The following is a 71,202-nucleotide window of genomic DNA, read 5'->3' on the forward strand; positions in this document are numbered from 1 at the left end:
CCAGCAGCACCGTGAGTATAGCACGAACGTTTGGCCTCTACTCCCACAGCCGAAGACCTAGGAGGGAAAGCTGGTGCTGGGATTCTTCACCACACAGACAACTTTGCAACGGGGCCTCCATCATTGCTTTCACTGCTCACTTTCATACCTGAAACAGCATTTGAGTGAAACCTCACGGAGGCCTGCACTCTTGCTGCCCAGCAGCACAGTGAGTAGAGTAGGAAAATTTGGCTTCTAATCCCACAGCGGAAGAACCAGGAGGAAAAGCTGCTGCTGGCGTTATTCAGCGCACACTCAACTTTTTTGCGTCACCGTCATTGCCGTAAGTCCTCCGTTTATTACCTAAAATACCATTTGAATACAAATTCTCTGGTGGTCGCTCTCAGCTGCGCAGCAGCACAGAGAGTAGAGCACGAACTTTTGGCCTCTATTTCCACAGCCGAAGAGCCAGGAGGGAAAGCCGTTGCTGGGCTTCTTCAGCACACAGACAGCTTTGCAACTGTGCCTCCATCAGTGCTGTCTTGGCTCACTTGCATACCTGAGTTTGGCGGAAACCTCTCCGAAGCCTGCTCTCTGCTGCCCAGCAACACAGTGAGTAGCGCACGAACGTTTGGCCTCTGCTTCCACAGCAGAAGAGCCAGGAGGGTAACCTGGTGCTGGGCTTATTCAGCTCATACTCAGTTTTGCACTCTGTCACAATCATTGTTGTCACTGTTCACTTTCATACCTGAAGGAGCTTTTGAATGCAATGTCTCTGAATCCCGCACTCTGCTCCCCAGCAGCAGCACAGGGAGTAGAGTATGAACGTTTGGCCTCTGCTCGCACGGCAGAAGAGCCAGGAGGGAAACCTGTGCTGGGATTATTCAGCTCACACTCAGCTTTCAACTGGGTCACCATCCTTGCTGTCACCCTTCACTTTCATACCTGAAAGAGCTTTTGAATGCAATGCCTCTGAACCTGCACGCTGCTGCCAGGCAGCAGCGCAGGGAGTAGAGCATGAACGTTTGGGCTCTACTTCCACAGCAGAAGAGCCAGGAGGGAAAGCTTCTTCCAGTGATCTTCAGCACACCGTCAGCTTTGCAACGGTGCCTCCGTTATTGGTGTCACTGCCCACTTTCAGACATGGAAAGCATTTTAATGCGATCTCTCCAGAGCTTGCTCTTTGCTGCGCAGCAACACTATGAGCAGGGCATGAACGTTTGGCCTCTGCTCCCACCGCAGAAGAGCCAGGAAGGAAAGCTTGTGCTGGGCTCTTCAGCACACAGTCAGCTTTGCAACGGTGTCACCATCATTGCAGTCTCTCCTCCGTTTAATACCTAAAACACCATTTGAATACAAATTCTCTGGTGGTCGCTCTCAGCTGCGCAGCAGCACAGTGAGAAGAGCACGAACGTTTGGCCTCAACACCCACAGCAGAAGAGCCAGGAGGGAAAGCCCCGCTTGTCCTCTTCAGCATACAGTCAGCTTTGCAACGGTACCTGCAGCATTGCTGTCCCGGCTCACTTTCACACCTGAAAGAGAGTTTCATTGAAACCTCTCCGAAGCCTGCACTCTGCTGCCATCAACACAGTGAGTCGAGCATAAACGTTTGCCCTTTGCTCCCAGAGCCGCAGAGCCAGGAGGGAAAGATGGTCCTAGTGATCTCCAGAACAGAGTCAGGTTTGCAGCGGTACCTCCATCAGTCCTGTCAGGGCTCACTTTCATACGTGAGGCTGCTTTTGAATGCAGCCTCTCTGAAGCCTGCACTCGGCTGCCCAGCAGCACACTGAGTGGAACACCAACGTTTGGCCTCTGTTCTCACAGCCAAATAGCCAGGTGGGAAAGTTGGTGCTGGGAATCTTCAGCACACAGTCAGCTTTGCAACGGTGTCACCATCAGTGCTGTCGCTCCTAGCTTTCAAACCCAAAAGTGCATTTGAATGCAACCTCTAAAGAGGCTGCTCTCTGCTGCCCTGCAGCACCGTGAGTAGAGAACGAACGTTTGGGTTCTGCTCCCACAGCAGAAGAGCCAGGAAGGAAAGCTGCTGCAAATGATCTTCAGCACACAGTCTGCTAGTCAGCTTTACAACGGTGCGTCCATCATTGCTTTCGCTGCTCACTTTTATACAGGAAAGTGCATTTGAATGCAACCCATCCGGAGACTGCTCTCTGCTGCCCAGCAGCACCGTGAGTATAGCACGAACGTTTGGCCTCTACTCCCACAGCCGAAGACCTAGGAGGGAAAGCTGGTGCTGGGATTCTTCACCACACAGACAACTTTGCAACGGGGCCTCCATCATTGCTTTCACTGCTCACTTTCATACCTGAAACAGCATTTGAGTGAAACCTCACGGAGGCCTGCACTCTTGCTGCCCAGCAGCACAGTGAGTAGAGTAGGAAAATTTGGCTTCTAATCCCACAGCGGAAGAACCAGGAGGAAAAGCTGCTGCTGGCGTTATTCAGCGCACACTCAACTTTTTTGCGTCACCGTCATTGCCGTAAGTCCTCCGTTTATTACCTAAAATACCATTTGAATACAAATTCTCTGGTGGTCGCTCTCAGCTGCGCAGCAGCACAGAGAGTAGAGCACGAACTTTTGGCCTCTATTTCCACAGCCGAAGAGCCCGGAGGGAAAGCCGTTGCTGGGCTTCTTCAGCACACAGACAGCTTTGCAACTGTGCCTCCATCAGTGCTGTCTTGGCTCACTTGCATACCTGAGTTTGGCGGAAACCTCTCCGAAGCCTGCTCTCTGCTGCCCAGCAACACAGTGAGTAGCGCACGAACGTTTGGCCTCTGCTTCCACAGCAGAAGAGCCAGGAGGGTAACCTGGTGCTGGGCTTATTCAGCTCATACTCAGTTTTGCACTCTGTCACAATCATTGTTGTCACTGTTCACTTTCATACCTGAAGGAGCTTTTGAATGCAATGTCTCTGAATCCCGCACTCTGCTCCCCAGCAGCAGCACAGGGAGTAGAGTATGAACGTTTGGCCTCTGCTCGCACGGCAGAAGAGCCAGGAGGGAAACCTGTGCTGGGATTATTCAGCTCACACTCAGCTTTCAACTGGGTCACCATCCTTGCTGTCACCCTTCACTTTCATACCTGAAAGAGCTTTTGAATGCAATGCCTCTGAACCTGCACGCTGCTGCCAGGCAGCAGCGCAGGGAGTAGAGCATGAACGTTTGGGCTCTACTTCCACAGCAGAAGAGCCAGGAGGGAAAGCTGCTTCCAGTGATCTTCAGCACACCGTCAGCTTTGCAACGGTGCCTCCGTTATTGGTGTCACTGCCCACTTTCAGACATGGAAAGCATTTTAATGCGATCTCTCCAGAGCTTGCTCTTTGCTGCGCAGCAACACTATGAGCAGGGCATGAACGTTTGGCCTCTGCTCCCACCGCAGAAGAGCCAGGAAGGAAAGCTTGTGCTGGGCTCTTCAGCACACAGTCAGCTTTGCAACGGTGTCACCATCATTGCAGTCTCTCCTCCGTTTAATACCTAAAACACCATTTGAATACAAATTCTCTGGTGGTCGCTCTCAGCTGCGCAGCAGCACAGTGAGAAGAGCACGAACGTTTGGCCTCAACACCCACAGCAGAAGAGCCAGGAGGGAAAGCCCCGCTTGTCCTCTTCAGCATACAGTCAGCTTTGCAACGGTACCTGCAGCATTGCTGTCCCGGCTCACTTTCACACCTGAAAGAGAGTTTCATTGAAACCTCTCCGAAGCCTGCACTCTGCTGCCATCAACACAGTGAGTCGAGCATAAACGTTTGCCCTTTGCTCCCAGAGCCGCAGAGCCAGGAGGGAAAGATGGTCCTAGTGATCTCCAGAACAGAGTCAGGTTTGCAGCGGTACCTCCATCAGTCCTGTCAGGGCTCACTTTCATACGTGAGGCTGCTTTTGAATGCAGCCTCTCTGAAGCCTGCACTCGGCTGCCCAGCAGCACACTGAGTGGAACACCAACGTTTGGCCTCTGTTCTCACAGCCAAATAGCCAGGTGGGAAAGTTGGTGCTGGGAATCTTCAGCACACAGTCAGCTTTGCAACGGTGTCACCATCAGTGCTGTCGCTCCTAGCTTTCAAACCCAAAAGTGCATTTGAATGCAACCTCTAAAGAGGCTGCTCTCTGCTGCCCTGCAGCACCGTGAGTAGAGAACGAACGTTTGGGTTCTGCTCCCACAGCAGAAGAGCCAGGAAGGAAAGCTGCTGCAAATGATCTTCAGCACACAGTCTGCTAGTCAGCTTTACAACGGTGCGTCCATCATTGCTTTCGCTGCTCACTTTTATACAGGAAAGTGCATTTGAATGCAACCCATCCGGAGACTGCTCTCTGCTGCCCAGCAGCACCGTGAGTATAGCACGAACGTTTGGCCTCTACTCCCACAGCCGAAGAGCTAGGAGGGAAAGCTGGTGCTGGGATTCTTCACCACACAGACAACTTTGCAACGGGGCCTCCATCATTGCTTTCACTGCTCACTTTCATACCTGAAACAGCATTTGAGTGAAACCTCACGGAGGCCTGCACTCTTGCTGCCCAGCAGCACAGTGAGTAGAGTAGGAAAATTTGGCTTCTAATCCCACAGCGGAAGAACCAGGAGGAAAAGCTGCTGCTGGCGTTATTCAGCGCACACTCAACTTTTTTGCGTCACCGTCATTGCCGTAAGTCCTCCGTTTATTACCTAAAATACCATTTGAATACAAATTCTCTGGTGGTCGCTCTCAGCTGCGCAGCAGCACAGAGAGTAGAGCACGAACTTTTGGCCTCTATTTCCACAGCCGAAGAGCCAGGAGGGAAAGCCGTTGCTGGGCTTCTTCAGCACACAGACAGCTTTGCAACTGTGCCTCCATCAGTGCTGTCTTGGCTCACTTGCATACCTGAGTTTGGCGGAAACCTCTCCGAAGCCTGCTCTCTGCTGCCCAGCAACACAGTGAGTAGCGCACGAACGTTTGGCCTCTGCTTCCACAGCAGAAGAGCCAGGAGGGTAACCTGGTGCTGGGCTTATTCAGCTCATACTCAGTTTTGCACTCTGTCACAATCATTGTTGTCACTGTTCACTTTCATACCTGAAGGAGCTTTTGAATGCAATGTCTCTGAATCCCGCACTCTGCTCCCCAGCAGCAGCACAGGGAGTAGAGTATGAACGTTTGGCCTCTGCTCGCACGGCAGAAGAGCCAGGAGGGAAACCTGTGCTGGGATTATTCAGCTCACACTCAGCTTTCAACTGGGTCACCATCCTTGCTGTCACCCTTCACTTTCATACCTGAAAGAGCTTTTGAATGCAATGCCTCTGAACCTGCACGCTGCTGCCAGGCAGCAGCGCAGGGAGTAGAGCATGAACGTTTGGGCTCTACTTCCACAGCAGAAGAGCCAGGAGGGAAAGCTGCTTCCAGTGATCTTCAGCACACCGTCAGCTTTGCAACGGTGCCTCCGTTATTGGTGTCACTGCCCACTTTCAGACATGGAAAGCATTTTAATGCGATCTCTCCAGAGCTTGCTCTTTGCTGCGCAGCAACACTATGAGCAGGGCATGAACGTTTGGCCTCTGCTCCCACCGCAGAAGAGCCAGGAAGGAAAGCTTGTGCTGGGCTCTTCAGCACACAGTCAGCTTTGCAACGGTGTCACCATCATTGCAGTCTCTCCTCCGTTTAATACCTAAAACACCATTTGAATACAAATTCTCTGGTGGTCGCTCTCAGCTGCGCAGCAGCACAGTGAGAAGAGCACGAACGTTTGGCCTCAACACCCACAGCAGAAGAGCCAGGAGGGAAAGCCCCGCTTGTCCTCTTCAGCATACAGTCAGCTTTGCAACGGTACCTGCAGCATTGCTGTCCCGGCTCACTTTCACACCTGAAAGAGAGTTTCATTGAAACCTCTCCGAAGCCTGCACTCTGCTGCCATCAACACAGTGAGTCGAGCATAAACGTTTGCCCTTTGCTCCCAGAGCCGCAGAGCCAGGAGGGAAAGATGGTCCTAGTGATCTCCAGAACAGAGTCAGGTTTGCAGCGGTACCTCCATCAGTCCTGTCAGGGCTCACTTTCATACGTGAGGCTGCTTTTGAATGCAGCCTCTCTGAAGCCTGCACTCGGCTGCCCAGCAGCACACTGAGTGGAACACCAACGTTTGGCCTCTGTTCTCACAGCCAAATAGCCAGGTGGGAAAGTTGGTGCTGGGAATCTTCAGCACACAGTCAGCTTTGCAACGGTGTCACCATCAGTGCTGTCGCTCCTAGCTTTCAAACCCAAAAGTGCATTTGAATGCAACCTCTAAAGAGGCTGCTCTCTGCTGCCCTGCAGCACCGTGAGTAGAGAACGAACGTTTGGGTTCTGCTCCCACAGCAGAAGAGCCAGGAAGGAAAGCTGCTGCAAATGATCTTCAGCACACAGTCTGCTAGTCAGCTTTACAACGGTGCGTCCATCATTGCTTTCGCTGCTCACTTTTATACAGGAAAGTGCATTTGAATGCAACCCATCCGGAGACTGCTCTCTGCTGCCCAGCAGCACCGTGAGTATAGCACGAACGTTTGGCCTCTACTCCCACAGCCGAAGAGCTAGGAGGGAAAGCTGGTGCTGGGATTCTTCACCACACAGACAACTTTGCAACGGGGCCTCCATCATTGCTTTCACTGCTCACTTTCATACCTGAAACAGCATTTGAGTGAAACCTCACGGAGGCCTGCACTCTTGCTGCCCAGCAGCACAGTGAGTAGAGTAGGAAAATTTGGCTTCTAATCCCACAGCGGAAGAACCAGGAGGAAAAGCTGCTGCTGGCGTTATTCAGCGCACACTCAACTTTTTTGCGTCACCGTCATTGCCGTAAGTCCTCCGTTTATTACCTAAAATACCATTTGAATACAAATTCTCTGGTGGTCGCTCTCAGCTGCGCAGCAGCACAGAGAGTAGAGCACGAACTTTTGGCCTCTATTTCCACAGCCGAAGAGCCAGGAGGGAAAGCCGTTGCTGGGCTTCTTCAGCACACAGACAGCTTTGCAACTGTGCCTCCATCAGTGCTGTCTTGGCTCACTTGCATACCTGAGTTTGGCGGAAACCTCTCCGAAGCCTGCTCTCTGCTGCCCAGCAACACAGTGAGTAGCGCACGAACGTTTGGCCTCTGCTTCCACAGCAGAAGAGCCAGGAGGGTAACCTGGTGCTGGGCTTATTCAGCTCATACTCAGTTTTGCACTCTGTCACAATCATTGTTGTCACTGTTCACTTTCATACCTGAAGGAGCTTTTGAATGCAATGTCTCTGAATCCCGCACTCTGCTCCCCAGCAGCAGCACAGGGAGTAGAGTATGAACGTTTGGCCTCTGCTCGCACGGCAGAAGAGCCAGGAGGGAAACCTGTGCTGGGATTATTCAGCTCACACTCAGCTTTCAACTGGGTCACCATCCTTGCTGTCACCCTTCACTTTCATACCTGAAAGAGCTTTTGAATGCAATGCCTCTGAACCTGCACGCTGCTGCCAGGCAGCAGCGCAGGGAGTAGAGCATGAACGTTTGGGCTCTACTTCCACAGCAGAAGAGCCAGGAGGGAAAGCTGCTTCCAGTGATCTTCAGCACACCGTCAGCTTTGCAACGGTGCCTCCGTTATTGGTGTCACTGCCCACTTTCAGACATGGAAAGCATTTTAATGTGATCTCTCCAGAGCTTGCTCTTTGCTGCGCAGCAACACTATGAGCAGGGCATGAACGTTTGGCCTCTGCTCCCACCGCAGAAGAGCCAGGAAGGAAAGCTTGTGCTGGGCTCTTCAGCACACAGTCAGCTTTGCAACGGTGTCACCATCATTGCAGTCTCTCCTCCGTTTAATACCTAAAACACCATTTGAATACAAATTCTCTGGTGGTCGCTCTCAGCTGCGCAGCAGCACAGTGAGAAGAGCACGAACGTTTGGCCTCAACACCCACAGCAGAAGAGCCAGGAGGGAAAGCCCCGCTTGTCCTCTTCAGCATACAGTCAGCTTTGCAACGGTACCTGCAGCATTGCTGTCCCGGCTCACTTTCACACCTGAAAGAGAGTTTCATTGAAACCTCTCCGAAGCCTGCACTCTGCTGCCATCAACACAGTGAGTCGAGCATAAACGTTTGCCCTTTGCTCCCAGAGCCGCAGAGCCAGGAGGGAAAGATGGTCCTAGTGATCTCCAGAACAGAGTCAGGTTTGCAGCGGTACCTCCATCAGTCCTGTCAGGGCTCACTTTCATACGTGAGGCTGCTTTTGAATGCAGCCTCTCTGAAGCCTGCACTCGGCTGCCCAGCAGCACACTGAGTGGAACACCAACGTTTGGCCTCTGTTCTCACAGCCAAATAGCCAGGTGGGAAAGTTGGTGCTGGGAATCTTCGGCACACAGTCAGCTTTGCAACGGTGTCACCATCAGTGCTGTCGCTCCTAGCTTTCAAACCCAAAAGTGCATTTGAATGCAACCTCTAAAGAGGCTGCTCTCTGCTGCCCTGCAGCACCGTGAGTAGAGAACGAACGTTTGGGTTCTGCTCCCACAGCAGAAGAGCCAGGAAGGAAAGCTGCTGCAAATGATCTTCAGCACACAGTCTGCTAGTCAGCTTTACAACGGTGCGTCCATCATTGCTTTCGCTGCTCACTTTTATACAGGAAAGTGCATTTGAATGCAACCCATCCGGAGACTGCTCTCTGCTGCCCAGCAGCACCGTGAGTATAGCACGAACGTTTGGCCTCTACTCCCACAGCCGAAGACCTAGGAGGGAAAGCTGGTGCTGGGATTCTTCACCACACAGACAACTTTGCAACGGGGCCTCCATCATTGCTTTCACTGCTCACTTTCATACCTGAAACAGCATTTGAGTGAAACCTCACGGAGGCCTGCACTCTTGCTGCCCAGCAGCACAGTGAGTAGAGTAGGAAAATTTGGCTTCTAATCCCACAGCGGAAGAACCAGGAGGAAAAGCTGCTGCTGGCGTTATTCAGCTCACACTCAACTTTTTTGCGTCACCGTCATTGCCGTAAGTCCTCCGTTTATTACCTAAAATACCATTTGAATACAAATTCTCTGGTGGTCGCTCTCAGCTGCGCAGCAGCACAGAGAGTAGAGCACGAACTTTTGGCCTCTATTTCCACAGCCGAAGAGCCAGGAGGGAAAGCCGTTGCTGGGCTTCTTCAGCACACAGACAGCTTTGCAACTGTGCCTCCATCAGTGCTGTCTTGGCTCACTTGCATACCTGAGTTTGGCGGAAACCTCTCCGAAGCCTGCTCTCTGCTGCCCAGCAACACAGTGAGTAGCGCACGAACGTTTGGCCTCTGCTTCCACAGCAGAAGAGCCAGGAGGGTAACCTGGTGCTGGGCTTATTCAGCTCATACTCAGTTTTGCACTCTGTCACAATCATTGTTGTCACTGTTCACTTTCATACCTGAAGGAGCTTTTGAATGCAATGTCTCTGAATCCCGCACTCTGCTCCCCAGCAGCAGCACAGGGAGTAGAGTATGAACGTTTGGCCTCTGCTCGCACGGCAGAAGAGCCAGGAGGGAAACCTGTGCTGGGATTATTCAGCTCACACTCAGCTTTCAACTGGGTCACCATCCTTGCTGTCACCCTTCACTTTCATACCTGAAAGAGCTTTTGAATGCAATGCCTCTGAACCTGCACGCTGCTGCCAGGCAGCAGCGCAGGGAGTAGAGCATGAACGTTTGGGCTCTACTTCCACAGCAGAAGAGCCAGGAGGGAAAGCTGCTTCCAGTGATCTTCAGCACACCGTCAGCTTTGCAACGGTGCCTCCGTTATTGGTGTCACTGCCCACTTTCAGACATGGAAAGCATTTTAATGCGATCTCTCCAGAGCTTGCTCTTTGCTGCGCAGCAACACTATGAGCAGGGCATGAACGTTTGGCCTCTGCTCCCACCGCAGAAGAGCCAGGAAGGAAAGCTTGTGCTGGGCTCTTCAGCACACAGTCAGCTTTGCAACGGTGTCACCATCATTGCAGTCTCTCCTCCGTTTAATACCTAAAACACCATTTGAATACAAATTCTCTGGTGGTCGCTCTCAGCTGCGCAGCAGCACAGTGAGAAGAGCACGAACGTTTGGCCTCAACACCCACAGCAGAAGAGCCAGGAGGGAAAGCCCCGCTTGTCCTCTTCAGCATACAGTCAGCTTTGCAACGGTACCTGCAGCATTGCTGTCCCGGCTCACTTTCACACCTGAAAGAGAGTTTCATTGAAACCTCTCCGAAGCCTGCACTCTGCTGCCATCAACACAGTGAGTCGAGCATAAACGTTTGCCCTTTGCTCCCAGAGCCGCAGAGCCAGGAGGGAAAGATGGTCCTAGTGATCTCCAGAACAGAGTCAGGTTTGCAGCGGTACCTCCATCAGTCCTGTCAGGGCTCACTTTCATACGTGAGGCTGCTTTTGAATGCAGCCTCTCTGAAGCCTGCACTCGGCTGCCCAGCAGCACACTGAGTGGAACACCAACGTTTGGCCTCTGTTCTCACAGCCAAATAGCCAGGTGGGAAAGTTGGTGCTGGGAATCTTCAGCACACAGTCAGCTTTGCAACGGTGTCACCATCAGTGCTGTCGCTCCTAGCTTTCAAACCCAAAAGTGCATTTGAATGCAACCTCTAAAGAGGCTGCTCTCTGCTGCCCTGCAGCACCGTGAGTAGAGAACGAACGTTTGGGTTCTGCTCCCACAGCAGAAGAGCCAGGAAGGAAAGCTGCTGCAAATGATCTTCAGCACACAGTCTGCTAGTCAGCTTTACAACGGTGCGTCCATCATTGCTTTCGCTGCTCACTTTTATACAGGAAAGTGCATTTGAATGCAACCCATCCGGAGACTGCTCTCTGCTGCCCAGCAGCACCGTGAGTATAGCACGAACGTTTGGCCTCTACTCCCACAGCCGAAGAGCTAGGAGGGAAAGCTGGTGCTGGGATTCTTCACCACACAGACAACTTTGCAACGGGGCCTCCATCATTGCTTTCACTGCTCACTTTCATACCTGAAACAGCATTTGAGTGAAACCTCACGGAGGCCTGCACTCTTGCTGCCCAGCAGCACAGTGAGTAGAGTAGGAAAATTTGGCTTCTAATCCCACAGCGGAAGAACCAGGAGGAAAAGCTGCTTCTGGCGTTATTCAGCGCACACTCAACTTTTTTGCGTCACCGTCATTGCCGTAAGTCCTCCGTTTATTACCTAAAATACCATTTGAATACAAATTCTCTGGTGGTCGCTCTCAGCTGCGCAGCAGCACAGAGAGTAGAGCACGAACTTTTGGCCTCTATTTCCACAGCCGAAGAGCCAGGAGGGAAAGCCGTTGCTGGGCTTCTTCAGCACACAGACAGCTTTGCAACTGTGCCTCCATCAGTGCTGTCTTGGCTCACTTGCATACCTGAGTTTGGCGGAAACCTCTCCGAAGCCTGCTCTCTGCTGCCCAGCAACACAGTGAGTAGCGCACGAACGTTTGGCCTCTGCTTCCACAGCAGAAGAGCCAGGAGGGTAACCTGGTGCTGGGCTTATTCAGCTCATACTCAGTTTTGCACTCTGTCACAATCATTGTTGTCACTGTTCACTTTCATACCTGAAGGAGCTTTTGAATGCAATGTCTCTGAATCCCGCACTCTGCTCCCCAGCAGCAGCACAGGGAGTAGAGTATGAACGTTTGGCCTCTGCTCGCACGGCAGAAGAGCCAGGAGGGAAACCTGTGCTGGGATTATTCAGCTCACACTCAGCTTTCAACTGGGTCACCATCCTTGCTGTCACCCTTCACTTTCATACCTGAAAGAGCTTTTGAATGCAATGCCTCTGAACCTGCACGCTGCTGCCAGGCAGCAGCGCAGGGAGTAGAGCATGAACGTTTGGGCTCTACTTCCACAGCAGAAGAGCCAGGAGGGAAAGCTGCTTCCAGTGATCTTCAGCACACCGTCAGCTTTGCAACGGTGCCTCCGTTATTGGTGTCACTGCCCACTTTCAGACATGGAAAGCATTTTAATGTGATCTCTCCAGAGCTTGCTCTTTGCTGCGCAGCAACACTATGAGCAGGGCATGAACGTTTGGCCTCTGCTCCCACCGCAGAAGAGCCAGGAAGGAAAGCTTGTGCTGGGCTCTTCAGCACACAGTCAGCTTTGCAACGGTGTCACCATCATTGCAGTCTCTCCTCCGTTTAATACCTAAAACACCATTTGAATACAAATTCTCTGGTGGTCGCTCTCAGCTGCGCAGCAGCACAGTGAGAAGAGCACGAACGTTTGGCCTCAACACCCACAGCAGAAGAGCCAGGAGGGAAAGCCCCGCTTGTCCTCTTCAGCATACAGTCAGCTTTGCAACGGTACCTGCAGCATTGCTGTCCCGGCTCACTTTCACACCTGAAAGAGAGTTTCATTGAAACCTCTCCGAAGCCTGCACTCTGCTGCCATCAACACAGTGAGTCGAGCATAAACGTTTGCCCTTTGCTCCCAGAGCCGCAGAGCCAGGAGGGAAAGATGGTCCTAGTGATCTCCAGAACAGAGTCAGGTTTGCAGCGGTACCTCCATCAGTCCTGTCAGGGCTCACTTTCATACGTGAGGCTGCTTTTGAATGCAGCCTCTCTGAAGCCTGCACTCGGCTGCCCAGCAGCACACTGAGTGGAACACCAACGTTTGGCCTCTGTTCTCACAGCCAAATAGCCAGGTGGGAAAGTTGGTGCTGGGAATCTTCGGCACACAGTCAGCTTTGCAACGGTGTCACCATCAGTGCTGTCGCTCCTAGCTTTCAAACCCAAAAGTGCATTTGAATGCAACCTCTAAAGAGGCTGCTCTCTGCTGCCCTGCAGCACCGTGAGTAGAGAACGAACGTTTGGGTTCTGCTCCCACAGCAGAAGAGCCAGGAAGGAAAGCTGCTGCAAATGATCTTCAGCACACAGTCTGCTAGTCAGCTTTACAACGGTGCGTCCATCATTGCTTTCGCTGCTCACTTTTATACAGGAAAGTGCATTTGAATGCAACCCATCCGGAGACTGCTCTCTGCTGCCCAGCAGCACCGTGAGTATAGCACGAACGTTTGGCCTCTACTCCCACAGCCGAAGACCTAGGAGGGAAAGCTGGTGCTGGGATTCTTCACCACACAGACAACTTTGCAACGGGGCCTCCATCATTGCTTTCACTGCTCACTTTCATACCTGAAACAGCATTTGAGTGAAACCTCACGGAGGCCTGCACTCTTGCTGCCCAGCAGCACAGTGAGTAGAGTAGGAAAATTTGGCTTCTAATCCCACAGCGGAAGAACCAGGAGGAAAAGCTGCTGCTGGCGTTATTCAGCTCACACTCAACTTTTTTGCGTCACCGTCATTGCCGTAAGTCCTCCGTTTATTACCTAAAATACCATTTGAATACAAATTCTCTGGTGGTCGCTCTCAGCTGCGCAGCAGCACAGAGAGTAGAGCACGAACTTTTGGCCTCTATTTCCACAGCCGAAGAGCCAGGAGGGAAAGCCGTTGCTGGGCTTCTTCAGCACACAGACAGCTTTGCAACTGTGCCTCCATCAGTGCTGTCTTGGCTCACTTGCATACCTGAGTTTGGCGGAAACCTCTCCGAAGCCTGCTCTCTGCTGCCCAGCAACACAGTGAGTAGCGCACGAACGTTTGGCCTCTGCTTCCACAGCAGAAGAGCCAGGAGGGTAACCTGGTGCTGGGCTTATTCAGCTCATACTCAGTTTTGCACTCTGTCACAATCATTGTTGTCACTGTTCACTTTCATACCTGAAGGAGCTTTTGAATGCAATGTCTCTGAATCCCGCACTCTGCTCCCCAGCAGCAGCACAGGGAGTAGAGTATGAACGTTTGGCCTCTGCTCGCACGGCAGAAGAGCCAGGAGGGAAACCTGTGCTGGGATTATTCAGCTCACACTCAGCTTTCAACTGGGTCACCATCCTTGCTGTCACCCTTCACTTTCATACCTGAAAGAGCTTTTGAATGCAATGCCTCTGAACCTGCACGCTGCTGCCAGGCAGCAGCGCAGGGAGTAGAGCATGAACGTTTGGGCTCTACTTCCACAGCAGAAGAGCCAGGAGGGAAAGCTGCTTCCAGTGATCTTCAGCACACCGTCAGCTTTGCAACGGTGCCTCCGTTATTGGTGTCACTGCCCACTTTCAGACATGGAAAGCATTTTAATGCGATCTCTCCAGAGCTTGCTCTTTGCTGCGCAGCAACACTATGAGCAGGGCATGAACGTTTGGCCTCTGCTCCCACCGCAGAAGAGCCAGGAAGGAAAGCTTGTGCTGGGCTCTTCAGCACACAGTCAGCTTTGCAACGGTGTCACCATCATTGCAGTCTCTCCTCCGTTTAATACCTAAAACACCATTTGAATACAAATTCTCTGGTGGTCGCTCTCAGCTGCGCAGCAGCACAGTGAGAAGAGCACGAACGTTTGGCCTCAACACCCACAGCAGAAGAGCCAGGAGGGAAAGCCCCGCTTGTCCTCTTCAGCATACAGTCAGCTTTGCAACGGTACCTGCAGCATTGCTGTCCCGGCTCACTTTCACACCTGAAAGAGAGTTTCATTGAAACCTCTCCGAAGCCTGCACTCTGCTGCCATCAACACAGTGAGTCGAGCATAAACGTTTGCCCTTTGCTCCCAGAGCCGCAGAGCCAGGAGGGAAAGATGGTCCTAGTGATCTCCAGAACAGAGTCAGGTTTGCAGCGGTACCTCCATCAGTCCTGTCAGGGCTCACTTTCATACGTGAGGCTGCTTTTGAATGCAGCCTCTCTGAAGCCTGCACTCGGCTGCCCAGCAGCACCCTGAGTGGAACACCAACGTTTGGCCTCTGTTCTCACAGCCAAATAGCCAGGTGGGAAAGTTGGTGCTGGGAATCTTCAGCACACAGTCAGCTTTGCAACGGTGTCACCATCAGTGCTGTCGCTCCTAGCTTTCAAACCCAAAAGTGCATTTGAATGCAACCTCTAAAGAGGCTGCTCTCTGCTGCCCTGCAGCACCGTGAGTAGAGAACGAACGTTTGGGTTCTGCTCCCACAGCAGAAGAGCCAGGAAGGAAAGCTGCTGCAAATGATCTTCAGCACACAGTCTGCTAGTCAGCTTTACAACGGTGCGTCCATCATTGCTTTCGCTGCTCACTTTTATACAGGACAGTGCATTTGAATGCAACCCATCCGGAGACTGCTCTCTGCTGCCCAGCAGCACCGTGAGTATAGCACGAACGTTTGGCCTCTACTCCCACAGCCGAAGACCTAGGAGGGAAAGCTGGTGCTGGGATTCTTCACCACACAGACAACTTTGCAACGGGGCCTCCATCATTGCTTTCACTGCTCACTTTCATACCTGAAACAGCATTTGAGTGAAACCTCACGGAGGCCTGCACTCTTGCTGCCCAGCAGCACAGTGAGTAGAGTAGGAAAATTTGGCTTCTAATCCCACAGCGGAAGAACCAGGAGGAAAAGCTGCTTCTGGCGTTATTCAGCTCACACTCAACTTTTTTGCGTCACCGTCATTGCCGTAAGTCCTCCGTTTATTACCTAAAATACCATTTGAATACAAATTCTCTGGTGGTCGCTCTCAGCTGCGCAGCAGCACAGAGAGTAGAGCAGGAACTTTTGGCCTCTATTTCCACAGCCGAAGAGCCAGGAGGGAAAGCCGTTGCTGGGCTTCTTCAGCACACAGACAGCTTTGCAACTGTGCCTCCATCAGTGCTGTCTTGGCTCACTTGCATACCTGAGTTTGGCGGAAACCTCTCCGAAGCCTGCTCTCTGCTGCCCAGCAACACAGTGAGTAGCGCACGAACGTTTGGCCTCTGCTTCCACAGCAGAAGAGCCAGGAGGGTAACCTGGTGCTGGGCTTATTCAGCTCATACTCAGTTTTGCACTCTGTCACAATCATTGTTGTCACTGTTCACTTTCATACCTGAAGGAGCTTTTGAATGCAATGTCTCTGAATCCCGCACTCTGCTCCCCAGCAGCAGCACAGGGAGTAGAGTATGAACGTTTGGCCTCTGCTCGCACGGCAGAAGAGCCAGGAGGGAAACCTGTGCTGGGATTATTCAGCTCACACTCAGCTTTCAACTGGGTCACCATCCTTGCTGTCACCCTTCACTTTCATACCTGAAAGAGCTTTTGAATGCAATGCCTCTGAACCTGCACGCTGCTGCCAGGCAGCAGCGCAGGGAGTAGAGCATGAACGTTTGGGCTCTACTTCCACAGCAGAAGAGCCAGGAGGGAAAGCTGCTTCCAGTGATCTTCAGCACACCGTCAGCTTTGCAACGGTGCCTCCGTTATTGGTGTCACTGCCCACTTTCAGACATGGAAAGCATTTTAATGCGATCTCTCCAGAGCTTGCTCTTTGCTGCGCAGCAACACTATGAGCAGGGCATGAACGTTTGGCCTCTGCTCCCACCGCAGAAGAGCCAGGAAGGAAAGCTTGTGCTGGGCTCTTCAGCACACAGTCAGCTTTGCAACGGTGTCACCATCATTGCAGTCTCTCCTCCGTTTAATACCTAAAACACCATTTGAATACAAATTCTCTGGTGGTCGCTCTCAGCTGCGCAGCAGCACAGTGAGAAGAGCACGAACGTTTGGCCTCAACACCCACAGCAGAAGAGCCAGGAGGGAAAGCCCCGCTTGTCCTCTTCAGCATACAGTCAGCTTTGCAACGGTACCTGCAGCATTGCTGTCCCGGCTCACTTTCACACCTGAAAGAGAGTTTCATTGAAACCTCTCCGAAGCCTGCACTCTGCTGCCATCAACACAGTGAGTCGAGCATAAACGTTTGCCCTTTGCTCCCAGAGCCGCAGAGCCAGGAGGGAAAGATGGTCCTAGTGATCTCCAGAACAGAGTCAGGTTTGCAGCGGTACCTCCATCAGTCCTGTCAGGGCTCACTTTCATACGTGAGGCTGCTTTTGAATGCAGCCTCTCTGAAGCCTGCACTCGGCTGCCCAGCAGCACCCTGAGTGGAACACCAACGTTTGGCCTCTGTTCTCACAGCCAAATAGCCAGGTGGGAAAGTTGGTGCTGGGAATCTTCAGCACACAGTCAGCTTTGCAACGGTGTCACCATCAGTGCTGTCGCTCCTAGCTTTCAAACCCAAAAGTGCATTTGAATGCAACCTCTAAAGAGGCTGCTCTCTGCTGCCCTGCAGCACCGTGAGTAGGGAACGAACGTTTGGGTTCTGCTCCCACAGCAGAAGAGCCAGGAAGGAAAGCTGCTGCAAATGATCTTCAGCACACAGTCTGCTAGTCAGCTTTACAACGGTGCGTCCATCATTGCTTTCGCTGCTCACTTTTATACAGGACAGTGCATTTGAATGCAACCCATCCGGAGACTGCTCTCTGCTGCCCAGCAGCACCGTGAGTATAGCACGAACGTTTGGCCTCTACTCCCACAGCCGAAGACCTAGGAGGGAAAGCTGGTGCTGGGATTCTTCACCACACAGACAACTTTGCAACGGGGCCTCCATCATTGCTTTCACTGCTCACTTTCATACCTGAAACAGCATTTGAGTGAAACCTCACGGAGGCCTGCACTCTTGCTGCCCAGCAGCACAGTGAGTAGAGTAGGAAAATTTGGCTTCTAATCCCACAGCGGAAGAACCAGGAGGAAAAGCTGCTTCTGGCGTTATTCAGCTCACACTCAACTTTTTTGCGTCACCGTCATTGCCGTAAGTCCTCCGTTTATTACCTAAAATACCATTTGAATACAAATTCTCTGGTGGTCGCTCTCAGCTGCGCAGCAGCACAGAGAGTAGAGCAGGAACTTTTGGCCTCTATTTCCACAGCCGAAGAGCCAGGAGGGAAAGCCGTTGCTGGGCTTCTTCAGCACACAGACAGCTTTGCAACTGTGCCTCCATCAGTGCTGTCTTGGCTCACTTGCATACCTGAGTTTGGCGGAAACCTCTCCGAAGCCTGCTCTCTGCTGCCCAGCAACACAGTGAGTAGCGCACGAACGTTTGGCCTCTGCTTCCACAGCAGAAGAGCCAGGAGGGTAACCTGGTGCTGGGCTTATTCAGCTCATACTCAGTTTTGCACTCTGTCACAATCATTGTTGTCACTGTTCACTTTCATACCTGAAGGAGCTTTTGAATGCAATGTCTCTGAATCCCGCACTCTGCTCCCCAGCAGCAGCACAGGGAGTAGAGTATGAACGTTTGGCCTCTGCTCGCACGGCAGAAGAGCCAGGAGGGAAACCTGTGCTGGGATTATTCAGCTCACACTCAGCTTTCAACTGGGTCACCATCCTTGCTGTCACCCTTCACTTTCATACCTGAAAGAGCTTTTGAATGCAATGCCTCTGAACCTGCACGCTGCTGCCAGGCAGCAGCGCAGGGAGTAGAGCATGAACGTTTGGGCTCTACTTCCACAGCAGAAGAGCCAGGAGGGAAAGCTGCTTCCAGTGATCTTCAGCACACCGTCAGCTTTGCAACGGTGCCTCCGTTATTGGTGTCACTGCCCACTTTCAGACATGGAAAGCATTTTAATGCGATCTCTCCAGAGCTTGCTCTTTGCTGCGCAGCAACACTATGAGCAGGGCATGAACGTTTGGCCTCTGCTCCCACCGCAGAAGAGCCAGGAAGGAAAGCTTGTGCTGGGCTCTTCAGCACACAGTCAGCTTTGCAACGGTGTCACCATCATTGCAGTCTCTCCTCCGTTTAATACCTAAAACACCATTTGAATACAAATTCTCTGGTGGTCGCTCTCAGCTGCGCAGCAGCACAGTGAGAAGAGCACGAACGTTTGGCCTCAACACCCACAGCAGAAGAGCCAGGAGGGAAAGCCCCGCTTGTCCTCTTCAGCATACAGTCAGCTTTGCAACGGTACCTGCAGCATTGCTGTCCCGGCTCACTTTCACACCTGAAAGAGAGTTTCATTGAAACCTCTCCGAAGCCTGCACTCTGCTGCCATCAACACAGTGAGTCGAGCATAAACGTTTGCCCTTTGCTCCCAGAGCCGCAGAGCCAGGAGGGAAAGATGGTCCTAGTGATCTCCAGAACAGAGTCAGGTTTGCAGCGGTACCTCCATCAGTCCTGTCAGGGCTCACTTTCATACGTGAGGCTGCTTTTGAATGCAGCCTCTCTGAAGCCTGCACTCGGCTGCCCAGCAGCACCCTGAGTGGAACACCAACGTTTGGCCTCTGTTCTCACAGCCAAATAGCCAGGTGGGAAAGTTGGTGCTGGGAATCTTCAGCACACAGTCAGCTTTGCAACGGTGTCACCATCAGTGCTGTCGCTCCTAGCTTTCAAACCCAAAAGTGCATTTGAATGCAACCTCTAAAGAGGCTGCTCTCTGCTGCCCTGCAGCACCGTGAGTAGAGAACGAACGTTTGGGTTCTGCTCCCACAGCAGAAGAGCCAGGAAGGAAAGCTGCTGCAAATGATCTTCAGCACACAGTCTGCTAGTCAGCTTTACAACGGTGCGTCCATCATTGCTTTCGCTGCTCACTTTTATACAGGACAGTGCATTTGAATGCAACCCATCCGGAGACTGCTCTCTGCTGCCCAGCAGCACCGTGAGTATAGCACGAACGTTTGGCCTCTACTCCCACAGCCGAAGACCTAGGAGGGAAAGCTGGTCCTGGGATTCTTCACCACACAGACAACTTTGCAACGGGGCCTCCATCATTGCTTTCACTGCTCACTTTCATACCTGAAACAGCATTTGAGTGAAACCTCACGGAGGCCTGCACTCTTGCTGCCCAGCAGCACAGTGAGTAGAGTAGGAAAATTTGGCTTCTAATCCCACAGCGGAAGAACCAGGAGGAAAAGCTGCTTCTGGCGTTATTCAGCTCACACTCAACTTTTTTGCGTCACCGTCATTGCCGTAAGTCCTCCGTTTATTACCTAAAATACCATTTGAATACAAATTCTCTGGTGGTCGCTCTCAGCTGCGCAGCAGCACAGAGAGTAGAGCAGGAACTTTTGGCCTCTATTTCCACAGCCGAAGAGCCAGGAGGGAAAGCCGTTGCTGGGCTTCTTCAGCACACAGACAGCTTTGCAACTGTGCCTCCATCAGTGCTGTCTTGGCTCACTTGCATACCTGAGTTTGGCGGAAACCGCTCCGAAGCCTGCTCTCTGCTGCCCAGCAACACAGTGAGTAGCGCACGAACGTTTGGCCTCTGCTTCCACAGCAGAAGAGCCAGGAGGGTAACCTGGTGCTGGGCTTATTCAGCTCATACTCAGTTTTGCACTCTGTCACAATCATTGTTGTCACTGTTCACTTTCATACCTGAAGGAGCTTTTGAATGCAATGTCTCTGAATCCCGCACTCTGCTCCCCAGCAGCAGCACAGGGAGTAGAGTATGAACGTTTGGCCTCTGCTCGCACGGCAGAAGAGCCAGGAGGGAAACCTGTGCTGGGATTATTCAGCTCACACTCAGCTTTCAACTGGGTCACCATCCTTGCTGTCACCCTTCACTTTCATACCTGAAAGAGCTTTTGAATGCAATGCCTCTGAACCTGCACGCTGCTGCCAGGCAGCAGCGCAGGGAGTAGAGCATGAACGTTTGGGCTCTACTTCCACAGCAGAAGACCTAGGAGGGAAAGCTGCTTCCAGTGATCTTCAGCACACCGTCAGCTTTGCAACGGTGCCTCCGTTATTGGTGTCACTGCCCACTTTCAGACATGGAAAGCATTTTAATGCGATCTCTCCAGAGCTTGCTCTTTGCTGCGCAGCAACACTATGAGCAGGGCATGAACGTTTGGCCTCTGCTCCCACCGCAGAAGAGCCAGGAAGGAAAGCTTGTGCTGGGCTCTTCAGCACACAGTCAGCTTTGCAACGGTGTCACCATCATTGCAGTCTCTCCTCCGTTTAATACCTAAAACACCATTTGAATACAAATTCTCTGGTGGTCGCTCTCAGCTGCGCAGCAGCACAGTGAGAAGAGCACGAACGTTTGGCCTCAACACCCACAGCAGAAGAGCCAGGAGGGAAAGCCCCGCTTGTCCTCTTCAGCATACAGTCAGCTTTGCAACGGTACCTGCAGCATTGCTGTCCCGGCTCACTTTCACACCTGAAAGAGAGTTTCATTGAAACCTCTCCGAAGCCTGCACTCTGCTGCCATCAACACAGTGAGTCGAGCATAAACGTTTGCCCTTTGCTCCCAGAGCCGCAGAGCCAGGAGGGAAAGATGGTCCTAGTGATCTCCAGAACAGAGTCAGGTTTGCAGCGGTACCTCCATCAGTCCTGTCAGGGCTCACTTTCATACGTGAGGCTGCTTTTGAATGCAGCCTCTCTGAAGCCTGCACTCGGCTGCCCAGCAGCACACTGAGTGGAACACCAACGTTTGGCCTCTGTTCTCACAGCCAAATAGCCAGGTGGGAAAGTTGGTGCTGGGAATCTTCGGCACACAGTCAGCTTTGCAACGGTGTCACCATCAGTGCTGTCGCTCCTAGCTTTCAAACCCAAAAGTGCATTTGAATGCAACCTCTAAAGAGGCTGCTCTCTGCTGCCCTGCAGCACCGTGAGTAGAGAACGAACGTTTGGGTTCTGCTCCCACAGCAGAAGAGCCAGGAAGGAAAGCTGCTGCAAATGATCTTCAGCACACAGTCTGCTAGTCAGCTTTACAACGGTGCGTCCATCATTGCTTTCGCTGCTCACTTTTATACAGGACAGTGCATTTGAATGCAACCCATCCGGAGACTGCTCTCTGCTGCCCAGCAGCACCGTGAGTATAGCACGAACGTTTGGCCTCTACTCCCACAGCCGAAGACCTAGGAGGGAAAGCTGGTGCTGGGATTCTTCACCACACAGACAACTTTGCAACGGGGCCTCCATCATTGCTTTCACTGCTCACTTTCATACCTGAAACAGCATTTGAGTGAAACCTCACGGAGGCCTGCACTCTTGCTGCCCAGCAGCACAGTGAGTAGAGTAGGAAAATTTGGCTTCTAATCCCACAGCGGAAGAACCAGGAGGAAAAGCTGCTTCTGGCGTTATTCAGCTCACACTCAACTTTTTTGCGTCACCGTCATTGCCGTAAGTCCTCCGTTTATTACCTAAAATACCATTTGAATACAAATTCTCTGGTGGTCGCTCTCAGCTGCGCAGCAGCACAGAGAGTAGAGCAGGAACTTTTGGCCTCTATTTCCACAGCCGAAGAGCCAGGAGGGAAAGCCGTTGCTGGGCTTCTTCAGCACACAGACAGCTTTGCAACTGTGCCTCCATCAGTGCTGTCTTGGCTCACTTGCATACCTGAGTTTGGCGGAAACCTCTCCGAAGCCTGCTCTCTGCTGCCCAGCAACACAGTGAGTAGCGCACGAACGTTTGGCCTCTGCTTCCACAGCAGAAGAGCCAGGAGGGTAACCTGGTGCTGGGCTTATTCAGCTCATACTCAGTTTTGCACTCTGTCACAATCATTGTTGTCACTGTTCACTTTCATACCTGAAGGAGCTTTTGAATGCAATGTCTCTGAATCCCGCACTCTGCTCCCCAGCAGCAGCACAGGGAGTAGAGTATGAACGTTTGGCCTCTGCTCGCACGGCAGAAGAGCCAGGAGGGAAACCTGTGCTGGGATTATTCAGCTCACACTCAGCTTTCAACTGGGTCACCATCCTTGCTGTCACCCTTCACTTTCATACCTGAAAGAGCTTTTGAATGCAATGCCTCTGAACCTGCACGCTGCTGCCAGGCAGCAGCGCAGGGAGTAGAGCATGAACGTTTGGGCTCTACTTCCACAGCAGAAGAGCCAGGAGGGAAAGCTGCTTCCAGTGATCTTCAGCACACCGTCAGCTTTGCAACGGTGCCTCCGTTATTGGTGTCACTGCCCACTTTCAGACATGGAAAGCATTTTAATGCGATCTCTCCAGAGCTTGCTCTTTGCTGCGCAGCAACACTATGAGCAGGGCATGAACGTTTGGCCTCTGCTCCCACCGCAGAAGAGCCAGGAAGGAAAGCTTGTGCTGGGCTCTTCAGCACACAGTCAGCTTTGCAACGGTGTCACCATCATTGCAGTCTCTCCTCCGTTTAATACCTAAAACACCATTTGAATACAAATTCTCTGGTGGTCGCTCTCAGCTGCGCAGCAGCACAGTGAGAAGAGCACGAACGTTTGGCCTCAACACCCACAGCAGAAGAGCCAGGAGGGAAAGCCCCGCTTGTCCTCTTCAGCATACAGTCAGCTTTGCAACGGTACCTGCAGCATTGCTGTCCCGGCTCACTTTCACACCTGAAAGAGAGTTTCATTGAAACCTCTCCGAAGCCTGCACTCTGCTGCCATCAACACAGTGAGTCGAGCATAAACGTTTGCCCTTTGCTCCCAGAGCCGCAGAGCCAGGAGGGAAAGATGGTCCTAGTGATCTCCAGAACAGAGTCAGGTTTGCAGCGGTACCTCCATCAGTCCTGTCAGGGCTCACTTTCATACGTGAGGCTGCTTTTGAATGCAGCCTCTCTGAAGCCTGCACTCGGCTGCCCAGCAGCACACTGAGTGGAACACCAACGTTTGGCCTCTGTTCTCACAGCCAAATAGCCAGGTGGGAAAGTTGGTGCTGGGAATCTTCAGCACACAGTCAGCTTTGCAACGGTGTCACCATCAGTGCTGTCGCTCCTAGCTTTCAAACCCAAAAGTGCATTTGAATGCAACCTCTAAAGAGGCTGCTCTCTGCTGCCCTGCAGCACCGTGAGTAGAGAACGAACGTTTGGGTTCTGCTCCCACAGCAGAAGAGCCAGGAAGGAAAGCTGCTGCAAATGATCTTCAGCACACAGTCTGCTAGTCAGCTTTACAACGGTGCGTCCATCATTGCTTTCGCTGCTCACTTTTATACAGGAAAGTGCATTTGAATGCAACCCATCCGGAGACTGCTCTCTGCTGCCCAGCAGCACCGTGAGTATAGCACGAACGTTTGGCCTCTACTCCCACAGCCGAAGACCTAGGAGGGAAAGCTGGTGCTGGGATTCTTCACCACACAGACAACTTTGCAACGGGGCCTCCATCATTGCTTTCACTGCTCACTTTCATACCTGAAACAGCATTTGAGTGAAACCTCACGGAGGCCTGCACTCTTGCTGCCCAGCAGCACAGTGAGTAGAGTAGGAAAATTTGGCTTCTAATCCCACAGCGGAAGAACCAGGAGGAAAAGCTGCTTCTGGCGTTATTCAGCTCACACTCAACTTTTTTGCGTCACCGTCATTGCCGTAAGTCCTCCGTTTATTACCTAAAATACCATTTGAATACAAATTCTCTGGTGGTCGCTCTCAGCTGCGCAGCAGCACAGAGAGTAGAGCAGGAACTTTTGGCCTCTATTTCCACAGCCGAAGAGCCAGGAGGGAAAGCCGTTGCTGGGCTTCTTCAGCACACAGACAGCTTTGCAACTGTGCCTCCATCAGTGCTGTCTTGGCTCACTTGCATACCTGAGTTTGGCGGAAACCTCTCCGAAGCCTGCTCTCTGCTGCCCAGCAACACAGTGAGTAGCGCACGAACGTTTGGCCTCTGCTTCCACAGCAGAAGAGCCAGGAGGGTAACCTGGTGCTGGGCTTATTCAGCTCATACTCAGTTTTGCACTCTGTCACAATCATTGTTGTCACTGTTCACTTTCATACCTGAAGGAGCTTTTGAATGCAATGTCTCTGAATGCCGCACTCTGCTCCCCAGCAGCAGCACAGGGAGTAGAGTATGAACGTTTGGCCTCTGCTCGCACGGCAGAAGAGCCAGGAGGGAAACCTGTGCTGGGATTATTCAGCTCACACTCAGCTTTCAACTGGGTCACCATCCTTGCTGTCACCCTTCACTTTCATACCTGAAAGAGCTTTTGAATGCAATGCCTCTGAACCTGCACGCTGCTGCCAGGCAGCAGCGCAGGGAGTAGAGCATGAACGTTTGGGCTCTACTTCCACAGCAGAAGAGCCAGGAGGGAAAGCTGCTTCCAGTGATCTTCAGCACACCGTCAGCTTTGCAACGGTGCCTCCGTTATTGGTGTCACTGCCCACTTTCAGACATGGAAAGCATTTTAATGCGATCTCTCCAGAGCTTGCTCTTTGCTGCGCAGCAACACTATGAGCAGGGCATGAACGTTTGGCCTCTGCTCCCACCGCAGAAGAGCCAGGAAGGAAAGCTTGTGCTGGGCTCTTCAGCACACAGTCAGCTTTGCAACGGTGTCACCATCATTGCAGTCTCTCCTCCGTTTAATACCTAAAACACCATTTGAATACAAATTCTCTGGTGGTCGCTCTCAGCTGCGCAGCAGCACAGTGAGAAGAGCACGAACGTTTGGCCTCAACACCCACAGCAGAAGAGCCAGGAGGGAAAGCCCCGCTTGTCCTCTTCAGCATACAGTCAGCTTTGCAACGGTACCTGCAGCATTGCTGTCCCGGCTCACTTTCACACCTGAAAGAGAGTTTCATTGAAACCTCTCCGAAGCCTGCACTCTGCTGCCATCAACACAGTGAGTCGAGCATAAACGTTTGCCCTTTGCTCCCAGAGCCGCAGAGCCAGGAGGGAAAGATGGTCCTAGTGATCTCCAGAACAGAGTCAGGTTTGCAGCGGTACCTCCATCAGTCCTGTCAGGGCTCACTTTCATACGTGAGGCTGCTTTTGAATGCAGCCTCTCTGAAGCCTGCACTCGGCTGCCCAGCAGCACACTGAGTGGAACACCAACGTTTGGCCTCTGTTCTCACAGCCAAATAGCCAGGTGGGAAAGTTGGTGCTGGGAATCTTCGGCACACAGTCAGCTTTGCAACGGTGTCACCATCAGTGCTGTCGCTCCTAGCTTTCAAACCCAAAAGTGCATTTGAATGCAACCTCTAAAGAGGCTGCTCTCTGCTGCCCTGCAGCACCGTGAGTAGAGAACGAACGTTTGGGTTCTGCTCCCACAGCAGAAGAGCCAGGAAGGAAAGCTGCTGCAAATGATCTTCAGCACACAGTCTGCTAGTCAGCTTTACAACGGTGCGTCCATCATTGCTTTCGCTGCTCACTTTTATACAGGACAGTGCATTTGAATGCAACCCATCCGGAGACTGCTCTCTGCTGCCCAGCAGCACCGTGAGTATAGCACGAACGTTTGGCCTCTACTCCCACAGCCGAAGACCTAGGAGGGAAAGCTGGTGCTGGGATTCTTCACCACACAGACAACTTTGCAACGGGGCCTCCATCATTGCTTTCACTGCTCACTTTCATACCTGAAACAGCATTTGAGTGAAACCTCACGGAGGCCTGCACTCTTGCTGCCCAGCAGCACAGTGAGTAGAGTAGGAAAATTTGGCTTCTAATCCCACAGCGGAAGAACCAGGAGGAAAAGCTGCTGCTGGCGTTATTCAGCGCACACTCAACTTTTTTGCGTCACCGTCATTGCCGTAAGTCCTCCGTTTATTACCTAAAATACCATTTGAATACAAATTCTCTGGTGGTCGCTCTCAGCTGCGCAGCAGCACAGAGAGTAGAGCACGAACTTTTGGCCTCTATTTCCACAGCCGAAGAGCCAGGAGGGAAAGCCGTTGCTGGGCTTCTTCAGCACACAGACAGCTTTGCAACTGTGCCTCCATCAGTGCTGTCTTGGCTCACTTGCATACCTGAGTTTGGCGGAAACCTCTCCGAAGCCTGCTCTCTGCTGCCCAGCAACACAGTGAGTAGCGCACGAACGTTTGGCCTCTGCTTCCACAGCAGAAGAGCCAGGAGGGTAACCTGGTGCTGGGCCTATTCAGCTCATACTCAGTTTTGCACTCTGTCACAATCATTGTTGTCACTGTTCACTTTCATACCTGAAGGAGCTTTTGAATGCAATGTCTCTGAATCCCGCACTCTGCTCCCCAGCAGCAGCACAGGGAGTAGAGTATGAACGTTTGGCCTCTGCTCGCACGGCAGAAGAGCCAGGAGGGAAACCTGTGCTGGGATTATTCAGCTCACACTCAGCTTTCAACTGGGTCACCATCCTTGCTGTCACCCTTCACTTTCATACCTGAAAGAGCTTTTGAATGCAATGCCTCTGAACCTGCACGCTGCTGCCAGGCAGCAGCGCAGGGAGTAGAGCATGAACGTTTGGGCTCTACTTCCACAGCAGAAGAGCCAGGAGGGAAAGCTGCTTCCAGTGATCTTCAGCACACCGTCAGCTTTGCAACGGTGCCTCCGTTATTGGTGTCACTGCCCACTTTCAGACATGGAAAGCATTTTAATGCGATCTCTCCAGAGCTTGCTCTTTGCTGCGCAGCAACACTATGAGCAGGGCATGAACGTTTGGCCTCTGCTCCCACCGCAGAAGAGCCAGGAAGGAAAGCTTGTGCTGGGCTCTTCAGCACACAGTCAGCTTTGCAACGGTGTCACCATCATTGCAGTCTCTCCTCCGTTTAATACCTAAAACACCATTTGAATACAAATTCTCTGGTGGTCGCTCTCAGCTGCGCAGCAGCACAGTGAGAAGAGCACGAACGTTTGGCCTCAACACCCACAGCAGAAGAGCCAGGAGGGAAAGCCCCGCTTGTCCTCTTCAGCATACAGTCAGCTTTGCAACGGTACCTGCAGCATTGCTGTCCCGGCTCACTTTCACACCTGAAAGAGAGTTTCATTGAAACCTCTCCGAAGCCTGCACTCTGCTGCCATCAACACAGTGAGTCGAGCATAAACGTTTGCCCTTTGCTCCCAGAGCCGCAGAGCCAGGAGGGAAAGATGGTCCTAGTGATCTCCAGAACAGAGTCAGGTTTGCAGCGGTACCTCCATCAGTCCTGTCAGGGCTCACTTTCATACGTGAGGCTGCTTTTGAATGCAGCCTCTCTGAAGCCTGCACTCGGCTGCCCAGCAGCACACTGAGTGGAACACCAACGTTTGGCCTCTGTTCTCACAGCCAAATAGCCAGGTGGGAAAGTTGGTGCTGGGAATCTTCAGCACACAGTCAGCTTTGCAACGGTGTCACCATCAGTGCTGTCGCTCCTAGCTTTCAAACCCAAAAGTGCATTTGAATGCAACCTCTAAAGAGGCTGCTCTCTGCTGCCCTGCAGCACCGTGAGTAGAGAATGAACGTTTGGGTTCTGCTCCCACAGCAGAAGAGCCAGGAAGGAAAGCTGCTGCAAATGATCTTCAGCACACAGTCTGCTAGTCAGCTTTACAACGGTGCGTCCATCATTGCTTTCGCTGCTCACTTTTATACAGGAAAGTGCATTTGAATGCAACCCATCCGGAGACTGCTCTCTGCTGCCCAGCAGCACCGTGAGTATAGCACGAACGTTTGGCCTCTACTCCCACAGCCGAAGACCTAGGAGGGAAAGCTGGTGCTGGGATTCTTCACCACACAGACAACTTTGCAACGGGGCCTCCATCATTGCTTTCACTGCTCACTTTCATACCTGAAACAGCATTTGAGTGAAACCTCACGGAGGCCTGCACTCTTGCTGCCCAGCAGCACAGTGAGTAGAGTAGGAAAATTTGGCTTCTAATCCCACAGCGGAAGAACCAGGAGGAAAAGCTGCTGCTGGCGTTATTCAGCGCACACTCAACTTTTTTGCGTCACCGTCATTGCCGTAAGTCCTCCGTTTATTACCTAAAATACCATTTGAATACAAATTCTCTGGTGGTCGCTCTCAGCTGCGCAGCAGCACAGAGAGTAGAGCACGAACTTTTGGCCTCTATTTCCACAGCCGAAGAGCCAGGAGGGAAAGCCGTTGCTGGGCTTCTTCAGCACACAGACAGCTTTGCAACTGTGCCTCCATCAGTGCTGTCTTGGCTCACTTGCATACCTGAGTTTGGCGGAAACCTCTCCGAAGCCTGCTCTCTGCTGCCCAGCAACACAGTGAGTAGCGCACGAACGTTTGGCCTCTGCTTCCACAGCAGAAGAGCCAGGAGGGTAACCTGGTGCTGGGCCTATTCAGCTCATACTCAGTTTTGCACTCTGTCACAATCATTGTTGTCACTGTTCACTTTCATACCTGAAGGAGCTTTTGAATGCAATGTCTCTGAATCCCGCACTCTGCTCCCCAGCAGCAGCACAGGGAGTAGAGTATGAACGTTTGGCCTCTGCTCGCACGGCAGAAGAGCCAGGAGGGAAACCTGTGCTGGGATTATTCAGCTCACACTCAGCTTTCAACTGGGTCACCATCCTTGCTGTCACCCTTCACTTTCATACCTGAAAGAGCTTTTGAATGCAATGCCTCTGAACCTGCACGCTGCTGCCAGGCAGCAGCGCAGGGAGTAGAGCATGAACGTTTGGGCTCTACTTCCACAGCAGAAGAGCCAGGAGGGAAAGCTGCTTCCAGTGATCTTCAGCACACCGTCAGCTTTGCAACGGTGCCTCCGTTATTGGTGTCACTGCCCACTTTCAGACATGGAAAGCATTTTAATGCGATCTCTCCAGAGCTTGCTCTTTGCTGCGCAGCAACACTATGAGCAGGGCATGAACGTTTGGCCTCTGCTCCCACCGCAGAAGAGCCAGGAAGGAAAGCTTGTGCTGGGCTCTTCAGCACACAGTCAGCTTTGCAACGGTGTCACCATCATTGCAGTCTCTCCTCCGTTTAATACCTAAAACACCATTTGAATACAAATTCTCTGGTGGTCGCTCTCAGCTGCGCAGCAGCACAGTGAGAAGAGCACGAACGTTTGGCCTCAACACCCACAGCAGAAGAGCCAGGAGGGAAAGCCCCGCTTGTCCTCTTCAGCATACAGTCAGCTTTGCAACGGTACCTGCAGCATTGCTGTCCCGGCTCACTTTCACACCTGAAAGAGAGTTTCATTGAAACCTCTCCGAAGCCTGCACTCTGCTGCCATCAACACAGTGAGTCGAGCATAAACGTTTGCCCTTTGCTCCCAGAGCCGCAGAGCCAGGAGGGAAAGATGGTCCTAGTGATCTCCAGAACAGAGTCAGGTTTGCAGCGGTACCTCCATCAGTCCTGTCAGGGCTCACTTTCATACGTGAGGCTGCTTTTGAATGCAGCCTCTCTGAAGCCTGCACTCGGCTGCCCAGCAGCACACTGAGTGGAACACCAACGTTTGGCCTCTGTTCTCACAGCCAAATAGCCAGGTGGGAAAGTTGGTGCTGGGAATCTTCAGCACACAGTCAGCTTTGCAACGGTGTCACCATCAGTGCTGTCGCTCCTAGCTTTCAAACCCAAAAGTGCATTTGAATGCAACCTCTAAAGAGGCTGCTCTCTGCTGCCCTGCAGCACCGTGAGTAGAGAACGAACGTTTGGGTTCTGCTCCCACAGCAGAAGAGCCAGGAAGGAAAGCTGCTGCAAATGATCTTCAGCACACAGTCTGCTAGTCAGCTTTACAACGGTGCGTCCATCATTGCTTTCGCTGCTCACTTTTATACAGGAAAGTGCATTTGAATGCAACCCATCCGGAGACTGCTCTCTGCTGCCCAGCAGCACCGTGAGTATAGCACGAACGTTTGGCCTCTACTCCCACAGCCGAAGACCTAGGAGGGAAAGCTGGTGCTGGGATTCTTCACCACACAGACAACTTTGCAACGGGGCCTCCATCATTGCTTTCACTGCTCACTTTCATACCTGAAACAGCATTTGAGTGAAACCTCACGGAGGCCTGCACTCTTGCTGCCCAGCAGCACAGTGAGTAGAGTAGGAAAATTTGGCTTCTAATCCCACAGCGGAAGAACCAGGAGGAAAAGCTGCTGCTGGCGTTATTCAGCGCACACTCAACTTTTTTGCGTCACCGTCATTGCCGTAAGTCCTCCGTTTATTACCTAAAATACCATTTGAATACAAATTCTCTGGTGGTCGCTCTCAGCTGCGCAGCAGCACAGAGAGTAGAGCACGAACTTTTGGCCTCTATTTCCACAGCCGAAGAGCCAGGAGGGAAAGCCGTTGCTGGGCTTCTTCAGCACACAGACAGCTTTGCAACTGTGCCTCCATCAGTGCTGTCTTGGCTCACTTGCATACCTGAGTTTGGCGGAAACCTCTCCGAAGCCTGCTCTCTGCTGCCCAGCAACACAGTGAGTAGCGCACGAACGTTTGGCCTCTGCTTCCACAGCAGAAGAGCCAGGAGGGTAACCTGGTGCTGGGCCTATTCAGCTCATACTCAGTTTTGCACTCTGTCACAATCATTGTTGTCACTGTTCACTTTCATACCTGAAGGAGCTTTTGAATGCAATGTCTCTGAATCCCGCACTCTGCTCCCCAGCAGCAGCACAGGGAGTAGAGTATGAACGTTTGGCCTCTGCTCGCACGGCAGAAGAGCCAGGAGGGAAACCTGTGCTGGGATTATTCAGCTCACACTCAGCTTTCAACTGGGTCACCATCCTTGCTGTCACCCTTCACTTTCATACCTGAAAGAGCTTTTGAATGCAATGCCTCTGAACCTGCACGCTGCTGCCAGGCAGCAGCGCAGGGAGTAGAGCATGAACGTTTGGGCTCTACTTCCACAGCAGAAGAGCCAGGAGGGAAAGCTGCTTCCAGTGATCTTCAGCACACCGTCAGCTTTGCAACGGTGCCTCCGTTATTGGTGTCACTGCCCACTTTCAGACATGGAAAGCATTTTAATGTGATCTCTCCAGAGCTTGCTCTTTGCTGCGCAGCAACACTATGAGCAGGGCATGAACGTTTGGCCTCTGCTCCCACCGCAGAAGAGCCAGGAAGGAAAGCTTGTGCTGGGCTCTTCAGCACACAGTCAGCTTTGCAACGGTGTCACCATCATTGCAGTCTCTCCTCCGTTTAATACCTAAAACACCATTTGAATACAAATTCTCTGGTGGTCGCTCTCAGCTGCGCAGCAGCACAGTGAGAAGAGCACGAACGTTTGGCCTCAACACCCACAGCAGAAGAGCCAGGAGGGAAAGCCCCGCTTGTCCTCTTCAGCATACAGTCAGCTTTGCAACGGTACCTGCAGCATTGCTGTCCCGGCTCACTTTCACACCTGAAAGAGAGTTTCATTGAAACCTCTCCGAAGCCTGCACTCTGCTGCCATCAACACAGTGAGTCGAGCATAAACGTTTGCCCTTTGCTCCCAGAGCCGCAGAGCCAGGAGGGAAAGATGGTCCTAGTGATCTCCAGAACAGAGTCAGGTTTGCAGCGGTACCTCCATCAGTCCTGTCAGGGCTCACTTTCATACGTGAGGCTGCTTTTGAATGCAGCCTCTCTGAAGCCTGCACTCGGCTGCCCAGCAGCACACTGAGTGGAACACCAACGTTTGGCCTCTGTTCTCACAGCCAAATAGCCAGGTGGGAAAGTTGGTGCTGGGAATCTTCAGCACACAGTCAGCTTTGCAACGGTGTCACCATCAGTGCTGTCGCTCCTAGCTTTCAAACCCAAAAGTGCATTTGAATGCAACCTCTAAAGAGGCTGCTCTCTGCTGCCCTGCAGCACCGTGAGTAGAGAATGAACGTTTGGGTTCTGCTCCCACAGCAGAAGAACCAGGAAGGAAAGCTGCTGCAAATGATCTTCAGCACACAGTCTGCTAGTCAGCTTTACAACGGTGCGTCCATCATTGCTTTCGCTGCTCACTTTTATACAGGAAAGTGCATTTGAATGCAACCCATCCGGAGACTGCTCTCTGCTGCCCAGCAGCACCGTGAGTATAGCACGAACGTTTGGCCTCTACTCCCACAGCCGAAGAGCTAGGAGGGAAAGCTGGTGCTGGGATTCTTCACCACACAGACAACTTTGCAACGGGGCCTCCATCATTGCTTTCACTGCTCACTTTCATACCTGAAACAGCATTTGAGTGAAACCTCACGGAGGCCTGCACTCTTGCTGCCCAGCAGCACAGTGAGTAGAGTAGGAAAATTTGGCTTCTAATCCCACAGCGGAAGAACCAGGAGGAAAAGCTGCTGCTGGCGTTATTCAGCGCACACTCAACTTTTTTGCGTCACCGTCATTGCCGTAAGTCCTCCGTTTATTACCTAAAATACCATTTGAATACAAATTCTCTGGTGGTCGCTCTCAGCTGCGCAGCAGCACAGAGAGTAGAGCACGAACTTTTGGCCTCTATTTCCACAGCCGAAGAGCCAGGAGGGAAAGCCGTTGCTGGGCTTCTTCAGCACACAGACAGCTTTGCAACTGTGCCTCCATCAGTGCTGTCTTGGCTCACTTGCATACCTGAGTTTGGCGGAAACCTCTCCGAAGCCTGCTCTCTGCTGCCCAGCAACACAGTGAGTAGCGCACGAACGTTTGGCCTCTGCTTCCACAGCAGAAGAGCCAGGAGGGTAACCTGGTGCTGGGCTTATTCAGCTCATACTCAGTTTTGCACTCTGTCACAATCATTGTTGTCACTGTTCACTTTCATACCTGAAGGAGCTTTTGAATGCAATGTCTCTGAATCCCGCACTCTGCTCCCCAGCAGCAGCACAGGGAGTAGAGTATGAACGTTTGGCCTCTGCTCGCACGGCAGAAGAGCCAGGAGGGAAACCTGTGCTGGGATTATTCAGCTCACACTCAGCTTTCAACTGGGTCACCATCCTTGCTGTCACCCTTCACTTTCATACCTGAAAGAGCTTTTGAATGCAATGCCTCTGAACCTGCACGCTGCTGCCAGGCAGCAGCGCAGGGAGTAGAGCATGAACGTTTGGGCTCTACTTCCACAGCAGAAGAGCCAGGAGGGAAAGCTGCTTCCAGTGATCTTCAGCACACCGTCAGCTTTGCAACGGTGCCTCCGTTATTGGTGTCACTGCCCACTTTCAGACATGGAAAGCATTTTAATGCGATCTCTCCAGAGCTTGCTCTTTGCTGCGCAGCAACACTATGAGCAGGGCATGAACGTTTGGCCTCTGCTCCCACCGCAGAAGAGCCAGGAAGGAAAGCTTGTGCTGGGCTCTTCAGCACACAGTCAGCTTTGCAACGGTGTCACCATCATTGCAGTCTCTCCTCCGTTTAATACCTAAAACACCATTTGAATACAAATTCTCTGGTGGTCGCTCTCAGCTGCGCAGCAGCACAGTGAGAAGAGCACGAACGTTTGGCCTCAACACCCACAGCAGAAGAGCCAGGAGGGAAAGCCCCGCTTGTCCTCTTCAGCATACAGTCAGCTTTGCAACGGTACCTGCAGCATTGCTGTCCCGGCTCACTTTCACACCTGAAAGAGAGTTTCATTGAAACCTCTCCGAAGCCTGCACTCTGCTGCCATCAACACAGTGAGTCGAGCATAAACGTTTGCCCTTTGCTCCCAGAGCCGCAGAGCCAGGAGGGAAAGATGGTCCTAGTGATCTCCAGAACAGAGTCAGGTTTGCAGCGGTACCTCCATCAGTCCTGTCAGGGCTCACTTTCATACGTGAGGCTGCTTTTGAATGCAGCCTCTCTGAAGCCTGCACTCGGCTGCCCAGCAGCACACTGAGTGGAACACCAACGTTTGGCCTCTGTTCTCACAGCCAAATAGCCAGGTGGGAAAGTTGGTGCTGGGAATCTTCGGCACACAGTCAGCTTTGCAACGGTGTCACCATCAGTGCTGTCGCTCCTAGCTTTCAAACCCAAAAGTGCATTTGAATGCAACCTCTAAAGAGGCTGCTCTCTGCTGCCCTGCAGCACCGTGAGTAGAGAACGAACGTTTGGGTTCTGCTCCCACAGCAGAAGAGCCAGGAAGGAAAGCTGCTGCAAATGATCTTCAGCACACAGTCTGCTAGTCAGCTTTACAACGGTGCGTCCATCATTGCTTTCGCTGCTCACTTTTATACAGGAAAGTGCATTTGAATGCAACCCATCCGGAGACTGCTCTCTGCTGCCCAGCAGCACCGTGAGTATAGCACGAACGTTTGGCCTCTACTCCCACAGCCGAAGACCTAGGAGGGAAAGCTGGTGCTGGGATTCTTCACCACACAGACAACTTTGCAACGGGGCCTCCATCATTGCTTTCACTGCTCACTTTCATACCTGAAACAGCATTTGAGTGAAACCTCACGGAGGCCTGCACTCTTGCTGCCCAGCAGCACAGTGAGTAGAGTAGGAAAATTTGGCTTCTAATCCCACAGCGGAAGAACCAGGAGGAAAAGCTGCTGCTGGCGTTATTCAGCTCACACTCAACTTTTTTGCGTCACCGTCATTGCCGTAAGTCCTCCGTTTATTACCTAAAATACCATTTGAATACAAATTCTCTGGTGGTCGCTCTCAGCTGCGCAGCAGCACAGAGAGTAGAGCACGAACTTTTGGCCTCTATTTCCACAGCCGAAGAGCCAGGAGGGAAAGCCGTTGCTGGGCTTCTTCAGCACACAGACAGCTTTGCAACTGTGCCTCCATCAGTGCTGTCTTGGCTCACTTGCATACCTGAGTTTGGCGGAAACCTCTCCGAAGCCTGCTCTCTGCTGCCCAGCAACACAGTGAGTAGCGCACGAACGTTTGGCCTCTGCTTCCACAGCAGAAGAGCCAGGAGGGTAACCTGGTGCTGGGCTTATTCAGCTCATACTCAGTTTTGCACTCTGTCACAATCATTGTTGTCACTGTTCACTTTCATACCTGAAGGAGCTTTTGAATGCAATGTCTCTGAATCCCGCACTCTGCTCCCCAGCAGCAGCACAGGGAGTAGAGTATGAACGTTTGGCCTCTGCTCGCACGGCAGAAGAGCCAGGAGGGAAACCTGTGCTGGGATTATTCAGCTCACACTCAGCTTTCAACTGGGTCACCATCCTTGCTGTCACCCTTCACTTTCATACCTGAAAGAGCTTTTGAATGCAATGCCTCTGAACCTGCACGCTGCTGCCAGGCAGCAGCGCAGGGAGTAGAGCATGAACGTTTGGGCTCTACTTCCACAGCAGAAGAGCCAGGAGGGAAAGCTGCTTCCAGTGATCTTCAGCACACCGTCAGCTTTGCAACGGTGCCTCCGTTATTGGTGTCACTGCCCACTTTCAGACATGGAAAGCATTTTAATGCGATCTCTCCAGAGCTTGCTCTTTGCTGCGCAGCAACACTATGAGCAGGGCATGAACGTTTGGCCTCTGCTCCCACCGCAGAAGAGCCAGGAAGGAAAGCTTGTGCTGGGCTCTTCAGCACACAGTCAGCTTTGCAACGGTGTCACCATCATTGCAGTCTCTCCTCCGTTTAATACCTAAAACACCATTTGAATACAAATTCTCTGGTGGTCGCTCTCAGCTGCGCAGCAGCACAGTGAGAAGAGCACGAACGTTTGGCCTCAACACCCACAGCAGAAGAGCCAGGAGGGAAAGCCCCGCTTGTCCTCTTCAGCATACAGTCAGCTTTGCAACGGTACCTGCAGCATTGCTGTCCCGGCTCACTTTCACACCTGAAAGAGAGTTTCATTGAAACCTCTCCGAAGCCTGCACTCTGCTGCCATCAACACAGTGAGTCGAGCATAAACGTTTGCCCTTTGCTCCCAGAGCCGCAGAGCCAGGAGGGAAAGATGGTCCTAGTGATCTCCAGAACAGAGTCAGGTTTGCAGCGGTACCTCCATCAGTCCTGTCAGGGCTCACTTTCATACGTGAGGCTGCTTTTGAATGCAGCCTCTCTGAAGCCTGCACTCGGCTGCCCAGCAGCACCCTGAGTGGAACACCAACGTTTGGCCTCTGTTCTCACAGCCAAATAGCCAGGTGGGAAAGTTGGTGCTGGGAATCTTCAGCACACAGTCAGCTTTGCAACGGTGTCACCATCAGTGCTGTCGCTCCTAGCTTTCAAACCCAAAAGTGCATTTGAATGCAACCTCTAAAGAGGCTGCTCTCTGCTGCCCTACAGCACCGTGAGTAGAGAACGAACGTTTGGGTTCTGCTCCCACAGCAGAAGAGCCAGGAAGGAAAGCTGCTGCAAATGATCTTCAGCACACAGTCTGCTAGTCAGCTTTACAACGGTGCGTCCATCATTGCTTTCGCTGCTCACTTTTATACAGGAAAGTGCATTTGAATGCAACCCATCCGGAGACTGCTCTCTGCTGCCCAGCAGCACCGTGAGTATAGCACGAACGTTTGGCCTCTACTCCCACAGCCGAAGACCTAGGAGGGAAAGCTGGTGCTGGGATTCTTCACCACACAGACAACTTTGCAACGGGGCCTCCATCATTGCTTTCACTGCTCACTTTCATACCTGAAACAGCATTTGAGTGAAACCTCACGGAGGCCTGCACTCTTGCTGCCCAGCAGCACAGTGAGTAGAGTAGGAAAATTTGGCTTCTAATCCCACAGCGGAAGAACCAGGAGGAAAAGCTGCTGCTGGCGTTATTCAGCTCACACTCAACTTTTTTGCGTCACCGTCATTGCCGTAAGTCCTCCGTTTATTACCTAAAATACCATTTGAATACAAATTCTCTGGTGGTCGCTCTCAGCTGCGCAGCAGCACAGAGAGTAGAGCACGAACTTTTGGCCTCTATTTCCACAGCCGAAGAGCCAGGAGGGAAAGCCGTTGCTGGGCTTCTTCAGCACACAGACAGCTTTGCAACTGTGCCTCCATCAGTGCTGTCTTGGCTCACTTGCATACCTGAGTTTGGCGGAAACCTCTCCGAAGCCTGCTCTCTGCTGCCCAGCAACACAGTGAGTAGCGCACGAACGTTTGGCCTCTGCTTCCACAGCAGAAGAGCCAGGAGGGTAACCTGGTGCTGGGCTTATTCAGCTCATACTCAGTTTTGCACTCTGTCACAATCATTGTTGTCACTGTTCACTTTCATACCTGAAGGAGCTTTTGAATGCAATGTCTCTGAATCCCGCACTCTGCTCCCCAGCAGCAGCACAGGGAGTAGAGTATGAACGTTTGGCCTCTGCTCGCACGGCAGAAGAGCCAGGAGGGAAACCTGTGCTGGGATTATTCAGCTCACACTCAGCTTTCAACTGGGTCACCATCCTTGCTGTCACCCTTCACTTTCATACCTGAAAGAGCTTTTGAATGCAATGCCTCTGAACCTGCACGCTGCTGCCAGGCAGCAGCGCAGGGAGTAGAGCATGAACGTTTGGGCTCTACTTCCACAGCAGAAGAGCCAGGAGGGAAAGCTGCTTCCAGTGATCTTCAGCACACCGTCAGCTTTGCAACGGTGCCTCCGTTATTGGTGTCACTGCCCACTTTCAGACATGGAAAGCATTTTAATGCGATCTCTCCAGAGCTTGCTCTTTGCTGCGCAGCAACACTATGAGCAGGGCATGAACGTTTGGCCTCTGCTCCCACCGCAGAAGAGCCAGGAAGGAAAGCTTGTGCTGGGCTCTTCAGCACACAGTCAGCTTTGCAACGGTGTCACCATCATTGCAGTCTCTCCTCCGTTTAATACCTAAAACACCATTTGAATACAAATTCTCTGGTGGTCGCTCTCAGCTGCGCAGCAGCACAGTGAGAAGAGCACGAACGTTTGGCCTCAACACCCACAGCAGAAGAGCCAGGAGGGAAAGCCCCGCTTGTCCTCTTCAGCATACAGTCAGCTTTGCAACGGTACCTGCAGCATTGCTGTCCCGGCTCACTTTCACACCTGAAAGAGAGTTTCATTGAAACCTCTCCGAAGCCTGCACTCTGCTGCCATCAACACAGTGAGTCGAGCATAAACGTTTGCCCTTTGCTCCCAGAGCCGCAGAGCCAGGAGGGAAAGATGGTCCTAGTGATCTCCAGAACAGAGTCAGGTTTGCAGCGGTACCTCCATCAGTCCTGTCAGGGCTCACTTTCATACGTGAGGCTGCTTTTGAATGCAGCCTCTCTGAAGCCTGCACTCGGCTGCCCAGCAGCACCCTGAGTGGAACACCAACGTTTGGCCTCTGTTCTCACAGCCAAATAGCCAGGTGGGAAAGTTGGTGCTGGGAATCTTCAGCACACAGTCAGCTTTGCAACGGTGTCACCATCAGTGCTGTCGCTCCTAGCTTTCAAACCCAAAAGTGCATTTGAATGCAACCTCTAAAGAGGCTGCTCTCTGCTGCCCTGCAGCACCGTGAGTAGAGAACGAACGTTTGGGTTCTGCTCCCACAGCAGAAGAGCCAGGAAGGAAAGCTGCTGCAAATGATCTTCAGCACACAGTCTGCTAGTCAGCTTTACAACGGTGCGTCCATCATTGCTTTCGCTGCTCACTTTTATACAGGACAGTGCATTTGAATGCAACCCATCCGGAGACTGCTCTCTGCTGCCCAGCAGCACCGTGAGTATAGCACGAACGTTTGGCCTCTACTCCCACAGCCGAAGAGCTAGGAGGGAAAGCTGGTGCTGGGATTCTTCACCACACAGACAACTTTGCAACGGGGCCTCCATCATTGCTTTCACTGCTCACTTTCATACCTGAAACAGCATTTGAGTGAAACCTCACGGAGGCCTGCACTCTTGCTGCCCAGCAGCACAGTGAGTAGAGTAGGAAAATTTGGCTTCTAATCCCACAGCGGAAGAACCAGGAGGAAAAGCTGCTTCTGGCGTTATTCAGCTCACACTCAACTTTTTTGCGTCACCGTCATTGCCGTAAGTCCTCCGTTTATTACCTAAAATACCATTTGAATACAAATTCTCTGGTGGTCGCTCTCAGCTGCGCAGCAGCACAGAGAGTAGAGCAGGAACTTTTGGCCTCTATTTCCACAGCCGAAGAGCCAGGAGGGAAAGCCGTTGCTGGGCTTCTTCAGCACACAGACAGCTTTGCAACTGTGCCTCCATCAGTGCTGTCTTGGCTCACTTGCATACCTGAGTTTGGCGGAAACCTCTCCGAAGCCTGCTCTCTGCTGCCCAGCAACACAGTGAGTAGCGCACGAACGTTTGGCCTCTGCTTCCACAGCAGAAGAGCCAGGAGGGTAACCTGGTGCTGGGCTTATTCAGCTCATACTCAGTTTTGCACTCTGTCACAATCATTGTTGTCACTGTTCACTTTCATACCTGAAGGAGCTTTTGAATGCAATGTCTCTGAATCCCGCACTCTGCTCCCCAGCAGCAGCACAGGGAGTAGAGTATGAACGTTTGGCCTCTGCTCGCACGGCAGAAGAGCCAGGAGGGAAACCTGTGCTGGGATTATTCAGCTCACACTCAGCTTTCAACTGGGTCACCATCCTTGCTGTCACCCTTCACTTTCATACCTGAAAGAGCTTTTGAATGCAATGCCTCTGAACCTGCACGCTGCTGCCAGGCAGCAGCGCAGGGAGTAGAGCATGAACGTTTGGGCTCTACTTCCACAGCAGAAGAGCCAGGAGGGAAAGCTGCTTCCAGTGATCTTCAGCACACCGTCAGCTTTGCAACGGTGCCTCCGTTATTGGTGTCACTGCCCACTTTCAGACATGGAAAGCATTTTAATGCGATCTCTCCAGAGCTTGCTCTTTGCTGCGCAGCAACACTATGAGCAGGGCATGAACGTTTGGCCTCTGCTCCCACCGCAGAAGAGCCAGGAAGGAAAGCTTGTGCTGGGCTCTTCAGCACACAGTCAGCTTTGCAACGGTGTCACCATCATTGCAGTCTCTCCTCCGTTTAATACCTAAAACACCATTTGAATACAAATTCTCTGGTGGTCGCTCTCAGCTGCGCAGCAGCACAGTGAGAAGAGCACGAACGTTTGGCCTCAACACCCACAGCAGAAGAGCCAGGAGGGAAAGCCCCGCTTGTCCTCTTCAGCATACAGTCAGCTTTGCAACGGTACCTGCAGCATTGCTGTCCCGGCTCACTTTCACACCTGAAAGAGAGTTTCATTGAAACCTCTCCGAAGCCTGCACTCTGCTGCCATCAACACAGTGAGTCGAGCATAAACGTTTGCCCTTTGCTCCCAGAGCCGCAGAGCCAGGAGGGAAAGATGGTCCTAGTGATCTCCAGAACAGAGTCAGGTTTGCAGCGGTACCTCCATCAGTCCTGTCAGGGCTCACTTTCATACGTGAGGCTGCTTTTGAATGCAGCCTCTCTGAAGCCTGCACTCGGCTGCCCAGCAGCACCCTGAGTGGAACACCAACGTTTGGCCTCTGTTCTCACAGCCAAATAGCCAGGTGGGAAAGTTGGTGCTGGGAATCTTCAGCACACAGTCAGCTTTGCAACGGTGTCACCATCAGTGCTGTCGCTCCTAGCTTTCAAACCCAAAAGTGCATTTGAATGCAACCTCTAAAGAGGCTGCTCTCTGCTGCCCTACAGCACCGTGAGTAGAGAACGAACGTTTGGGTTCTGCTCCCACAGCAGAAGAGCCAGGAAGGAAAGCTGCTGCAAATGATCTTCAGCACACAGTCTGCTAGTCAGCTTTACAACGGTGCGTCCATCATTGCTTTCGCTGCTCACTTTTATACAGGACAGTGCATTTGAATGCAACCCATCCGGAGACTGCTCTCTGCTGCCCAGCAGCACCGTGAGTATAGCACGAACGTTTGGCCTCTACTCCCACAGCCGAAGAGCTAGGAGGGAAAGCTGGTGCTGGGATTCTTCACCACACAGACAACTTTGCAACGGGGCCTCCATCATTGCTTTCACTGCTCACTTTCATACCTGAAACAGCATTTGAGTGAAACCTCACGGAGGCCTGCACTCTTGCTGCCCAGCAGCACAGTGAGTAGAGTAGGAAAATTTGGCTTCTAATCCCACAGCGGAAGAACCAGGAGGAAAAGCTGCTTCTGGCGTTATTCAGCTCACACTCAACTTTTTTGCGTCACCGTCATTGCCGTAAGTCCTCCGTTTATTACCTAAAATACCATTTGAATACAAATTCTCTGGTGGTCGCTCTCAGCTGCGCAGCAGCACAGAGAGTAGAGCAGGAACTTTTGGCCTCTATTTCCACAGCCGAAGAGCCAGGAGGGAAAGCCGTTGCTGGGCTTCTTCAGCACACAGACAGCTTTGCAACTGTGCCTCCATCAGTGCTGTCTTGGCTCACTTGCATACCTGAGTTTGGCGGAAACCTCTCCGAAGCCTGCTCTCTGCTGCCCAGCAACACAGTGAGTAGCGCACGAACGTTTGGCCTCTGCTTCCACAGCAGAAGAGCCAGGAGGGTAACCTGGTGCTGGGCTTATTCAGCTCATACTCAGTTTTGCACTCTGTCACAATCATTGTTGTCACTGTTCACTTTCATACCTGAAGGAGCTTTTGAATGCAATGTCTCTGAATCCCGCACTCTGCTCCCCAGCAGCAGCACAGGGAGTAGAGTATGAACGTTTGGCCTCTGCTCGCACGGCAGAAGAGCCAGGAGGGAAACCTGTGCTGGGATTATTCAGCTCACACTCAGCTTTCAACTGGGTCACCATCCTTGCTGTCACCCTTCACTTTCATACCTGAAAGAGCTTTTGAATGCAATGCCTCTGAACCTGCACGCTGCTGCCAGGCAGCAGCGCAGGGAGTAGAGCATGAACGTTTGGGCTCTACTTCCACAGCAGAAGACCTAGGAGGGAAAGCTGCTTCCAGTGATCTTCAGCACACCGTCAGCTTTGCAACGGTGCCTCCGTTATTGGTGTCACTGCCCACTTTCAGACATGGAAAGCATTTTAATGCGATCTCTCCAGAGCTTGCTCTTTGCTGCGCAGCAACACTATGAGCAGGGCATGAACGTTTGGCCTCTGCTCCCACCGCAGAAGAGCCAGGAAGGAAAGCTTGTGCTGGGCTCTTCAGCACACAGTCAGCTTTGCAACGGTGTCACCATCATTGCAGTCTCTCCTCCGTTTAATACCTAAAACACCATTTGAATACAAATTCTCTGGTGGTCGCTCTCAGCTGCGCAGCAGCACAGTGAGAAGAGCACGAACGTTTGGCCTCAACACCCACAGCAGAAGAGCCAGGAGGGAAAGCCCCGCTTGTCCTCTTCAGCATACAGTCAGCTTTGCAACGGTACCTGCAGCATTGCTGTCCCGGCTCACTTTCACACCTGAAAGAGAGTTTCATTGAAACCTCTCCGAAGCCTGCACTCTGCTGCCATCAACACAGTGAGTCGAGCATAAACGTTTGCCCTTTGCTCCCAGAGCCGCAGAGCCAGGAGGGAAAGATGGTCCTAGTGATCTCCAGAACAGAGTCAGGTTTGCAGCGGTACCTCCATCAGTCCTGTCAGGGCTCACTTTCATACGTGAGGCTGCTTTTGAATGCAGCCTCTCTGAAGCCTGCACTCGGCTGCCCAGCAGCACACTGAGTGGAACACCAACGTTTGGCCTCTGTTCTCACAGCCAAATAGCCAGGTGGGAAAGTTGGTGCTGGGAATCTTCGGCACACAGTCAGCTTTGCAACGGTGTCACCATCAGTGCTGTCGCTCCTAGCTTTCAAACCCAAAAGTGCATTTGAATGCAACCTCTAAAGAGGCTGCTCTCTGCTGCCCTGCAGCACCGTGAGTAGAGAACGAACGTTTGGGTTCTGCTCCCACAGCAGAAGAGCCAGGAAGGAAAGCTGCTGCAAATGATCTTCAGCACACAGTCTGCTAGTCAGCTTTACAACGGTGCGTCCATCATTGCTTTCGCTGCTCACTTTTATACAGGACAGTGCATTTGAATGCAACCCATCCGGAGACTGCTCTCTGCTGCCCAGCAGCACCGTGAGTATAGCACGAACGTTTGGCCTCTACTCCCACAGCCGAAGACCTAGGAGGGAAAGCTGGTGCTGGGATTCTTCACCACACAGACAACTTTGCAACGGGGCCTCCATCATTGCTTTCACTGCTCACTTTCATACCTGAAACAGCATTTGAGTGAAACCTCACGGAGGCCTGCACTCTTGCTGCCCAGCAGCACAGTGAGTAGAGTAGGAAAATTTGGCTTCTAATCCCACAGCGGAAGAACCAGGAGGAAAAGCTGCTTCTGGCGTTATTCAGCTCACACTCAACTTTTTTGCGTCACCGTCATTGCCGTAAGTCCTCCGTTTATTACCTAAAATACCATTTGAATACAAATTCTCTGGTGGTCGCTCTCAGCTGCGCAGCAGCACAGAGAGTAGAGCAGGAACTTTTGGCCTCTATTTCCACAGCCGAAGAGCCAGGAGGGAAAGCCGTTGCTGGGCTTCTTCAGCACACAGACAGCTTTGCAACTGTGCCTCCATCAGTGCTGTCTTGGCTCACTTGCATACCTGAGTTTGGCGGAAACCTCTCCGAAGCCTGCTCTCTGCTGCCCAGCAACACAGTGAGTAGCGCACGAACGTTTGGCCTCTGCTTCCACAGCAGAAGAGCCAGGAGGGTAACCTGGTGCTGGGCTTATTCAGCTCATACTCAGTTTTGCACTCTGTCACAATCATTGTTGTCACTGTTCACTTTCATACCTGAAGGAGCTTTTGAATGCAATGTCTCTGAATCCCGCACTCTGCTCCCCAGCAGCAGCACAGGGAGTAGAGTATGAACGTTTGGCCTCTGCTCGCACGGCAGAAGAGCCAGGAGGGAAACCTGTGCTGGGATTATTCAGCTCACACTCAGCTTTCAACTGGGTCACCATCCTTGCTGTCACCCTTCACTTTCATACCTGAAAGAGCTTTTGAATGCAATGCCTCTGAACCTGCACGCTGCTGCCAGGCAGCAGCGCAGGGAGTAGAGCATGAACGTTTGGGCTCTACTTCCACAGCAGAAGACCTAGGAGGGAAAGCTGCTTCCAGTGATCTTCAGCACACCGTCAGCTTTGCAACGGTGCCTCCGTTATTGGTGTCACTGCCCACTTTCAGACATGGAAAGCATTTTAATGCGATCTCTCCAGAGCTTGCTCTTTGCTGCGCAGCAACACTATGAGCAGGGCATGAACGTTTGGCCTCTGCTCCCACCGCAGAAGAGCCAGGAAGGAAAGCTTGTGCTGGGCTCTTCAGCACACAGTCAGCTTTGCAACGGTGTCACCATCATTGCAGTCTCTCCTCCGTTTAATACCTAAAACACCATTTGAATACAAATTCTCTGGTGGTCGCTCTCAGCTGCGCAGCAGCACAGTGAGAAGAGCACGAACGTTTGGCCTCAACACCCACAGCAGAAGAGCCAGGAGGGAAAGCCCCGCTTGTCCTCTTCAGCATACAGTCAGCTTTGCAACGGTACCTGCAGCATTGCTGTCCCGGCTCACTTTCACACCTGAAAGAGAGTTTCATTGAAACCTCTCCGAAGCCTGCACTCTGCTGCCATCAACACAGTGAGTCGAGCATAAACGTTTGCCCTTTGTTCCCAGAGCCGCAGAGCCAGGAGGGAAAGATGGTCCTAGTGATCTCCAGAACAGAGTCAGGTTTGCAGCGGTACCTCCATCAGTCCTGTCAGGGCTCACTTTCATACGTGAGGCTGCTTTTGAATGCAGCCTCTCTGAAGCCTGCACTCGGCTGCCCAGCAGCACACTGAGTGGAACACCAACGTTTGGCCTCTGTTCTCACAGCCAAATAGCCAGGTGGGAAAGTTGGTGCTGGGAATCTTCGGCACACAGTCAGCTTTGCAACGGTGTCACCATCAGTGCTGTCGCTCCTAGCTTTCAAACCCAAAAGTGCATTTGAATGCAACCTCTAAAGAGGCTGCTCTCTGCTGCCCTGCAGCACCGTGAGTAGAGAACGAACGTTTGGGTTCTGCTCCCACAGCAGAAGAGCCAGGAAGGAAAGCTGCTGCAAATGATCTTCAGCACACAGTCTGCTAGTCAGCTTTACAACGGTGCGTCCATCATTGCTTTCGCTGCTCACTTTTATACAGGAAAGTGCATTTGAATGCAACCCATCCGGAGACTGCTCTCTGCTGCCCAGCAGCACCGTGAGTATAGCACGAACGTTTGGCCTCTACTCCCACAGCCGAAGAGCTAGGAGGGAAAGCTGGTGCTGGGATTCTTCACCACACAGACAACTTTGCAACGGGGCCTCCATCATTGCTTTCACTGCTCACTTTCATACCTGAAACAGCATTTGAGTGAAACCTCACGGAGGCCTGCACTCTTGCTGCCCAGCAGCACAGTGAGTAGAGTAGGAAAATTTGGCTTCTAATCCCACAGCGGAAGAACCAGGAGGAAAAGCTGCTGCTGGCGTTATTCAGCTCACACTCAACTTTTTTGCGTCACCGTCATTGCCGTAAGTCCTCCGTTTATTACCTAAAATACCATTTGAATACAAATTCTCTGGTGGTCGCTCTCAGCTGCGCAGCAGCACAGAGAGTAGAGCAGGAACTTTTGGCCTCTATTTCCACAGCCGAAGAGCCAGGAGGGAAAGCCGTTGCTGGGCTTCTTCAGCACACAGACAGCTTTGCAACTGTGCCTCCATCAGTGCTGTCTTGGCTCACTTGCATACCTGAGTTTGGCGGAAACCTCTCCGAAGCCTGCTCTCTGCTGCCCAGCAACACAGTGAGTAGCGCACGAACGTTTGGCCTCTGCTTCCACAGCAGAAGAGCCAGGAGGGTAACCTGGTGCTGGGCTTATTCAGCTCATACTCAGTTTTGCACTCTGTCACAATCATTGTTGTCACTGTTCACTTTCATACCTGAAGGAGCTTTTGAATGCAATGTCTCTGAATCCCGCACTCTGCTCCCCAGCAGCAGCACAGGGAGTAGAGTATGAACGTTTGGCCTCTGCTCGCACGGCAGAAGAGCCAGGAGGGAAACCTGTGCTGGGATTATTCAGCTCACACTCAGCTTTCAACTGGGTCACCATCCTTGCTGTCACCCTTCACTTTCATACCTGAAAGAGCTTTTGAATGCAATGCCTCTGAACCTGCACGCTGCTGCCAGGCAGCAGCGCAGGGAGTAGAGCATGAACGTTTGGGCTCTACTTCCACAGCAGAAGACCTAGGAGGGAAAGCTGCTTCCAGTGATCTTCAGCACACCGTCAGCTTTGCAACGGTGCCTCCGTTATTGGTGTCACTGCCCACTTTCAGACATGGAAAGCATTTTAATGCGATCTCTCCAGAGCTTGCTCTTTGCTGCGCAGCAACACTATGAGCAGGGCATGAACGTTTGGCCTCTGCTCCCACCGCAGAAGAGCCAGGAAGGAAAGCTTGTGCTGGGCTCTTCAGCACACAGTCAGCTTTGCAACGGTGTCACCATCATTGCAGTCTCTCCTCCGTTTAATACCTAAAACACCATTTGAATACAAATTCTCTGGTGGTCGCTCTCAGCTGCGCAGCAGCACAGTGAGAAGAGCACGAACGTTTGGCCTCAACACCCACAGCAGAAGAGCCAGGAGGGAAAGCCCCGCTTGTCCTCTTCAGCATACAGTCAGCTTTGCAACGGTACCTGCAGCATTGCTGTCCCGGCTCACTTTCACACCTGAAAGAGAGTTTCATTGAAACCTCTCCGAAGCCTGCACTCTGCTGCCATCAACACAGTGAGTCGAGCATAAACGTTTGCCCTTTGTTCCCAGAGCCGCAGAGCCAGGAGGGAAAGATGGTCCTAGTGATCTCCAGAACAGAGTCAGGTTTGCAGCGGTACCTCCATCAGTCCTGTCAGGGCTCACTTTCATACGTGAGGCTGCTTTTGAATGCAGCCTCTCTGAAGCCTGCACTCGGCTGCCCAGCAGCACACTGAGTGGAACACCAACGTTTGGCCTCTGTTCTCACAGCCAAATAGCCAGGTGGGAAAGTTGGTGCTGGGAATCTTCGGCACACAGTCAGCTTTGCAACGGTGTCACCATCAGTGCTGTCGCTCCTAGCTTTCAAACCCAAAAGTGCATTTGAATGCAACCTCTAAAGAGGCTGCTCTCTGCTGCCCTGCAGCACCGTGAGTAGAGAACGAACGTTTGGGTTCTGCTCCCACAGCAGAAGAGCCAGGAAGGAAAGCTGCTGCAAATGATCTTCAGCACACAGTCTGCTAGTCAGCTTTACAACGGTGCGTCCATCATTGCTTTCGCTGCTCACTTTTATACAGGAAAGTGCATTTGAATGCAACCCATCCGGAGACTGCTCTCTGCTGCCCAGCAGCACCGTGAGTATAGCACGAACGTTTGGCCTCTACTCCCACAGCCGAAGAGCTAGGAGGGAAAGCTGGTGCTGGGATTCTTCACCACACAGACAACTTTGCAACGGGGCCTCCATCATTGCTTTCACTGCTCACTTTCATACCTGAAACAGCATTTGAGTGAAACCTCACGGAGGCCTGCACTCTTGCTGCCCAGCAGCACAGTGAGTAGAGTAGGAAAATTTGGCTTCTAATCCCACAGCGGAAGAACCAGGAGGAAAAGCTGCTGCTGGCGTTATTCAGCTCACACTCAACTTTTTTGCGTCACCGTCATTGCCGTAAGTCCTCCGTTTATTACCTAAAATACCATTTGAATACAAATTCTCTGGTGGTCGCTCTCAGCTGCGCAGCAGCACAGAGAGTAGAGCACGAACTTTTGGCCTCTATTTCCACAGCCGAAGAGCCAGGAGGGAAAGCCGTTGCTGGGCTTCTTCAGCACACAGACAGCTTTGCAACTGTGCCTCCATCAGTGCTGTCTTGGCTCACTTGCATACCTGAGTTTGGCGGAAACCTCTCCGAAGCCTGCTCTCTGCTGCCCAGCAACACAGTGAGTAGCGCACGAACGTTTGGCCTCTGCTTCCACAGCAGAAGAGCCAGGAGGGTAACCTGGTGCTGGGCTTATTCAGCTCATACTCAGTTTTGCACTCTGTCACAATCATTGTTGTCACTGTTCACTTTCATACCTGAAGGAGCTTTTGAATGCAATGTCTCTGAATCCCGCACTCTGCTCCCCAGCAGCAGCACAGGGAGTAGAGTATGAACGTTTGGCCTCTGCTCGCACGGCAGAAGAGCCAGGAGGGAAACCTGTGCTGGGATTATTCAGCTCACACTCAGCTTTCAACTGGGTCACCATCCTTGCTGTCACCCTTCACTTTCATACCTGAAAGAGCTTTTGAATGCAATGCCTCTGAACCTGCACGCTGCTGCCAGGCAGCAGCGCAGGGAGTAGAGCATGAACGTTTGGGCTCTACTTCCACAGCAGAAGACCTAGGAGGGAAAGCTGCTTCCAGTGATCTTCAGCACACCGTCAGCTTTGCAACGGTGCCTCCGTTATTGGTGTCACTGCCCACTTTCAGACATGGAAAGCATTTTAATGCGATCTCTCCAGAGCTTGCTCTTTGCTGCGCAGCAACACTATGAGCAGGGCATGAACGTTTGGCCTCTGCTCCCACCGCAGAAGAGCCAGGAAGGAAAGCTTGTGCTGGGCTCTTCAGCACACAGTCAGCTTTGCAACGGTGTCACCATCATTGCAGTCTCTCCTCCGTTTAATACCTAAAACACCATTTGAATACAAATTCTCTGGTGGTCGCTCTCAGCTGCGCAGCAGCACAGTGAGAAGAGCACGAACGTTTGGCCTCAACACCCACAGCAGAAGAGCCAGGAGGGAAAGCCCCGCTTGTCCTCTTCAGCATACAGTCAGCTTTGCAACGGTACCTGCAGCATTGCTGTCCCGGCTCACTTTCACACCTGAAAGAGAGTTTCATTGAAACCTCTCCGAAGCCTGCACTCTGCTGCCATCAACACAGTGAGTCGAGCATAAACGTTTGCCCTTTGCTCCCAGAGCCGCAGAGCCAGGAGGGAAAGATGGTCCTAGTGATCTCCAGAACAGAGTCAGGTTTGCAGCGGTACCTCCATCAGTCCTGTCAGGGCTCACTTTCATACGTGAGGCTGCTTTTGAATGCAGCCTCTCTGAAGCCTGCACTCGGCTGCCCAGCAGCACACTGAGTGGAACACCAACGTTTGGCCTCTGTTCTCACAGCCAAATAGCCAGGTGGGAAAGTTGGTGCTGGGAATCTTCAGCACACAGTCAGCTTTGCAACGGTGTCACCATCAGTGCTGTCGCTCCTAGCTTTCAAACCCAAAAGTGCATTTGAATGCAACCTCTAAAGAGGCTGCTCTCTGCTGCCCTGCAGCACCGTGAGTAGAGAACGAACGTTTGGGTTCTGCTCCCACAGCAGAAGAGCCAGGAAGGAAAGCTGCTGCAAATGATCTTCAGCACACAGTCTGCTAGTCAGCTTTACAACGGTGCGTCCATCATTGCTTTCGCTGCTCACTTTTATACAGGACAGTGCATTTGAATGCAACCCATCCGGAGACTGCTCTCTGCTGCCCAGCAGCACCGTGAGTATAGCACGAACGTTTGGCCTCTACTCCCACAGCCGAAGACCTAGGAGGGAAAGCTGGTGCTGGGATTCTTCACCACACAGACAACTTTGCAACGGGGCCTCCATCATTGCTTTCACTGCTCACTTTCATACCTGAAACAGCATTTGAGTGAAACCTCACGGAGGCCTGCACTCTTGCTGCCCAGCAGCACAGTGAGTAGAGTAGGAAAATTTGGCTTCTAATCCCACAGCGGAAGAACCAGGAGGAAAAGCTGCTTCTGGCGTTATTCAGCTCACACTCAACTTTTTTGCGTCACCGTCATTGCCGTAAGTCCTCCGTTTATTACCTAAAATACCATTTGAATACAAATTCTCTGGTGGTCGCTCTCAGCTGCGCAGCAGCACAGAGAGTAGAGCAGGAACTTTTGGCCTCTATTTCCACAGCCGAAGAGCCAGGAGGGAAAGCCGTTGCTGGGCTTCTTCAGCACACAGACAGCTTTGCAACTGTGCCTCCATCAGTGCTGTCTTGGCTCACTTGCATACCTGAGTTTGGCGGAAACCTCTCCGAAGCCTGCTCTCTGCTGCCCAGCAACACAGTGAGTAGCGCACGAACGTTTGGCCTCTGCTTCCACAGCAGAAGAGCCAGGAGGGTAACCTGGTGCTGGGCTTATTCAGCTCATACTCAGTTTTGCACTCTGTCACAATCATTGTTGTCACTGTTCACTTTCATACCTGAAGGAGCTTTTGAATGCAATGTCTCTGAATCCCGCACTCTGCTCCCCAGCAGCAGCACAGGGAGTAGAGTATGAACGTTTGGCCTCTGCTCGCACGGCAGAAGAGCCAGGAGGGAAACCTGTGCTGGGATTATTCAGCTCACACTCAGCTTTCAACTGGGTCACCATCCTTGCTGTCACCCTTCACTTTCATACCTGAAAGAGCTTTTGAATGCAATGCCTCTGAACCTGCACGCTGCTGCCAGGCAGCAGCGCAGGGAGTAGAGCATGAACGTTTGGGCTCTACTTCCACAGCAGAAGAGCCAGGAGGGAAAGCTGCTTCCAGTGATCTTCAGCACACCGTCAGCTTTGCAACGGTGCCTCCGTTATTGGTGTCACTGCCCACTTTCAGACATGGAAAGCATTTTAATGCGATCTCTCCAGAGCTTGCTCTTTGCTGCGCAGCAACACTATGAGCAGGGCATGAACGTTTGGCCTCTGCTCCCACCGCAGAAGAGCCAGGAAGGAAAGCTTGTGCTGGGCTCTTCAGCACACAGTCAGCTTTGCAACGGTGTCACCATCATTGCAGTCTCTCCTCCGTTTAATACCTAAAACACCATTTGAATACAAATTCTCTGGTGGTCGCTCTCAGCTGCGCAGCAGCACAGTGAGAAGAGCACGAACGTTTGGCCTCAACACCCACAGCAGAAGAGCCAGGAGGGAAAGCCCCGCTTGTCCTCTTCAGCATACAGTCAGCTTTGCAACGGTACCTGCAGCATTGCTGTCCCGGCTCACTTTCACACCTGAAAGAGAGTTTCATTGAAACCTCTCCGAAGCCTGCACTCTGCTGCCATCAACACAGTGAGTCGAGCATAAACGTTTGCCCTTTGCTCCCAGAGCCGCAGAGCCAGGAGGGAAAGATGGTCCTAGTGATCTCCAGAACAGAGTCAGGTTTGCAGCGGTACCTCCATCAGTCCTGTCAGGGCTCACTTTCATACGTGAGGCTGCTTTTGAATGCAGCCTCTCTGAAGCCTGCACTCGGCTGAACAGCAGCACACTGAGTGGAACACCAACGTTTGGCCTCTGTTCTCACAGCCAAATAGCCAGGTGGGAAAGTTGGTGCTGGGAATCTTCAGCACACAGTCAGCTTTGCAACGGTGTCACCATCAGTGCTGTCGCTCCTAGCTTTCAAACCCAAAAGTGCATTTGAATGCAACCTCTAAAGAGGCTGCTCTCTGCTGCCCAGCAGCACCGTGAGTATAGCACGAACGTTTGGCCTCTACTCCCACAGCCGAAGACCTAGGAGGGAAAGCTGGTGCTGGGATTCTTCACCACACAGACAACTTTGCAACGGGGCCTCCATCATTGCTTTCACTGCTCACTTTCATACCTGAAACAGCATTTGAGTGAAACCTCACGGAGGCCTGCACTCTTGCTGCCCAGCAGCACAGTGAGTAGAGTAGGAAAATTTGGCTTCTAATCCCACAGCGGAAGAACCAGGAGGAAAAGCTGCTTCTGGCGTTATTCAGCTCACACTCAACTTTTTTGCGTCACCGTCATTGCCGTAAGTCCTCCGTTTATTACCTAAAATACCATTTGAATACAAATTCTCTGGTGGTCGCTCTCAGCTGCGCAGCAGCACAGAGAGTAGAGCAGGAACTTTTGGCCTCTATTTCCACAGCCGAAGAGCCAGGAGGGAAAGCCGTTGCTGGGCTTCTTCAGCACACAGACAGCTTTGCAACTGTGCCTCCATCAGTGCTGTCTTGGCTCACTTGCATACCTGAGTTTGGCGGAAACCTCTCCGAAGCCTGCTCTCTGCTGCCCAGCAACACAGTGAGTAGCGCACGAACGTTTGGCCTCTGCTTCCACAGCAGAAGAGCCAGGAGGGTAACCTGGTGCTGGGCTTATTCAGCTCATACTCAGTTTTGCACTCTGTCACAATCATTGTTGTCACTGTTCACTTTCATACCTGAAGGAGCTTTTGAATGCAATGTCTCTGAATCCCGCACTCTGCTCCCCAGCAGCAGCACAGGGAGTAGAGTATGAACGTTTGGCCTCTGCTCGCACGGCAGAAGAGCCAGGAGGGAAACCTGTGCTGGGATTATTCAGCTCACACTCAGCTTTCAACTGGGTCACCATCCTTGCTGTCACCCTTCACTTTCATACCTGAAAGAGCTTTTGAATGCAATGCCTCTGAACCTGCACGCTGCTGCCAGGCAGCAGCGCAGGGAGTAGAGCATGAACGTTTGGGCTCTACTTCCACAGCAGAAGAGCCAGGAGGGAAAGCTGCTTCCAGTGATCTTCAGCACACCGTCAGCTTTGCAACGGTGCCTCCGTTATTGGTGTCACTGCCCACTTTCAGACATGGAAAGCATTTTAATGCGATCTCTCCAGAGCTTGCTCTTTGCTGCGCAGCAACACTATGAGCAGGGCATGAACGTTTGGCCTCTGCTCCCACCGCAGAAGAGCCAGGAAGGAAAGCTTGTGCTGGGCTCTTCAGCACACAGTCAGCTTTGCAACGGTGTCACCATCATTGCAGTCTCTCCTCCGTTTAATACCTAAAACACCATTTGAATACAAATTCTCTGGTGGTCGCTCTCAGCTGCGCAGCAGCACAGTGAGAAGAGCACGAACGTTTGGCCTCAACACCCACAGCAGAAGAGCCAGGAGGGAAAGCCCCGCTTGTCCTCTTCAGCATACAGTCAGCTTTGCAACGGTACCTGCAGCATTGCTGTCCCGGCTCACTTTCACACCTGAAAGAGAGTTTCATTGAAACCTCTCCGAAGCCTGCACTCTGCTGCCATCAACACAGTGAGTCGAGCATAAACGTTTGCCCTTTGTTCCCAGAGCCGCAGAGCCAGGAGGGAAAGATGGTCCTAGTGATCTCCAGAACAGAGTCAGGTTTGCAGCGGTACCTCCATCAGTCCTGTCAGGGCTCACTTTCATACGTGAGGCTGCTTTTGAATGCAGCCTCTCTGAAGCCTGCACTCGGCTGCCCAGCAGCACACTGAGTGGAACACCAACGTTTGGCCTCTGTTCTCACAGCCAAATAGCCAGGTGGGAAAGTTGGTGCTGGGAATCTTCAGCACACAGTCAGCTTTGCAACGGTGTCACCATCAGTGCTGTCGCTCCTAGCTTTCAAACCCAAAAGTGCATTTGAATGCAACCTCTAAAGAGGCTGCTCTCTGCTGCCCTGCAGCACCGTGAGTAGAGAATGAACGTTTGGGTTCTGCTCCCACAGCAGAAGAGCCAGGAAGGAAAGCTGCTGCAAATGATCTTCAGCACACAGTCTGCTAGTCAGCTTTACAACGGTGCGTCCATCATTGCTTTCGCTGCTCACTTTTATACAGGAAAGTGCATTTGAATGCAACCCATCCGGAGACTGCTCTCTGCTGCCCAGCAGCACCGTGAGTATAGCACGAACGTTTGGCCTCTACTCCCACAGCCGAAGAGCTAGGAGGGAAAGCTGGTGCTGGGATTCTTCACCACACAGACAACTTTGCAACGGGGCCTCCATCATTGCTTTCACTGCTCACTTTCATACCTGAAACAGCATTTGAGTGAAACCTCACGGAGGCCTGCACTCTTGCTGCCCAGCAGCACAGTGAGTAGAGTAGGAAAATTTGGCTTCTAATCCCACAGCGGAAGAACCAGGAGGAAAAGCTGCTGCTGGCGTTATTCAGCTCACACTCAACTTTTTTGCGTCACCGTCATTGCCGTAAGTCCTCCGTTTATTACCTAAAATACCATTTGAATACAAATTCTCTGGTGGTCGCTCTCAGCTGCGCAGCAGCACAGAGAGTAGAGCACGAACTTTTGGCCTCTATTTCCACAGCCGAAGAGCCAGGAGGGAAAGCCGTTGCTTGGCTTCTTCAGCACACAGACAGCTTTGCAACTGTGCCTCCATCAGTGCTGTCTTGGCTCACTTGCATACCTGAGTTTGGCGGAAACCTCTCCGAAGCCTGCTCTCTGCTGCCCAGCAACACAGTGAGTAGCGCACGAACGTTTGGCCTCTGCTTCCACAGCAGAAGAGCCAGGAGGGTAACCTGGTGCTGGGCTTATTCAGCTCATACTCAGTTTTGCACTCTGTCACAATCATTGTTGTCACTGTTCACTTTCATACCTGAAGGAGCTTTTGAATGCAATGTCTCTGAATCCCGCACTCTGCTCCCCAGCAGCAGCACAGGGAGTAGAGTATGAACGTTTGGCCTCTGCTCGCACGGCAGAAGAGCCAGGAGGGAAACCTGTGCTGGGATTATTCAGCTCACACTCAGCTTTCAACTGGGTCACCATCCTTGCTGTCACCCTTCACTTTCATACCTGAAAGAGCTTTTGAATGCAATGCCTCTGAACCTGCACGCTGCTGCCAGGCAGCAGCGCAGGGAGTAGAGCATGAACGTTTGGGCTCTACTTCCACAGCAGAAGAGCCAGGAGGGAAAGCTGCTTCCAGTGATCTTCAGCACACCGTCAGCTTTGCAACGGTGCCTCCGTTATTGGTGTCACTGCCCACTTTCAGACATGGAAAGCATTTTAATGCGATCTCTCCAGAGCTTGCTCTTTGCTGCGCAGCAACACTATGAGCAGGGCATGAACGTTTGGCCTCTGCTCCCACCGCAGAAGAGCCAGGAAGGAAAGCTTGTGCTGGGCTCTTCAGCACACAGTCAGCTTTGCAACGGTGTCACCATCATTGCAGTCTCTCCTCCGTTTAATACCTAAAACACCATTTGAATACAAATTCTCTGGTGGTCGCTCTCAGCTGCGCAGCAGCACAGTGAGAAGAGCACGAACGTTTGGCCTCAACACCCACAGCAGAAGAGCCAGGAGGGAAAGCCCCGCTTGTCCTCTTCAGCATACAGTCAGCTTTGCAACGGTACCTGCAGCATTGCTGTCCCGGCTCACTTTTACACCTGAAAGAGAGTTTCATTGAAACCTCTCCGAAGCCTGCACTCTGCTGCCATCAACACAGTGAGTCGAGCATAAACGTTTGCCCTTTGCTCCCAGAGCCGCAGAGCCAGGAGGGAAAGATGGTCCTAGTGATCTCCAGAACAGAGTCAGGTTTGCAGCGGTACCTCCATCAGTCCTGTCAGGGCTCACTTTCATACGTGAGGCTGCTTTTGAATGCAGCCTCTCTGAAGCCTGCACTCGGCTGCCCAGCAGCACCCTGAGTGGAACACCAACGTTTGGCCTCTGTTCTCACAGCCAAATAGCCAGGTGGGAAAGTTGGTGCTGGGAATCTTCAGCACACAGTCAGCTTTGCAACGGTGTCACCATCAGTGCTGTCGCTCCTAGCTTTCAAACCCAAAAGTGCATTTGAATGCAACCTCTAAAGAGGCTGCTCTCTGCTGCCCTGCAGCACCGTGAGTAGAGAACGAACGTTTGGGTTCTGCTCCCACAGCAGAAGACCTAGGAGGGAAAGCTGGTGCTGGGATTCTTCACCACACAGACAACTTTGCAACGGGGCCTCCATCATTGCTTTCACTGCTCACTTTCATACCTGAAACAGCATTTGAGTGAAACCTCACGGAGGCCTGCACTCTTGCTGCCCAGCAGCACAGTGAGTAGAGTAGGAAAATTTGGCTTCTAATCCCACAGCGGAAGAACCAGGAGGAAAAGCTGCTGCTGGTGTTATTCAGCTCACACTCAACTTTTTTGCGTCACCGTCATTGCCGTAAGTCCTCCGTTTATTACCTAAAATACCATTTGAATACAAATTCTCTGGTGGTCGCTCTCAGCTGCGCAGCAGCACAGAGAGTAGAGCAGGAACTTTTGGCCTCTATTTCCACAGCCGAAGAGCCAGGAGGGAAAGCCGTTGCTGGGCTTCTTCAGCACACAGACAGCTTTGCAACTGTGCCTCCATCAGTGCTGTCTTGGCTCACTTGCATACCTGAGTTTGGCGGAAACCTCTCCGAAGCCTGCTCTCTGCTGCCCAGCAACACAGTGAGTAGCGCACGAACGTTTGGCCTCTGCTTCCACAGCAGAAGAGCCAGGAGGGTAACCTGGTGCTGGGCTTATTCAGCTCATACTCAGTTTTGCACTCTGTCACAATCATTGTTGTCACTGTTCACTTTCATACCTGAAGGAGCTTTTGAATGCAATGTCTCTGAATCCCGCACTCTGCTCCCCAGCAGCAGCACAGGGAGTAGAGTATGAACGTTTGGCCTCTGCTCGCACGGCAGAAGAGCCAGGAGGGAAACCTGTGCTGGGATTATTCAGCTCACACTCAGCTTTCAACTGGGTCACCATCCTTGCTGTCACCCTTCACTTTCATACCTGAAAGAGCTTTTGAATGCAATGCCTCTGAACCTGCACGCTGCTGCCAGGCAGCAGCGCAGGGAGTAGAGCATGAACGTTTGGGCTCTACTTCCACAGCAGAAGACCTAGGAGGGAAAGCTGCTTCCAGTGATCTTCAGCACACCGTCAGCTTTGCAACGGTGCCTCCGTTATTGGTGTCACTGCCCACTTTCAGACATGGAAAGCATTTTAATGCGATCTCTCCAGAGCTTGCTCTTTGCTGCGCAGCAACACTATGAGCAGGGCATGAACGTTTGGCCTCTGCTCCCACCGCAGACTAGCCAGGAAGGAAAGCTTGTGCTGGGCTCTTCAGCACACAGTCAGCTTTGCAACGGTGTCACCATCATTGCAGTCTCTCCTCCGTTTAATACCTAAAACACCATTTGAATACAAATTCTCTGGTGGTCGCTCTCAGCTGCGCAGCAGCACAGTGAGAAGAGCACGAACGTTTGGCCTCAACACCCACAGCAGAAGAGCCAGGAGGGAAAGCCCCGCTTGTCCTCTTCAGCATACAGTCAGCTTTGCAACGGTACCTGCAGCATTGCTGTCCCGGCTCACTTTCACACCTGAAAGAGAGTTTCATTGAAACCTCTCCGAAGCCTGCACTCTGCTGCCATCAACACAGTGAGTCGAGCATAAACGTTTGCCCTTTGCTCCCAGAGCCGCAGAGCCAGGAGGGAAAGATGGTCCTAGTGATCTCCAGAACAGAGTCAGGTTTGCAGCGGTACCTCCATCAGTCCTGTCAGGGCTCACTTTCATACGTGAGGCTGCTTTTGAATGCAGCCTCTCTGAAGCCTGCACTCGGCTGCCCAGCAGCACACTGAGTGGAACACCAACGTTTGGCCTCTGTTCTCACAGCCAAATAGCCAGGTGGGAAAGTTGGTGCTGGGAATCTTCAGCACACAGTCAGCTTTGCAACGGTGTCACCATCAGTGCTGTCGCTCCTAGCTTTCAAACCCAAAAGTGCATTTGAATGCAACCTCTAAAGAGGCTGCTCTCTGCTGCCCTGCAGCACCGTGAGTAGAGAACGAACGTTTGGGTTCTGCTCCCACAGCAGAAGAGCCAGGAAGGAAAGCTGCTGCAAATGATCTTCAGCACACAGTCTGCTAGTCAGCTTTACAACGGTGCGTCCATCATTGCTTTCGCTGCTCACTTTTATACAGGACAGTGCATTTGAATGCAACCCATCCGGAGACTGCTCTCTGCTGCCCAGCAGCACCGTGAGTATAGCACGAACGTTTGGCCTCTACTCCCACAGCCGAAGACCTAGGAGGGAAAGCTGGTGCTGGGATTCTTCACCACACAGACAACTTTGCAACGGGGCCTCCATCATTGCTTTCACTGCTCACTTTCATACCTGAAACAGCATTTGAGTGAAACCTCACGGAGGCCTGCACTCTTGCTGCCCAGCAGCACAGTGAGTAGAGTAGGAAAATTTGGCTTCTAATCCCACAGCGGAAGAACCAGGAGGAAAAGCTGCTTCTGGCGTTATTCAGCTCACACTCAACTTTTTTGCGTCACCGTCATTGCCGTAAGTCCTCCGTTTATTACCTAAAATACCATTTGAATACAAATTCTCTGGTGGTCGCTCTCAGCTGCGCAGCAGCACAGAGAGTAGAGCACGAACTTTTGGCCTCTATTTCCACAGCCGAAGAGCCAGGAGGGAAAGCCGTTGCTGGGCTTCTTCAGCACACAGACAGCTTTGCAACTGTGCCTCCATCAGTGCTGTCTTGGCTCACTTGCATACCTGAGTTTGGCGGAAACCTCTCCGAAGCCTGCTCTCTGCTGCCCAGCAACACAGTGAGTAGCGCACGAACGTTTGGCCTCTGCTTCCACAGCAGAAGAGCCAGGAGGGTAACCTGGTGCTGGGCTTATTCAGCTCATACTCAGTTTTGCACTCTGTCACAATCATTGTTGTCACTGTTCACTTTCATACCTGAAGGAGCTTTTGAATGCAATGTCTCTGAATCCCGCACTCTGCTCCCCAGCAGCAGCACAGGGAGTAGAGTATGAACGTTTGGCCTCTGCTCGCACGGCAGAAGAGCCAGGAGGGAAACCTGCGCTGGGATTATTCAGCTCACACTCAGCTTTCAACTGGGTCACCATCCTTGCTGTCACCCTTCACTTTCATACCTGAAAGAGCTTTTGAATGCAATGCCTCTGAACCTGCACGCTGCTGCCAGGCAGCAGCGCAGGGAGTAGAGCATGAACGTTTGGGCTCTACTTCCACAGCAGAAGAGCCAGGAGGGAAAGCTGCTTCCAGTGATCTTCAGCACACCGTCAGCTTTGCAACGGTGCCTCCGTTATTGGTGTCACTGCCCACTTTCAGACATGGAAAGCATTTTAATGCGATCTCTCCAGAGCTTGCTCTTTGCTGCGCAGCAACACTATGAGCAGGGCATGAACGTTTGGCCTCTGCTCCCACCGCAGAAGAGCCAGGAAGGAAAGCTTGTGCTGGGCTCTTCAGCACACAGTCAGCTTTGCAACGGTGTCACCATCATTGCAGTCTCTCCTCCGTTTAATACCTAAAACACCATTTGAATACAAATTCTCTGGTGGTCGCTCTCAGCTGCGCAGCAGCACAGTGAGAAGAGCACGAACGTTTGGCCTCAACACCCACAGCAGAAGAGCCAGGAGGGAAAGCCCCGCTTGTCCTCTTCAGCATACAGTCAGCTTTGCAACGGTACCTGCAGCATTGCTGTCCCGGCTCACTTTCACACCTGAAAGAGAGTTTCATTGAAACCTCTCCGAAGCCTGCACTCTGCTGCCATCAACACAGTGAGTCGAGCATAAACGTTTGCCCTTTGCTCCCAGAGCCGCAGAGCCAGGAGGGAAAGATGGTCCTAGTGATCTCCAGAACAGAGTCAGGTTTGCAGCGGTACCTCCATCAGTCCTGTCAGGGCTCACTTTCATACGTGAGGCTGCTTTTGAATGCAGCCTCTCTGAAGCCTGCACTCGGCTGCCCAGCAGCACACTGAGTGGAACACCAACGTTTGGCCTCTGTTCTCACAGCCAAATAGCCAGGTGGGAAAGTTGGTGCTGGGAATCTTCAGCACACAGTCAGCTTTGCAACGGTGTCACCATCAGTGCTGTCGCTCCTAGCTTTCAAACCCAAAAGTGCATTTGAATGCAACCTCTAAAGAGGCTGCTCTCTGCTGCCCAGCAGCACCGTGAGTATAGCACGAACGTTTGGCCTCTACTCCCACAGCCGAAGAGCTAGGAGGGAAAGCTGGTGCTGGGATTCTTCACCACACAGACAACTTTGCAACGGGGCCTCCATCATTGCTTTCACTGCTCACTTTCATACCTGAAACAGCATTTGAGTGAAACCTCACGGAGGCCTGCACTCTTGCTGCCCAGCAGCACAGTGAGTAGAGTAGGAAAATTTGGCTTCTAATCCCACAGCGGAAGAACCAGGAGGAAAAGCTGCTTCTGGCGTTATTCAGCTCACACTCAACTTTTTTGCGTCACCGTCATTGCCGTAAGTCCTCCGTTTATTACCTAAAATACCATTTGAATACAAATTCTCTGGTGGTCGCTCTCAGCTGCGCAGCAGCACAGAGAGTAGAGCAGGAACTTTTGGCCTCTATTTCCACAGCCGAAGAGCCAGGAGGGAAAGCCGTTGCTGGGCTTCTTCAGCACACAGACAGCTTTGCAACTGTGCCTCCATCAGTGCTGTCTTGGCTCACTTGCATACCTGAGTTTGGCGGAAACCTCTCCGAAGCCTGCTCTCTGCTGCCCAGCAACACAGTGAGTAGCGCACGAACGTTTGGCCTCTGCTTCCACAGCAGAAGAGCCAGGAGGGTAACCTGGTGCTGGGCTTATTCAGCTCATACTCAGTTTTGCACTCTGTCACAATCATTGTTGTCACTGTTCACTTTCATACCTGAAGGAGCTTTTGAATGCAATGTCTCTGAATCCCGCACTCTGCTCCCCAGCAGCAGCACAGGGAGTAGAGTATGAACGTTTGGCCTCTGCTCGCACGGCAGAAGAGCCAGGAGGGAAACCTGTGCTGGGATTATTCAGCTCACACTCAGCTTTCAACTGGGTCACCATCCTTGCTGTCACCCTTCACTTTCATACCTGAAAGAGCTTTTGAATGCAATGCCTCTGAACCTGCACGCTGCTGCCAGGCAGCAGCGCAGGGAGTAGAGCATGAACGTTTGGGCTCTACTTCCACAGCAGAAGAGCCAGGAGGGAAAGCTGCTTCCAGTGATCTTCAGCACACCGTCAGCTTTGCAACGGTGCCTCCGTTATTGGTGTCACTGCCCACTTTCAGACATGGAAAGCATTTTAATGCGATCTCTCCAGAGCTTGCTCTTTGCTGCGCAGCAACACTATGAGCAGGGCATGAACGTTTGGCCTCTGCTCCCACCGCAGAAGAGCCAGGAAGGAAAGCTTGTGCTGGGCTCTTCAGCACACAGTCAGCTTTGCAACGGTGTCACCATCATTGCAGTCTCTCCTCCGTTTAATACCTAAAACACCATTTGAATACAAATTCTCTGGTGGTCGCTCTCAGCTGCGCAGCAGCACAGTGAGAAGAGCACGAACGTTTGGCCTCAACACCCACAGCAGAAGAGCCAGGAGGGAAAGCCCCGCTTGTCCTCTTCAGCATACAGTCAGCTTTGCAACGGTACCTGCAGCATTGCTGTCCCGGCTCACTTTTACACCTGAAAGAGAGTTTCATTGAAACCTCTCCGAAGCCTGCACTCTGCTGCCATCAACACAGTGAGTCGAGCATAAACGTTTGCCCTTTGCTCCCAGAGCCGCAGAGCCAGGAGGGAAAGATGGTCCTAGTGATCTCCAGAACAGAGTCAGGTTTGCAGCGGTACCTCCATCAGTCCTGTCAGGGCTCACTTTCATACGTGAGGCTGCTTTTGAATGCAGCCTCTCTGAAGCCTGCACTCGGCTGCCCAGCAGCACCCTGAGTGGAACACCAACGTTTGGCCTCTGTTCTCACAGCCAAATAGCCAGGTGGGAAAGTTGGTGCTGGGAATCTTCAGCACACAGTCAGCTTTGCAACGGTGTCACCATCAGTGCTGTCGCTCCTAGCTTTCAAACCCAAAAGTGCATTTGAATGCAACCTCTAAAGAGGCTGCTCTCTGCTGCCCTGCAGCACCGTGAGTAGAGAACGAACGTTTGGGTTCTGCTCCCACAGCAGAAGACCTAGGAGGGAAAGCTGGTGCTGGGATTCTTCACCACACAGACAACTTTGCAACGGGGCCTCCATCATTGCTTTCACTGCTCACTTTCATACCTGAAACAGCATTTGAGTGAAACCTCACGGAGGCCTGCACTCTTGCTGCCCAGCAGCACAGTGAGTAGAGTAGGAAAATTTGGCTTCTAATCCCACAGCGGAAGAACCAGGAGGAAAAGCTGCTGCTGGTGTTATTCAGCTCACACTCAACTTTTTTGCGTCACCGTCATTGCCGTAAGTCCTCCGTTTATTACCTAAAATACCATTTGAATACAAATTCTCTGGTGGTCGCTCTCAGCTGCGCAGCAGCACAGAGAGTAGAGCAGGAACTTTTGGCCTCTATTTCCACAGCCGAAGAGCCAGGAGGGAAAGCCGTTGCTGGGCTTCTTCAGCACACAGACAGCTTTGCAACTGTGCCTCCATCAGTGCTGTCTTGGCTCACTTGCATACCTGAGTTTGGCGGAAACCTCTCCGAAGCCTGCTCTCTGCTGCCCAGCAACACAGTGAGTAGCGCACGAACGTTTGGCCTCTGCTTCCACAGCAGAAGAGCCAGGAGGGTAACCTGGTGCTGGGCTTATTCAGCTCATACTCAGTTTTGCACTCTGTCACAATCATTGTTGTCACTGTTCACTTTCATACCTGAAGGAGCTTTTGAATGCAATGTCTCTGAATCCCGCACTCTGCTCCCCAGCAGCAGCACAGGGAGTAGAGTATGAACGTTTGGCCTCTGCTCGCACGGCAGAAGAGCCAGGAGGGAAACCTGTGCTGGGATTATTCAGCTCACACTCAGCTTTCAACTGGGTCACCATCCTTGCTGTCACCCTTCACTTTCATACCTGAAAGAGCTTTTGAATGCAATGCCTCTGAACCTGCACGCTGCTGCCAGGCAGCAGCGCAGGGAGTAGAGCATGAACGTTTGGGCTCTACTTCCACAGCAGAAGACCTAGGAGGGAAAGCTGCTTCCAGTGATCTTCAGCACACCGTCAGCTTTGCAACGGTGCCTCCGTTATTGGTGTCACTGCCCACTTTCAGACATGGAAAGCATTTTAATGCGATCTCTCCAGAGCTTGCTCTTTGCTGCGCAGCAACACTATGAGCAGGGCATGAACGTTTGGCCTCTGCTCCCACCGCAGACTAGCCAGGAAGGAAAGCTTGTGCTGGGCTCTTCAGCACACAGTCAGCTTTGCAACGGTGTCACCATCATTGCAGTCTCTCCTCCGTTTAATACCTAAAACACCATTTGAATACAAATTCTCTGGTGGTCGCTCTCAGCTGCGCAGCAGCACAGTGAGAAGAGCACGAACGTTTGGCCTCAACACCCACAGCAGAAGAGCCAGGAGGGAAAGCCCCGCTTGTCCTCTTCAGCATACAGTCAGCTTTGCAACGGTACCTGCAGCATTGCTGTCCCGGCTCACTTTCACACCTGAAAGAGAGTTTCATTGAAACCTCTCCGAAGCCTGCACTCTGCTGCCATCAACACAGTGAGTCGAGCATAAACGTTTGCCCTTTGCTCCCAGAGCCGCAGAGCCAGGAGGGAAAGATGGTCCTAGTGATCTCCAGAACAGAGTCAGGTTTGCAGCGGTACCTCCATCAGTCCTGTCAGGGCTCACTTTCATACGTGAGGCTGCTTTTGAATGCAGCCTCTCTGAAGCCTGCACTCGGCTGCCCAGCAGCACACTGAGTGGAACACCAACGTTTGGCCTCTGTTCTCACAGCCAAATAGCCAGGTGGGAAAGTTGGTGCTGGGAATCTTCAGCACACAGTCAGCTTTGCAACGGTGTCACCATCAGTGCTGTCGCTCCTAGCTTTCAAACCCAAAAGTGCATTTGAATGCAACCTCTAAAGAGGCTGCTCTCTGCTGCCCTGCAGCACCGTGAGTAGAGAACGAACGTTTGGGTTCTGCTCCCACAGCAGAAGAGCCAGGAAGGAAAGCTGCTGCAAATGATCTTCAGCACACAGTCTGCTAGTCAGCTTTACAACGGTGCGTCCATCATTGCTTTCGCTGCTCACTTTTATACAGGACAGTGCATTTGAATGCAACCCATCCGGAGACTGCTCTCTGCTGCCCAGCAGCACCGTGAGTATAGCACGAACGTTTGGCCTCTACTCCCACAGCCGAAGACCTAGGAGGGAAAGCTGGTGCTGGGATTCTTCACCACACAGACAACTTTGCAACGGGGCCTCCATCATTGCTTTCACTGCTCACTTTCATACCTGAAACAGCATTTGAGTGAAACCTCACGGAGGCCTGCACTCTTGCTGCCCAGCAGCACAGTGAGTAGAGTAGGAAAATTTGGCTTCTAATCCCACAGCGGAAGAACCAGGAGGAAAAGCTGCTTCTGGCGTTATTCAGCTCACACTCAACTTTTTTGCGTCACCGTCATTGCCGTAAGTCCTCCGTTTATTACCTAAAATACCATTTGAATACAAATTCTCTGGTGGTCGCTCTCAGCTGCGCAGCAGCACAGAGAGTAGAGCACGAACTTTTGGCCTCTATTTCCACAGCCGAAGAGCCAGGAGGGAAAGCCGTTGCTGGGCTTCTTCAGCACACAGACAGCTTTGCAACTGTGCCTCCATCAGTGCTGTCTTGGCTCACTTGCATACCTGAGTTTGGCGGAAACCTCTCCGAAGCCTGCTCTCTGCTGCCCAGCAACACAGTGAGTAGCGCACGAACGTTTGGCCTCTGCTTCCACAGCAGAAGAGCCAGGAGGGTAACCTGGTGCTGGGCTTATTCAGCTCATACTCAGTTTTGCACTCTGTCACAATCATTGTTGTCACTGTTCACTTTCATACCTGAAGGAGCTTTTGAATGCAATGTCTCTGAATCCCGCACTCTGCTCCCCAGCAGCAGCACAGGGAGTAGAGTATGAACGTTTGGCCTCTGCTCGCACGGCAGAAGAGCCAGGAGGGAAACCTGCGCTGGGATTATTCAGCTCACACTCAGCTTTCAACTGGGTCACCATCCTTGCTGTCACCCTTCACTTTCATACCTGAAAGAGCTTTTGAATGCAATGCCTCTGAACCTGCACGCTGCTGCCAGGCAGCAGCGCAGGGAGTAGAGCATGAACGTTTGGGCTCTACTTCCACAGCAGAAGAGCCAGGAGGGAAAGCTGCTTCCAGTGATCTTCAGCACACCGTCAGCTTTGCAACGGTGCCTCCGTTATTGGTGTCACTGCCCACTTTCAGACATGGAAAGCATTTTAATGCGATCTCTCCAGAGCTTGCTCTTTGCTGCGCAGCAACACTATGAGCAGGGCATGAACGTTTGGCCTCTGCTCCCACCGCAGAAGAGCCAGGAAGGAAAGCTTGTGCTGGGCTCTTCAGCACACAGTCAGCTTTGCAACGGTGTCACCATCATTGCAGTCTCTCCTCCGTTTAATACCTAAAACACCATTTGAATACAAATTCTCTGGTGGTCGCTCTCAGCTGCGCAGCAGCACAGTGAGAAGAGCACGAACGTTTGGCCTCAACACCCACAGCAGAAGAGCCAGGAGGGAAAGCCCCGCTTGTCCTCTTCAGCATACAGTCAGCTTTGCAACGGTACCTGCAGCATTGCTGTCCCGGCTCACTTTCACACCTGAAAGAGAGTTTCATTGAAACCTCTCCGAAGCCTGCACTCTGCTGCCATCAACACAGTGAGTCGAGCATAAACGTTTGCCCTTTGCTCCCAGAGCCGCAGAGCCAGGAGGGAAAGATGGTCCTAGTGATCTCCAGAACAGAGTCAGGTTTGCAGCGGTACCTCCATCAGTCCTGTCAGGGCTCACTTTCATACGTGAGGCTGCTTTTGAATGCAGCCTCTCTGAAGCCTGCACTCGGCTGCCCAGCAGCACACTGAGTGGAACACCAACGTTTGGCCTCTGTTCTCACAGCCAAATAGCCAGGTGGGAAAGTTGGTGCTGGGAATCTTCAGCACACAGTCAGCTTTGCAACGGTGTCACCATCAGTGCTGTCGCTCCTAGCTTTCAAACCCAAAAGTGCATTTGAATGCAACCTCTAAAGAGGCTGCTCTCTGCTGCCCAGCAGCACCGTGAGTATAGCACGAACGTTTGGCCTCTACTCCCACAGCCGAAGAGCTAGGAGGGAAAGCTGGTGCTGGGATTCTTCACCACACAGACAACTTTGCAACGGGGCCTCCATCATTGCTTTCACTGCTCACTTTCATACCTGAAACAGCATTTGAGTGAAACCTCACGGAGGCCTGCACTCTTGCTGCCCAGCAGCACAGTGAGTAGAGTAGGAAAATTTGGCTTCTAATCCCACAGCGGAAGAACCAGGAGGAAAAGCTGCTTCTGGCGTTATTCAGCTCACACTCAACTTTTTTGCGTCACCGTCATTGCCGTAAGTCCTCCGTTTATTACCTAAAATACCATTTGAATACAAATTCTCTGGTGGTCGCTCTCAGCTGCGCAGCAGCACAGAGAGTAGAGCAGGAACTTTTGGCCTCTATTTCCACAGCCGAAGAGCCAGGAGGGAAAGCCGTTGCTGGGCTTCTTCAGCACACAGACAGCTTTGCAACTGTGCCTCCATCAGTGCTGTCTTGGCTCACTTGCATACCTGAGTTTGGCGGAAACCTCTCCGAAGCCTGCTCTCTGCTGCCCAGCAACACAGTGAGTAGCGCACGAACGTTTGGCCTCTGCTTCCACAGCAGAAGAGCCAGGAGGGTAACCTGGTGCTGGGCTTATTCAGCTCATACTCAGTTTTGCACTCTGTCACAATCATTGTTGTCACTGTTCACTTTCATACCTGAAGGAGCTTTTGAATGCAATGTCTCTGAATCCCGCACTCTGCTCCCCAGCAGCAGCACAGGGAGTAGAGTATGAACGTTTGGCCTCTGCTCGCACGGCAGAAGAGCCAGGAGGGAAACCTGTGCTGGGATTATTCAGCTCACACTCAGCTTTCAACTGGGTCACCATCCTTGCTGTCACCCTTCACTTTCATACCTGAAAGAGCTTTTGAATGCAATGCCTCTGAACCTGCACGCTGCTGCCAGGCAGCAGCGCAGGGAGTAGAGCATGAACGTTTGGGCTCTACTTCCACAGCAGAAGAGCCAGGAGGGAAAGCTGCTTCCAGTGATCTTCAGCACACCGTCAGCTTTGCAACGGTGCCTCCGTTATTGGTGTCACTGCCCACTTTCAGACATGGAAAGCATTTTAATGCGATCTCTCCAGAGCTTGCTCTTTGCTGCGCAGCAACACTATGAGCAGGGCATGAACGTTTGGCCTCTGCTCCCACCGCAGAAGAGCCAGGAAGGAAAGCTTGTGCTGGGCTCTTCAGCACACAGTCAGCTTTGCAACGGTGTCACCATCATTGCAGTCTCTCCTCCGTTTAATACCTAAAACACCATTTGAATACAAATTCTCTGGTGGTCGCTCTCAGCTGCGCAGCAGCACAGTGAGAAGAGCACGAACGTTTGGCCTCAACACCCACAGCAGAAGAGCCAGGAGGGAAAGCCCCGCTTGTCCTCTTCAGCATACAGTCAGCTTTGCAACGGTACCTGCAGCATTGCTGTCCCGGCTCACTTTCACACCTGAAAGAGAGTTTCATTGAAACCTCTCCGAAGCCTGCACTCTGCTGCCATCAACACAGTGAGTCGAGCATAAACGTTTGCCCTTTGCTCCCAGAGCCGCAGAGCCAGGAGGGAAAGATGGTCCTAGTGATCTCCAGAACAGAGTCAGGTTTGCAGCGGTACCTCCATCAGTCCTGTCAGGGCTCACTTTCATACGTGAGGCTGCTTTTGAATGCAGCCTCTCTGAAGCCTGCACTCGGCTGCCCAGCAGCACACTGAGTGGAACACCAACGTTTGGCCTCTGTTCTCACAGCCAAATAGCCAGGTGGGAAAGTTGGTGCTGGGAATCTTCAGCACACAGTCAGCTTTGCAACGGTGTCACCATCAGTGCTGTCGCTCCTAGCTTTCAAACCCAAAAGTGCATTTGAATGCAACCTCTAAAGAGGCTGCTCTCTGCTGCCCTGCAGCACCGTGAGTAGAGAACGAACGTTTGGGTTCTGCTCCCACAGCAGAAGAGCCAGGAAGGAAAGCTGCTGCAAATGATCTTCAGCACACAGTCTGCTAGTCAGCTTTACAACGGTGCGTCCATCATTGCTTTCGCTGCTCACTTTTATACAGGACAGTGCATTTGAATGCAACCCATCCGGAGACTGCTCTCTGCTGCCCAGCAGCACCGTGAGTATAGCACGAACGTTTGGCCTCTACTCCCACAGCCGAAGAGCTAGGAGGGAAAGCTGGTGCTGGGATTCTTCACCACACAGACAACTTTGCAACGGGGCCTCCATCATTGCTTTCACTGCTCACTTTCATACCTGAAACAGCATTTGAGTGAAACCTCACGGAGGCCTGCACTCTTGCTGCCCAGCAGCACAGTGAGTAGAGTAGGAAAATTTGGCTTCTAATCCCACAGCGGAAGAACCAGGAGGAAAAGCTGCTTCTGGCGTTATTCAGCTCACACTCAACTTTTTTGCGTCACCGTCATTGCCGTAAGTCCTCCGTTTATTACCTAAAATACCATTTGAATACAAATTCTCTGGTGGTCGCTCTCAGCTGCGCAGCAGCACAGAGAGTAGAGCAGGAACTTTTGGCCTCTATTTCCACAGCCGAAGAGCCAGGAGGGAAAGCCGTTGCTGGGCTTCTTCAGCACACAGACAGCTTTGCAACTGTGCCTCCATCAGTGCTGTCTTGGCTCACTTGCATACCTGAGTTTGGCGGAAACCTCTCCGAAGCCTGCTCTCTGCTGCCCAGCAACACAGTGAGTAGCGCACGAACGTTTGGCCTCTGCTTCCACAGCAGAAGAGCCAGGAGGGTAACCTGGTGCTGGGCTTATTCAGCTCATACTCAGTTTTGCACTCTGTCACAATCATTGTTGTCACTGTTCACTTTCATACCTGAAGGAGCTTTTGAATGCAATGTCTCTGAATCCCGCACTCTGCTCCCCAGCAGCAGCACAGGGAGTAGAGTATGAACGTTTGGCCTCTGCTCGCACGGCAGAAGAGCCAGGAGGGAAACCTGTGCTGGGATTATTCAGCTCACACTCAGCTTTCAACTGGGTCACCATCCTTGCTGTCACCCTTCACTTTCATACCTGAAAGAGCTTTTGAATGCAATGCCTCTGAACCTGCACGCTGCTGCCAGGCAGCAGCGCAGGGAGTAGAGCATGAACGTTTGGGCTCTACTTCCACAGCAGAAGAGCCAGGAGGGAAAGCTGCTTCCAGTGATCTTCAGCACACCGTCAGCTTTGCAACGGTGCCTCCGTTATTGGTGTCACTGCCCACTTTCAGACATGGAAAGCATTTTAATGCGATCTCTCCAGAGCTTGCTCTTTGCTGCGCAGCAACACTATGAGCAGGGCATGAACGTTTGGCCTCTGCTCCCACCGCAGAAGAGCCAGGAAGGAAAGCTTGTGCTGGGCTCTTCAGCACACAGTCAGCTTTGCAACGGTGTCACCATCATTGCAGTCTCTCCTCCGTTTAATACCTAAAACACCATTTGAATACAAATTCTCTGGTGGTCGCTCTCAGCTGCGCAGCAGCACAGTGAGAAGAGCACGAACGTTTGGCCTCAACACCCACAGCAGAAGAGCCAGGAGGGAAAGCCCCGCTTGTCCTCTTCAGCATACAGTCAGCTTTGCAACGGTACCTGCAGCATTGCTGTCCCGGCTCACTTTCACACCTGAAAGAGAGTTTCATTGAAACCTCTCCGAAGCCTGCACTCTGCTGCCATCAACACAGTGAGTCGAGCATAAACGTTTGCCCTTTGCTCCCAGAGCCGCAGAGCCAGGAGGGAAAGATGGTCCTAGTGATCTCCAGAACAGAGTCAGGTTTGCAGCGGTACCTCCATCAGTCCTGTCAGGGCTCACTTTCATACGTGAGGCTGCTTTTGAATGCAGCCTCTCTGAAGCCTGCACTCGGCTGAACAGCAGCACCCTGAGTGGAACACCAACGTTTGGCCTCTGTTCTCACAGCCAAATAGCCAGGTGGGAAAGTTGGTGCTGGGAATCTTCAGCACACAGTCAGCTTTGCAACGGTGTCACCATCAGTGCTGTCGCTCCTAGCTTTCAAACCCAAAAGTGCATTTGAATGCAACCTCTAAAGAGGCTGCTCTCTGCTGCCCAGCAGCACCGTGAGTATAGCACGAACGTTTGGCCTCTACTCCCACAGCCGAAGACCTAGGAGGGAAAGCTGGTGCTGGGATTCTTCACCACACAGACAACTTTGCAACGGGGCCTCCATCATTGCTTTCACTGCTCACTTTCATACCTGAAACAGCATTTGAGTGAAACCTCACGGAGGCCTGCACTCTTGCTGCCCAGCAGCACAGTGAGTAGAGTAGGAAAATTTGGCTTCTAATCCCACAGCGGAAGAACCAGGAGGAAAAGCTGCTGCTGGCGTTATTCAGCTCACACTCAACTTTTTTGCGTCACCGTCATTGCCGTAAGTCCTCCGTTTATTACCTAAAATACCATTTGAATACAAATTCTCTGGTGGTCGCTCTCAGCTGCGCAGCAGCACAGAGAGTAGAGCAGGAACTTTTGGCCTCTATTTCCACAGCCGAAGAGCCAGGAGGGAAAGCCGTTGCTGGGCTTCTTCAGCACACAGACAGCTTTGCAACTGTGCCTCCATCAGTGCTGTCTTGGCTCACTTGCATACCTGAGTTTGGCGGAAACCTCTCCGAAGCCTGCTCTCTGCTGCCCAGCAACACAGTGAGTAGCGCACGAACGTTTGGCCTCTGCTTCCACAGCAGAAGAGCCAGGAGGGTAACCTGGTGCTGGGCTTATTCAGCTCATACTCAGTTTTGCACTCTGTCACAATCATTGTTGTCACTGTTCACTTTCATACCTGAAGGAGCTTTTGAATGCAATGTCTCTGAATCCCGCACTCTGCTCCCCAGCAGCAGCACAGGGAGTAGAGTATGAACGTTTGGCCTCTGCTCGCACGGCAGAAGAGCCAGGAGGGAAACCTGTGCTGGGATTATTCAGCTCACACTCAGCTTTCAACTGGGTCACCATCCTTGCTGTCACCCTTCACTTTCATACCTGAAAGAGCTTTTGAATGCAATGCCTCTGAACCTGCACGCTGCTGCCAGGCAGCAGCGCAGGGAGTAGAGCATGAACGTTTGGGCTCTACTTCCACAGCAGAAGAGCCAGGAGGGAAAGCTGCTTCCAGTGATCTTCAGCACACCGTCAGCTTTGCAACGGTGCCTCCGTTATTGGTGTCACTGCCCACTTTCAGACATGGAAAGCATTTTAATGCGATCTCTCCAGAGCTTGCTCTTTGCTGCGCAGCAACACTATGAGCAGGGCATGAACGTTTGGCCTCTGCTCCCACCGCAGAAGAGCCAGGAAGGAAAGCTTGTGCTGGGCTCTTCAGCACACAGTCAGCTTTGCAACGGTGTCACCATCATTGCAGTCTCTCCTCCGTTTAATACCTAAAACACCATTTGAATACAAATTCTC

The sequence above is a fragment of the Pezoporus flaviventris genome, unplaced genomic scaffold (assembly GCF_033815535.1).
Source record: "Pezoporus flaviventris isolate CSIRO_AGI_PZ_B2104156 unplaced genomic scaffold, CSIRO_AGI_Pfla_v1 ptg000078l, whole genome shotgun sequence".
Lineage (NCBI taxonomy): Eukaryota > Metazoa > Chordata > Aves > Psittaciformes > Psittacidae > Pezoporus > Pezoporus flaviventris.